The 70488-nt window shown below is 35.9% G+C and overlaps 8 protein-coding genes and 1 long non-coding RNA gene across 13 annotated transcripts in view; 2 read left to right on the plus strand and 7 right to left on the minus strand.

Moving 5' to 3' along the window:
- LOC148693180 (uncharacterized) overlaps window positions 1-375 on the minus strand; it is a 3996-nt gene extending 3621 nt beyond the window's left edge. For all 4 annotated transcript variants that reach the window (XR_015953421.1, XR_015953422.1, XR_015953420.1 and 1 more), the window contains exon 1: window positions 1-375. This exon is cut by the window's left edge and continues 915 nt beyond it. This is a non-coding gene — a long non-coding RNA (uncharacterized LOC148693180).
- On the plus strand, window positions 265-5908 carry LOC137742735 (organic cation/carnitine transporter 4-like). Its single transcript, XM_068482678.2, has 2 exons — window positions 265-811; window positions 4597-5908. The coding sequence occupies exons 1-2, from the start codon at window positions 358-360 to the stop codon at window positions 5784-5786; spliced, it is 1644 nt and encodes a 547-aa protein (XP_068338779.2). The 5' UTR covers window positions 265-357; the 3' UTR covers window positions 5787-5908.
- Window positions 5909-6766: 858 nt separating this feature from the next.
- On the minus strand, window positions 6767-7893 carry LOC137741454 (uncharacterized). Its single transcript, XM_068481161.2, has 2 exons — window positions 7332-7893; window positions 6767-7017 (listed from the first exon to the last, which is right to left on the minus strand). The coding sequence occupies exons 1-2, from the start codon at window positions 7640-7642 to the stop codon at window positions 6966-6968; spliced, it is 363 nt and encodes a 120-aa protein (XP_068337262.2). The 5' UTR covers window positions 7643-7893; the 3' UTR covers window positions 6767-6965.
- A 7505-nt stretch (window positions 7894-15398) lies between these two features.
- On the minus strand, window positions 15399-18447 carry LOC137742382 (organelle RRM domain-containing protein 2, mitochondrial). The gene is made up of 4 exons (XM_068482236.2): window positions 18184-18447; window positions 16815-16883; window positions 16624-16730; window positions 15399-15768 (listed from the first exon to the last, which is right to left on the minus strand). The coding sequence occupies exons 1-4, from the start codon at window positions 18335-18337 to the stop codon at window positions 15670-15672; spliced, it is 429 nt and encodes a 142-aa protein (XP_068338337.1). The 5' UTR covers window positions 18338-18447; the 3' UTR covers window positions 15399-15669.
- Window positions 18448-23254: 4807 nt separating this feature from the next.
- LOC137742258 (mRNA cap guanine-N(7) methyltransferase 1) lies at window positions 23255-27703 on the plus strand. 2 transcript variants are annotated; one of them, XM_068482076.2, is made up of 12 exons: window positions 23255-23653; window positions 24127-24266; window positions 24357-24425; window positions 24506-24577; window positions 25433-25534; window positions 25705-25761; window positions 25881-26019; window positions 26279-26343; window positions 26464-26577; window positions 26753-26876; window positions 26963-27024; window positions 27144-27703. In XM_068482076.2, the coding sequence occupies exons 1-12, from the start codon at window positions 23578-23580 to the stop codon at window positions 27237-27239; spliced, it is 1116 nt and encodes a 371-aa protein (XP_068338177.2). In that variant the 5' UTR covers window positions 23255-23577; the 3' UTR covers window positions 27240-27703. The 2 variants fall into 2 exon arrangements, with proteins under 2 accessions (XP_068338177.2, XP_088535616.1); XM_088679490.1 differs by having other exon boundaries at window positions 23426-23653; window positions 24378-24425.
- Window positions 27704-28468: 765 nt separating this feature from the next.
- LOC137742259 (uncharacterized) lies at window positions 28469-30579 on the minus strand. Its single transcript, XM_068482077.2, has 3 exons — window positions 29954-30579; window positions 29104-29290; window positions 28469-28953 (listed from the first exon to the last, which is right to left on the minus strand). Exons 1-3 carry the CDS (start codon window positions 30316-30318, stop codon window positions 28567-28569), a joined length of 939 nt encoding a protein of 312 aa, XP_068338178.2. The 5' UTR covers window positions 30319-30579; the 3' UTR covers window positions 28469-28566.
- Window positions 30580-38020: 7441 nt separating this feature from the next.
- LOC137743501 (uncharacterized) lies at window positions 38021-39757 on the minus strand. Its single transcript, XM_068483404.2, has 2 exons — window positions 39223-39757; window positions 38021-38261 (listed from the first exon to the last, which is right to left on the minus strand). The coding sequence occupies exons 1-2, from the start codon at window positions 39671-39673 to the stop codon at window positions 38209-38211; spliced, it is 504 nt and encodes a 167-aa protein (XP_068339505.2). The 5' UTR covers window positions 39674-39757; the 3' UTR covers window positions 38021-38208.
- Window positions 39758-46052: 6295 nt separating this feature from the next.
- Window positions 46053-48116, minus strand: LOC137742492 (multiple organellar RNA editing factor 9, chloroplastic). The gene is made up of 5 exons (XM_068482374.2): window positions 47721-48116; window positions 46867-46964; window positions 46715-46780; window positions 46459-46635; window positions 46053-46370 (listed from the first exon to the last, which is right to left on the minus strand). Exons 1-4 carry the CDS (start codon window positions 48065-48067, stop codon window positions 46460-46462), a joined length of 687 nt encoding a protein of 228 aa, XP_068338475.2. The 5' UTR covers window positions 48068-48116; the 3' UTR covers window positions 46053-46370; window position 46459.
- Window positions 48117-67197: 19081 nt separating this feature from the next.
- LOC137743915 (indole-3-acetic acid-amido synthetase GH3.6-like) lies at window positions 67198-69754 on the minus strand. Its single transcript, XM_068483844.2, has 3 exons — window positions 69343-69754; window positions 68196-69127; window positions 67198-68083 (listed from the first exon to the last, which is right to left on the minus strand). The coding sequence occupies exons 1-3, from the start codon at window positions 69666-69668 to the stop codon at window positions 67497-67499; spliced, it is 1845 nt and encodes a 614-aa protein (XP_068339945.2). The 5' UTR covers window positions 69669-69754; the 3' UTR covers window positions 67198-67496.
- Window positions 69755-70488: the final 734 nt, after the last annotated feature.

Genomic DNA, 70488 nt, shown 5'->3' on the forward strand with positions numbered 1-70488 from the left:
AGAGAGACACTTGCGCCATTATAATAACATGTTGCGATAATAATATATGTCCAAGTTTATCTTCGCGTGACATTATATAATTTATACGAAACGTCTGGATCACAATCTACCTGTATAATGTACATACTTCTCTAAATAATACCTATGTGAGTCAAAGACCATGATCCAACAAATCAACGGCTGGAGCTCCATCCACGTGTCAAGCCAAAAGCATCACGCTTCTAGTTACAAGGGAAACACAAGCGCATATATATACGAATACATGGCAATTTAGTCACCACCTCCTAAAACCTTCGACATGGGAGACGCCGCCACCACCACCTCTTACACAAGAAATTAATTAGGCCAATTTATAACATGCCCACCAGCTCGTCATCATCGTCATCTGATTCGGGAGTTGATCAGAGCCCTGACGAGCTCCGGTCGCCTCTGCTCTCCAATGCGAATAAAGCCGTCAGAGAGACAGAATCAGAGAAGCTATGCATCGACGACATGTTACAAAAGTATTGCGGGGAGTTTGGTCCGTACCAAATGAAGCACTTTGTGCTGACCAGCTTGGCTTGGGCTCTGGAGGCATTCCACACCATGGTCATGATATTTGCGGACCGTGAACCGGCTTGGCGGTGCTTGGATGGAGCAGCTAGTTCGGGTTGCGATGCCAGGGCGAAGACCGTTTGTGGACTCAAACCGGGTTCGTGGGAGTGGATCGGCGGTCTAGGAAGCTCGACCGTTGCTGAATGGGGGTTGGTTTGCGAGGAGAAGTATAAGGTTGGGTTGGCGCAGGCCTTGTTCTTCGGCGGCTGTATGATTGGTCAGTTATCCTACTCTTCCTCCCCACAAGTTTATCTACTGCTTTGTTAGTTTATAATTATTAAATCAAAACACGAGAAGATATAACATATAAGATAAACTAGAAGCAACGGTGAAGGTTTAATTACGTTTTTTGGAACAACTTGTTTGATAGCGAATTTGTCGATGATAAGATGTTTGCAGTGCAAAGATAACAAGCACACAAATGCAATACACATTTTTTTTCCGTCTTAATTTTATTTTCCATCCTCAGCGTTTTCGTCTGTTGTAAAACTAAGATTCATGATTTAGGAAGATACAATCAACGTTAAGAACTACAAATATCGTCCAAATAGTTTTATTTTGAATATATCTGCATGCAGACATTTTTCAATGATTAAGCAATTGCAGCACATGGTATGATCTGTCTTGACTAGTTTTAGAAGATAGTTTAGGTTTTTCCACTTGTGGATTTGTGGGAGAAAATGAGATATTTGTTTAATTGGTTTTGTAATGGCGATAATAAAGCAGTTTATAACTATTTGTTTTGTTCAAGTAGTTTATGATAATATTTAAAAATTTAACCTAACAGATAAGTCAAATTGTTATGACTAACCTGTATGACTTGGTCCAATTACCCCACTCTTACTTTGTAAAATATTTTTTGTAAAAAAAAAAAAAAAAAAAAAAAAATTTAACGAAACAGTTATGGAACTGTTCACTTTTAATTAAAAATTACAATTTTACCTTTCTCTGATACCATTCACTACACCTTTATTTATCTTTTTTTCATTAAAACTAAAAAAAAATTTAGATTTTTTGTTAATTTTCCTTGAAAAAAAAACGCATAAACCACTTAATTATTACCTTGCTGAAAATTGGTCGTAGACTCTTCTTGATTGCAAAATAGTAGTTTAGAAAGTTACGGATGCACCATGGATTTGGATTCCCTTACGGATAGAAATAGAGAAGAGATTTTTTTAATATGATCGAAAGACAGGTGTTTTTATACAAGTGGTGAAATTCTTGTATTAAAATATAAATAACATAAAAAGAAAAAATTTTCTCTACTTATATAATAATACGTGGTGTACCACTTGTGTTTATTAGATTAATATGTCGAGAATATACTAGTTAGATAAATGCTAAGAAAAGTTTCTCCAAAGCAAGATTTTTCATAAATTTTTTGTTATCTTGGCACTATATTTTATTATATTGAAACAAAAAATGATTTTAAACTATAAGATAACAGATAGTCTTATGTTTATATTGTCATCATTATCACTAGCAGCTGGCAGAATATGACTGCCAGAAAGCAGTAAAATATATATAAATTATAAAGATACATACTAGTGGTAAATAAAACATATAATATAGGTTAAACCAGAACGTAAAACAAACAAATTAATATTTGGAATTTGGAGAGGAACAATCAAAGGTACTGACACGATAGCGTGAAATTAAGCGTGGAGTCAAAATATGCGGTTGCGGATGCGGCTCCCGTGTCTGCATGCAAATTTAAGAAATCAAGGTCGCTTCAGTTTGTTTGTTGGGTTTCATCAGCGTGATAATATGGGTGTCATTTTTGTCCATTTCGTAAATTTATATGGAACAGGTCTATGGTCTGACGTGTTCTTCTCGTTTAGCTTGCTATATATCATTTTATATAACAGAACAGGTTACGTTCAATTTTCCCTCATTCTTTATCTTTATAACAAAACATATGAAAATTGCAGTCCCATGTTGATTAGAACACGTACTTGAGTTCGAGTTTCTTTTTTCTTTTTGTACGATTAGATGAATTCATGTTCATAACTTTTAGACCCACCATAGTTCACTATAGACACCGATATTAATATTAACTTAATAACTTATTTTTAGATGTTAAGTTTTGTTACAAAAAGCTTCCATAATATTCGTTCTAACAGTCAAAAATTAAGAATAACTTAACTTGTAAGAGGTAAAAATAAACGAATAACATCACTTAAGACATAAACACATGAAAAATTTGTAGACAATTTTACATGGGGTCTACTCACATGATAAAACATGTACGGTGCCATTTAACCCTTATCTAAATCTCACAAACTAAAGAGAGATCCACTTCTTTCACCTAAAAAAAGAACGAGAAGATGCCACTTTACTAAAAGTAGCGAATATAAGAAGGAAAAACACTGAAAAAGAATGGAGATGCTGTCGATCGTTCTTTTCTAAACGTGAACTCAAATGTTCTGGACCAATTTCAGACTTTTCCACATAAAGGGGCACATCCAAATGCAGGCTTTATGGAAGGCATTGTTGAATTTTTTAGGTCTACATGCTGAGGATCCCTCCAACAATATCGATACCGTTTCCACTTTATCACATATCCAATCCTCAGGTGTGGAGTTTTATCACAAAAGGTTTCGGTGTTAGTTAAAGTGAGATAATTCTATTTAAAGTACTCTTATCTCCCCCGCACGTGAGACCCCATTTTATGGGTCACATGTGGAAATCCACATCAGTAACCACATGGAGCCAGTGGGAACTCACCCATCGCACAAGGCCAAATGGGGACCCACCCAATCAAGTGGCATCTTTGGCCTACGTGAACATTGCGCATGGCCAAAAGGAACCCGCCCAAACATGTGGCAGTACGAGCCCGTTCCTTGGTTACGATAACATGTTAAATTTTTTAGGTCGACGGGCCGAGGGCCCACTCCAACAACAAGCATATCCGTTCATGCTTACTCAAGAGTACTTCTTTGGCTTTTAACTACTAAACCCTAGTTTTGAATGATTATGTCCCACATTAGTTTACCTTTTAACCTAGCCAAAACAGAATACAAATACTAATAATTTGACCTTAATTTATCTTGTCCTCTCTAACAAAACAATATATTTTAATTTACAGAGAAAATATTAGAACTTAAGGGTAAAGACGAGAGCACACTGTCCTTTATCCTGATTAACTGGCTAATTCATATGCAACAAAAGTAAGAGGTGATAAATGGGTTTACATGGTTGAGTTAAAGATGATTTCATACCAATGAAGCCCGCAAATGCACAATTTAATTATAATCAGTTTCAGAAATTTAAAATAAAAAGTAAAATGTTACTCAACCACCATGGTATTGAATAACATTCATATATGTTCATTTTTGCTTTTCTTTTTCTTATTTTTTTGGATTAGACAGTAGATTGAACTATCATTCAATCGAAACAAAACGCATGCATGCAATAACCTAGCAGCTGGCCGTTAGCCCTCGACGGGTAAAAGATCATAGGTTTGATTCGGTAGATGATGAATCTGACACTAAATTATTATGAAAAGCTCGTTTTGTGATGTAGCACAATTTTTCATCTTTTAGTATAAATATATCGTTGTATTAAAAAAGTTCAAATAAAATGAAGAAGAAGAGCAACCAAATTGATAGAGGAAAATTTGGTTAGTGCCTTTTTGACAAAAATCACTAGGAAGATTGGGCCAAACTACAACATGCCTTTTACCATTTTCCCAATCCATGTTCTGTAATAGGGCCAAATTTCATTATATACCTAAATACTTGCTGCATATTCTTTTTCTCTTTTTGTTCTTTCTTCAGATTTGATACTGTTCTACTACTTGTGTATGTAAATGGTGATTTGGCTGTTTATATATAGCATTTGGTACATTGTTGATATTAATTATGCCGATATTACCAAATTTAGTAAAATTTAGACAATGTACTAGATATTATAAATTAACGCCATACAATAAACTCTCTTTTTCCAATTATATTTTAACTGACTACTAAGATTAATATTTATATCATACATTCATTTCAGGTGCGGGAGTTTTTGGGCATTTGTCAGACTCGTTTTTAGGAAGAAAAGGCTCCCTAACCGTTGTTTGCATCTTGAACACCATCTTCGGTTGTCTAACAGCACTCTCCCCAAACTACTGGACCTACGTCCTCTTCCGCCTTCTCACCGGCTTCAGCACAGGGGGGGTCGGCCTCTGCGCCTTCGTCCTTGCTACTGAACCTGTCGGTCCTACAAAGCGTGGTGCAGCAGGAATGTCCACATTCTACTTCTTTTCAACCGGGATTGCAATCCTCTCTTGCGTTGCGTATATTTTCCCACAATGGCGCGAACTCTACATTGCCTCCTCAATCCCATCATTGCTCTTCTTGCTCGTTGTCCTACCATTTGTCTCTGAGTCCCCAAGGTGGTACCTCGTACGAGGAAGAATATTGGAAGCCATGAAACTAATGCGCACGATTGCAAAGTCTAACAAGAACCACCTTCCTGAGGGAGTTGTCCTAACCCTAGATGAAGAAGCAAGCAATGATACTACTACTACAAATGAGGATGACCAAACGTACAAGGAACTATTGGAGAGCAAAGAAGCAATAAGTGGTTCTCTAATTGATGTGATAAAGTCACCAGTTACCCGAATCCGGTTATTCCTAGCTGTGGCCATAAATTTCTTGTGCTCGGTCGTGTACTATGGTTTGAGCTTGAACGTTGTCAACCTCGAAACCAACCTCTATATCAACGTGTTACTCAACGCCGTGGCGGAAATGCCAGCTTTCACAATCACGGCAATCTTACTAGACAAGTATGGAAGGAAGCCATTAGCAATTGGGACGTTATGGTTTAGTGGGGTGTTTTGTTTTGTTGGGAGCTTGGTGGGGAATGTTGGGATGTGGAAAGTTGTTAGGATGGTGTGCGGGATTTTGGGGATTTTTGGGATGGCGGGGACTTACAATTTGCTTTTTATTTACACCATGGAGTTGTTTCCAACTGTGGTGAGGAATGCAGCGCTTGGATGTGCCACACAAGCCGCACAAATGGGGGCGATTTTGGCCCCGTTTGTGGTGGTTTTGGGCGGGGGTTTGCCATTTTCAGTGTTTGCCGTGTGTGGGGTTGTGGGTGGAATGTTTGCATTTTTTTTGCCGGAGACGTTGAATAAGCCTTTGTATGATACAATGGCTGGGATGGAGGATAAGGAGGGTGCTTGCATAAGTGTGTGAATTTGTAACTTCTTGATTAGAGTAAGTCTGTAAGATTCATGTGCCTTTTTTTTTGTTTTTGGGGTGAAGTTAGCTAGTAGTTAACAATTATAAATGTTTACTATGATTGGGCTTGACCATCATCGATCCGTCTATTAGACTCTCCCAATCCTTGTAGCAAAAATATGAATCCCTCCAAATTTTAGTCAACAGAAAACCTAATGAACTAGATTACGCACTAGACTATGAGTCACTCTGTTAAGTTGGTGATTCATTTGACGATCTACGGCTGCTCAGCTTATTTATCTCTAGTATTGCAGGCTCAATGAAAATTGAAACGATATTTCTAATCCTGCTTTACACTTTCTACGTTAAATGTAAACCAGTATTGCCGGTCCATGATGGAATGATATCCAACAGTTTACCATGTATGGACATCTGGGGTTCTGCATCAACTCCTAATACCATACACCTTGGACAGACTAAGTAGTGATGTGATTTAGGAAACCTTGTTTCAAGAATGTTCGAAGGTTCTGTATTAATTTTGGATTCTCTTCTTTTTTCGTGAAATTTGAAATTTTGATTTTTCTTTTGTTATCGTTGGATTTGAATTTGAGATTTTTTTTACTTTTGAAGAGACAAGTTTAGATTAAAATTGTTTTCTTATGAGCAATATTATCTACCCTAAATTGATTTGTGAGAAGAAGAATTCAAATTTAAGTACAAAAGGAGATCAAGCTCTACTCTAGTTTATGTCGATACATACACATCTACAATTCCACTAAAATTATTAGGTGAGAAAAAATGTCACGTCATGGTCCACGTTGTTTTGGATTTTAAAAATGTCATGTATTATTATAATTGTGAAATATTTTTAATTAAGCTAAATAAATAAATAAACTCAAAAGTGTTTATTAAAATTAAAAATAGAACAATTTCCAATTAAACTTAATTTCCAGTCTATCATTAAATTATGAAACATAAACCAAATGCAAGTTGGATGAACAATAGGGAAATCTGAATAAATAAATGGAAAATATACAAATGCACTATTCGAGTACAATGGTACAATACAAGAAGGCTCTTTAATTGTTATATATTTTCCTAATTTCATACACACACACACACACTCGCTTCATGATCCCAACCCAGTTTCGAACGTGAATAACCGTCTGTTAATGCAAGTTTCATCCCATGATTTCAAAACGTAAAAGGCGTCGGAGAGAACGCCGGAATCGCAAATGAAGCTTGCCTGAAAAAAAATCCCATACAAAATGTAACCAATCAATTTTACAACCAATAATAACGGAAGTGATAATTAATTTAATTTATTAAATTTCAATCTTTTTCAATGATTAAAGGTAAAAATCAAAAAAAAAAAAAAAACTTTATTAAATCTCATTATCTGAAACAAAGAGTGCACGTATATGGGGAAAATGGGGGTGTGGTTAATATTTTCCTAATGGCAAAACCAAACACAACTAAAACGACGTCGTCGTCCCAGGAAGCAAAACATCCGAAGATTTTACTATTTTGCTATTTACTATATTTTTAGTATTTACGTACCCGTAATCTTCGCCGTGGCTGCGGACCTGAACTCTTGTTCGATCCTGACCGCTCTTCCTTTTCACGGCTCTCTCAATCGCAGCTGTTCGATCCACCACCTTCGCAGCAACGTTATCCTCGGAAATTGAGCTCAGCGACGGCGTCCAATCGGACGAATTTACAGAGCTCCTGCGCTTTCTTCTGCGGCGTAGTATTCGGCTGGGCGCCCTCACCAGCGATCTCGTCTCCTCTGAGAGCGGAGCGGGCTCGCTGTTGGATGTTGTGGGGCGAGTGGCCCCGCAGCACGGGACAAACTCCAACAAGAACTTCATGGCGCAATTTTTCTGTTACGATGTCGATGTGCGTTACCTGAGAATTGTGTGAAAGAGGGGCTCGGAATTGTTGAGGTTTACGGTTTGTGACATCGGCGGGATCTCACTTCCGTCATGGTTATTTGGGTTTCAGGCTGAAGAGACAGAAGGCTTTGGAGAGTGTACTTTGTTCCTGGCTCTCCTCTGGTTTTGGTGGGAGAGCGAGGATTTTATAATGCGTTTGGTTTGGAAGGATATGTAGGGTTTTATCCGAATTCTGGTCGCAATAGATGATTGTGGAAAGAGGAAGCCTCCAGTCAGTTTTCAAACACTCTAATCCTCTTTTATTTTGTGAGGTCACGGTTAAGTTATGTTAATATTTTATATTATTATTTTTTATAAAGATAATAAGATAAAATGTAATAATGATATAAAATGTTGACGTAATTTAACCGTGACCGTAGAAATAAAAAAAGATGAGAGTGTGGAAGACAGAGAAGCAAGGTACAATACATAGAGCCCCATGATTTTGATCCATATCAATTCAAATCTACTTCTTAATTACAAAATAATTTTTTAATGGGTAGGAAATGTACGTAAAATCGTATTTCATAGCGCAGGTGGCATAAAAGGAAGAAACTTTTCATTGTGATTGGAGCACACATGATACATCAAATGTTTTTATATAAATGGTTTGAAATTTTATTTTTTAAGTTATTAATTTTTAGCACACATATCCTACCATTTATATAGTAACACATAATATTCTAATCACATTGAAAAATCTCTCATAAAAAGGAGTTTCCATGTTGGGAGGGTTGGGTTTGCTAGGACTAAGGGCATGTTTTACGATGACCCATTTTGTAAGAAATGAGTATTATTGTTATTTTTATTTTTATTTTATTTTTTAATACATCGATATTTTTAAAAAAGAAGATCAGGTAAGCCATAAATTAGCAGCCTAATTAACAATTTTTTTTTTTTTGATCGAAGCCTAATTAACAATTAAAGCAAGAAAAAAATGAGTGGTTTTGGACATCTCATACTTCTTCTTATTTTTTCAAAAAAAAAAAATGGACAACTAGTGACAAGCCACTATAATCCACCTCTTTCTGGAACCGGAGCTTTTGGGAAATTTCACCTTGCAGTTGCATATAAGCACAGTCAAGCAAACTCACCAGCTTGAAATATCGAATAGGGGAGCTCTTGTACCTGAAAAATCAATGAAATTACTATGAGCAGTTGTTTATTTCATATTCAAATTCTCCATATTAAAAGGCACGGCAAATCAATTAACATAATAACATGTGAAAGATTTTTCCAAGTTAAAAGACATGTTTATTTTTAAATGACACAACACATATATTTATATACATGTAATGAACCTTTTAAATACTTCGTACAATTACTTACAAACAACATGAACATATATATTTATTAAATTTCGTATATTTGGAATGAAAAAGTGACTTGTAAGTGCCACTTTTCTTATTCAAAATGTGTCAGTTAATATTAGGTTGATTTGTAATTTGCCTTGATCAGTCCGGGACTCGTGGTGGGTAGTAAGTCAAGTTATGAGCTAATAAATCAATATATAATTTTGGTTTTCTCAAAAATATATATAATTTTGACGACTTAATTTATTTCCTTCCTTGACATAATCAACTCAACCATATGACCTTATTCTTTTGGCGAAATACCCTTGTTTCAATAAAGTAATTTGCATTGAACGGATTCACTGTCATGCCTCCAAGTAGCATTCCAATTCAATAATTAAAAATCATTTAAAGAAAATCTTACGTATATTTTATTATTGAATGGTGACGTATTATTAAAAATGAAGCTGTTTCATATACGTCTTTCTCTTAATTCCGATGATACTTAATTAATAGGGAATGACAGGGTGTGTAGAGTGTAGTGCATCTCTATGACGACGCTGCCTATACAGAAAATATGACATTTTCAATTTGATCATGTTTTATAAAACTCTGGTGGGAAAATAAATTTCAAGATGTTCGGGGGCTACATGATTTGTTTCTAATAAAATATTGTGGAAAGAGGAAGTATTGAAAACACATAGAGCCCCATGATTGTGATCCATATCAATTCAAATCTACTTCTTAATTATAAAATAATTTTTTGTTAATGGGTAGGAAATGTAAGTAAAAAGTATTTTACAGTGCAGGTGGTAGCTGGTAGGGGTGTGCAAGGGACAGAAAAATTTGGCATAAAGGGGAGTTTCCATGTTGGGAGGGTTGGGTTTGTTAGGATCAAGGGCAAGTCTTGCGATGGAAAGAAATACGTATCATTTTTAATTTTGTATTTATTAATAATAAAAAATGAAAGACGAATGATTCTGGACTTTCCATACCTTCCCACATCTAAAAAATAAAGATATAAAATTACTATGTGCAGTTATTCATTTCTTCATATTAAAAAATACGTCATATCAATAATATAATAGCATGTAAAAGATTTTTCATATTAAAAAGCACATGCATTCTTAAATAAGACGAAGTATAATACTTCGCGTAATTATTTACAAACAACATCGCAAAACATGAATTTTTTTTTTTTTTTTTTTAATAAGCACACATAATCGTTAACTGTGATTTTTTAAAGGTTCCATCACGTCAGCTTTTCAATTTATTAAATTTTGCATATTTGGAATGTGAATGCGACTTGTAAGTGCCACTTTTCTTATACAAAATATGTGTCACTTCGTGTTTGGTTGATATGTAATTTGCTTTGATGTGGTTCGCAGTCCTGGACTCGTGGTGGGTAGTAAGTCAAGTTATGAGCTAATAAATCAATAATATGACTTTGGCGACTTAATTTCTTTCCTTCATTGACATTAATCAACTCACCCATATGACCTTTCTCTTTTGGTGCAAAACCTCTCTATGTTCCAACATGACAAAATATACGATGCTTCTCATGGCACCAATTTTTTATACAATAGATATTACTATAGCATAGGAATGGCAGTAGTTCGGTTTGAAAACAAAAATACTATATTTATTCTCATAACCATGAAAATTAACAATATTCATAATCGTAAATTAACCATCGGTTACCCACTGGGTAATGGATTCCCATCAGTTAACGGTTATATCCATCTTCATTAGTACACAAAATATATTTGTTCAGTTGACGCATTATAATTTAGGAGATATTAACATTGATTTTGAATCAAAACTTTTGAACTTTCCCACAAATGCAACTTTTGTATTCTCAAGGTAATGAATTCAGTGAATAATGAGTGTGCAAATATATGTGTATTATATATAAATTATATTATTTATTATTCGGATTGGATCCAGATATAGATACGAATCGAGGACCTCTATAACCATTTCCAAAATCATAACAGAATAATATTCACAGTTTTTCCTCATATCCAACATATACCTAAATTTTATACTCAAATCCATTATATTCGGACGGTTATCCACGGTCATTGAGTTTAACGGTTAAAATTGTCATTCCTACTATAGCATGCTACACTATGAGAAAGAATTTTGAATTTAAAATGCAATAAGTTGAAGAAGGAAACCATATCGACTAGATTAATCATCACTTACTGTTCTAATGGCCTTGTTCAAAAATTAGAGAAAGGGGTGTGATATCCACACACCCCATTTTACTTCTCACACACCTTTTTAATTTTTGACCGTCGGATCGAATGAATTGAAGAAGATCAACGAACATAAATTATCAAAGGTGTGTAAGAAGTAAAATGAGGTGTGTGGATAGCACACCCCTAAAGAAATATTTAGAGTGCTTCCACAAGCAATATTACTAAATGCATAACTACCAAAACCTAAATAAATAAAAAAGCATTAAACATGCCCTAAAGAAAGGGAGAGAGGGGGCCATATTTTTTCTGCCTGCATCAAACCTATAGTTCCATTTCAACTAGAAATAAAGATGTAAAGGTGAAGTGTCCAGCAAATTAATTAATTGATGTCAATCGCGGGGCATGCTTATCCAAAAATAGTGAAACGCCCTATTATCCCAGAAGCACCATTTGATTATTGTCATTTTTTCAACAAATTCTTAAACCCTTGTAAATTATAACACATAATTCAGTCTTATTTTCAATAGATGGGTCATAATCTTTGACGTCGGATTGCCACATGACAAAAGGTTACTCGCAGCGCTTTGCCTGCGGCGATAAAGAACTTGGTGGACAACTTTTGGTCCATCCACTACAAACTAACAAATATACTACACATTTTGGGTATATTATTAACAACTTGGCTCAATCAACAAAACGTGCCACATTAAACTTGTTATTTATCGAAATACCTAATCAGTTATTTTCACACTTTTTAATAGGTCTTGTATTTCATAGACCTAATCACTGTATGACTTAAGTTCAGCGATACTTTTCTTCTCAATGTTAAAAGGAGTTTAGTTCTGTAGCTGAAAACCCTCATCTCCTATAATTATATGAAATAAAACAGAATGTATAATATTTTGATTTATCAAGCTTTGTTATACACAATCGTGCAATAGTATTATAAGTTTCATCTATGAGACTCATATCAGTCAACAATAGTCTGTCACAATGCAAGTGACTAATGAAAGGTTTCTCGAGCCACATAAAAGGTTGTACAATATGCACCTTGCTCAGCAATCCTAATACATTTCCACCACAATTCTGATTCTAGCAAACGAAAAGAGTATCTTCTAGTTGGCTCTTAAGACTTCATATATTTATTTCCAACTTTCTACCAGAAAATTCTTTTTTCTGCCCAAATATTCACTAAATCTGACAGGGGCAGTTGTCCCGAAAAATGCTTGCTACATAGCAGCTGAGAAACGAAGACGCACTTAATACTGTCGCCTTCATATTCCACCAATAAGTTCCATCCAACCAAAAAAAAACGATTGTTTGTCCTAATTCGATGACGAGGCATTAACTTAGAAATATCCGATGTCTGGTCACCTTCACTGTCACAATTTTTCTCGAGTTGCTTCGATGACAAGGCGGTGCTCGATGGCCATTTGGCCATTTCACGAAATTGTGTGAATGCTATTGGCTGACTCAGGCCACACCTGCCCCGGTGTAGTTAATGGCAGGAGCAGCTATCAGAATCAGGGTTTGTATTATTCTGGTTAAATTCATCTGCATTTATAGCCACCATGTGTATGCATCTACCAAAACACACAAAACTTATAAAAATGCCAGATCATACATAATATGACACTGAAAGAAGACTAAGCAAGCAAAGATTTTGTTTAACTCTACAACAATTACCCAACAACTTGCAACTGGAAAAGGATTGGTTTCGGATAATGCAGGTCGACCAATCGCAACACACCAGATGATCTCAACGAGGCAAGGCAAAGCCGCCTTGACGGGAGCTAAGATGGTTTGGATGGCCTAATTAAGCAACTTGGCATCGAGGAGAAACACGAGAAGAGGGACCATTCTTGCTTAATTTACCGACTTCGGACTAGCGGCAACAATTATAATGAGGCTGAGGACTTGGCGTCGATGGGGAAGACAATGGGGACCCTCCGCTGAACTGAGTACTACTGTACTAGTTTAGGCTTAATGCCAATCAGTAGCACTAATCGGATATTGCACAATGCTGACGATGGAAGCCACATAACTTATAGTTGGACCCATGGAAAGCCCAATAACAATGAACAGCTCGCATCATAGCGAGACCCCAACCTTAGGATTGAACTCGAACTCATAATTTCAACTAGTGAACTAAAACCGATTCAACTAGTTCTACTTCTATGTACTAGACGAGACATTAATTCTACACAGATGCCTCAAAACCCTGTCGAGGCATCAACCTCAAGTTCAGAGAACCTGAAAACCTGTCGCATAAATTGAAGATACATAACAATTGGTGAACCTTTTTTTTTCGTCAAATGTAGAGAAACATTCATAAACAAAGTCCCAGCAAACAAATTACAAAGAACGTAGCCCTAGAAAGGACCAGCATATAGAAAGAAAACGACACTTATGCAAACAAAGCATGAGTAATGGTTCTTGATAAGGATTTTACCACCTGCAAAATTAGAGGTAAACGGCTCAAGCAAGGTCGTTTTCCGCAGGCATTATTTAAAACAATTTATGAAAAACCCCAATCCTAGTTAATTAACTGAAAGTAAAGATTGAAAAAGGTTGATTTTGAATTTAAAAATAATAAAAATGAATTTTAATAAAAATAGTTTAGGGAAAGCAACTAATAACCAATTAAAAAGGAAACAAATCAAAGAGAAAAGATTTTTAGAAACAAATTTGGAAAAGCACTAGTGTTCCACCGTCACCCTAACAATCGTACATAGTTCTTCTAATTCCTTATGAATTACACATGTATACTTTAAAGATTAAGTTTTCCTAAAGTATGCCCTACTTGGAACCCCAACATATCAGCTCCAAAATTGGGCCAAACTAGCTGGATTTAAAGTTTGGACTACTCTGAACACTTCTCTAAAAGGCCATGAACCCATCTAAGGTCATCTTGGGCTCCAAAAACGCAATTTAAGCCCAGAAACGACACTTTTCAACAACGCACACGGCTCCTTTATTTAATCGTTAGAAAATAACCGCTTTATATAAATTGCTGAAATTTTGACACGAACAAAATAAGGAACACACAAACATCCTCCAATTTGAATAACTCCAAAATTCATTTGTTTGGTCATGTTTTGCTCTAAAGAAAGTCGAATGTCCTATATTGAAAATATAAAGCAAAGTATCAAAATTCTACCAAAATAATAACCAAATTATACTAAGAATAAGGTAAAATATATAATATAATATTGACTCATCAGTTCTTTCTTACGGCAATTGCAAAAGTTGCAATCCAGAAATAAAAAAACCCCTCCATAAGGGCTTAAACAGTAGAGACCCAAAAGTGGCTAGTAGAGAAAGCCCTAGAAGCCTAGGTAAGGGATGACCCATCGCAACTGCCTGGGACCCAGAAGTAGTTGACCAACCACACCGCCAATTCCACACCACAAAATAACAGTTGTTCACCCTACATCATACCATATACAGACCTTTAAAATCCCCAAATAATAACAATTCTATACCACATATATCAACAATATCAAAATAGACAAAACAAACATGAAAATTATCACCAATTAGCCTGCAAACCGAAAAGAACAACCAAACCTCACAACTACATCCATTGCCAAAAGACCAGCAACAACACAGTTCCCACACCAAAGAAGTAGGATAAGAATTCAGAACGAAAGAAGGGGGTGGGGCAAAGCTCCGCACATAACCCAATGCCTTGATTTCACACACCTTCAACTGAATGAACGACGATTTGTTCTCTAGGTGAGCAGTGGACACAATAGCTCAATTGGACTTCTCATTCGAAGGCGGACAAATTGACAGCAAAAGACAATCTTGAAGGCTAGATCTGTAATATGGGTCAGAGATTTGAGGTTCATTTGGGGCCAATGGAAATCTAGAACACAATGGCGAGAAATAGGGAGAATTTGGATGATCATCAAAAGAGGAGAAATCAATTTCCCAAAATAAAAAGTTGCTCAGGCCCACAACCTCCAACAACCGCGGATTGAGGCAAACTATATTCTCTTTGTGAGGATCTAGAAGATCAATTAATTATACCCATTCATCATTTATTATACGATCAAAAATCATTTTAAAATTTTTATTTAAAATTAAATATAAACAATACCTAAACGTCTACCTCTCTCTGATGGTGAACCTTAATTATTAGTTTTTCGAAAGAACACAATCCCAGACAACCACCAAGCAAAGTCATTAAAATTAAAGTTCAAAAAGAGGTTTAGAATAGATGATATATCAGAAGAAATTTCGCAACAGGTTTACAAAAGCAAACAGTCTTGCAGACCAAATAAAAACATACGAATTATACTACATTTGACTTGTCTTTATTGGTCAGATTAGGACAATCTCCACTTCATTTCAGAAATCGCAGGCAATGAAGACCACCCAACCTCGAACCAAAAAATGAAGTATGATCAATAAATTCCAGGATTTATTAACCTGACAAGCTTTCTCGCCCTGGATACAGGATTTAATAACGGCTATATGGAGAAGCCATATTGATCTGAGGTGGTGGAGGCGGCTGTCTTGGTCTTGCGTATTCAGCAAATATGACCCAACCATCGAGAAACTATGCACAAACAAAACAAAAACTTCAGTTCCAAGATAGATAAGTGTGTACAACAAGTGCCAGAGAAAGGGTCATATCAAAACTTGGAAACTTTCGTATTTAAAGGGCCTTAAAAGTTTAAGTAAATTCCCAAACAGGCCTCGATAACATTTGTTTGTTCAATGCATGATAACTGAATAACCATAACCTCTGTATTATGAAATACTTATTTTCACACTCGTAAAAGCTTCCTGCACTTATGAGTTTGGACAACGTGACATTATGGTGGCTAATGATCTTTGGACACCAGACCATGTGGTTTGCAGGTTAGGGGATGAACGTGCAACCAAATTATCCTAGAGGAAGTGACCATTTTCGTAGTCAGAAAAAAGTATTGGGTTTTTAGGATAGATGTCTTTGAAAGAAAACTAAATATGCTAAAACTGCTTCAGTGCTTGGAATGTTAAGTTCATGCAATCATCAGGGTTCCGACTGGAAATTCCTTATATTGTGCTCATATCAGTCATAGAGCTTCCTTCTGAATGGAAGCAAAGTAAGTGCATTCTGTTTGCCTTGAGCCGGCAGGAAGTAACTGAAAACATTTTCAAAAGGAATTTTCTTTAATTAATGTTTTCATGAAGAGTTGGCAAACTATTTTTTAGAAGCAAGAGTTTCAACTTGTTAAGCATCTTTCATTTTTACAGTTCTGAAGTTCGAGATGTCAATATAGGAAATAGACCACCCAACAAATAAGGAGAACCCTTTTGTTGGGTTAGGAGACGCCATGCTGAAAATTGCCGAAATATTGTGTTTTCGTACTAATTTACCATGTAGTATCTAATATATCCAACAATGCAAGGAATACTATCAACTGACCTTTCCATCCATGCCCTCTATGCCTTTGGCAGCATCTTCTAAGGTAGCATACTTTACAAAACCAAATCCCTTAGAATATCCTGATACCCGATCAGTTACCACTCTAGCTGTAAACGGAACAGAATCAGTAATCAGTATGTACAAAAGAAAATATTAAATAAAAGTAACAATTGTACAGAATAACTACACACCATGAACTACTTCACCAAACTGAGAAAAGGCTTCGTGTAGTTTTTCTGTAGTAGTACGTTTGCTGAGCCCTGAAAACAAACAGATAACTGACCTAATAAAATTCATAGTACATCAAAAGGGAACTCTCAAGTGTGATTAAGTCTACCCTACTGAAGTCTGCGAGGCACTTATCTACTAAAGAAAAAATGGAAGAAGTTAATCTAAAAATAAATGGAAGACAGAGCAATAGCTCTCAAGATAATCAAGGCACACGGTTCATTTCTGAAACTCTTCAGGTGATTAACAAAAATAAATTGTTGCCTTAAAAGATAAATTCTCACTCCCAGCCATTAATAATGATGATCAGAACAGATCATAGAAGATACATCTGACTGACGGGCCATGTGAAACAAAACAGTAGCTCATTGATGAAGAGTCGCCTATTCGTTGTTCGCATCAAGTGATTCATGTGGTTCATGGATTTTCAAAATTCAATTTCATACCCATTAAATACATCAGTCATTTGCACACTCACAAATTACATTGACCGAGGAGTAAACAATCATTTAAAAGATACTATTTATTCCTTCTATTATACCTGACATTAACGACTAATGTCAAGGAAAGAGATAACAAAAACTCGAAATTTCTGGCCCCTTTAATAACAATTCCACTTTTAGTTTTTATCTTTCGTTTTCATTTTGTGTTAGAGATGGAGGGGAAATGCAAGGAAGAAACGAGAGATATGGAGGGATATACATAAGTGGAGGAAGGATGGTCAGACAGGCGTAGAAGAAATATACAGGTACAAAAACGAAATAGTTATCAAACGGTGAAAACTAAAACCAAACCCTCCACCAGCCTTCTTCAAGCATCAACAGTGAAAACTAATTACAAAGTAGTTATCAAAAGGGACCGAACATATCCAACATCTAATATGAGTCTATAATTAAGAAGTTGCAAAATTTAACCCTGCAACACTCTGTTTGGTTTGTCAAAAAATAAAGAAAAAAAAAAGAAAAAAAAAAAAAAGGAAATTGAAAAACAACAGTCTAACTAATTAGGGTTTCTGTAACTAAAAACAAAATGGTAAACTGTAGAAGTAAGCAAACCAATCAAATAAGCGGGGGCGTTCAGTTTCTAGGTTGCAAGTAATAAGAAAATACTAAACAAAACAAAAAGGTTATGATTTCCTGTAATTATTTCTGCATTTTCTCAGCAACCACAAACTCATAAACTCCAAAATCATTGAATAAGCGGCACAAAGATGCGAGCTTTTTACATATTAAAGAAAAATAGACCAAAAAACCGACGACCCATAAGAGATATATCGGCAAATATGAAGGAAATGTGGGGGAAAACGGGAAAAGGGGGAAGGGAGGGAGATACCGGAGACGAAGAGGTTGGTGCTCGGCTCAGCCTGCTCTCGAGCCGAGGGCGTTGCAGAGTTCATTGGGGGAATGAAACTTGTTGAGAAGAGCCGACTCAAGCCGCGAGTGGACCCCGCCGCGGCGGCCGCCGCTGCTCTCAATGTCAAAGCCATTGTCTTTGCGTTCGAGGGTTTATGCTGCAAAATAGCCTAAAACCCTTTTAGCTAAACCCGCGATGTTGGCTTTCTAGAGAGAGGTTGAGGAAGATTGGAGAGCTGGTTCGCGAAATTACGATATTCGCATCCGTTTCTAATGAGTAACGGTCTAAAAATGGTTAAATTGGATATGGATATTTTCGTCCAACAATTATACAAATTTCAGGCCGAAGAGGGAGCCCAATAAGCAACAACCACTTCAAAGTTGGACTTGGGTTCAAGAATCCAGTACGATCTGATCGACCCGTTTGTCTTGAAAAAGAATACCATTAAATCATAGTACTAAATAGTAAATAGTAGGTCTTTTTATGTTCTGAGCTTACCAACTTCACCAACCGGCTCTCCAATCTCTGCCATTTGTCTAGTTACGAACCTCAAACAATATCATAAGACTAGAGGGGACAATCGAGAATCTTTTTTTAGCATTGTTTATAATTCTAAAAGAAAACTAATGAAAAAAATTTGAAAACTTTGAGTTTTAATGATAAGAACAAAATAAAGACTAAAGTGAATAATACCATAACTGACAATTTAGTGTAAAAATATGATTTTTCGTTAAAGTGAACAGTATCGTGGGTTTTTCGTTAAAACTCTCTAATTCTAATGGTTAAGAAATATTTCCTCTTTATTCTACATTCGAGTTTTGGGATTTTGCATTTAGGTTCAACATGTTGCCACACTATTCTATCTAATTGATCACTCTCACGTTTCGACAACGTTTAATGAGTTTCAATCATAGGACACCCCTAGCTGTTTCTTCCCAAAACAACAAATTTATTTTATTACAAGAATATAATTTGGCTTTTATAACGCCATTTAAATGCATAACAGACTTTTAGAAAATAAATATTTCTTGAGTACAACATTATTGAAGGCAAACTATTTTTTTCAAGTAAATGGTAACAATAGTCACTTAACTTAAAATTCATTAACATTGATCTCTTAACTCATCAAGATGTGTAGCTATGGTCATTTTCGTCAACTTCGTCAGAATTTTGTCAAAATAAGTTAGGTTGGAATGACCATTGCTATAATTGGGGTCTCTCAACTTATCAAAATGTGCGGTTATGATCATTTTCATTAACTTCGTCATAATTTTGTCAAAAAATGAGTAACGTTGAAAGGACCATTGCTGCAATTGGGTTCAGGTTGAAGGACCATTGCTCCAATTGGGTTAAAGTTAAGGGACCATTTCTCCAGTTGGATTAAAGTTGAGGGACCATGGCTGCACGTTTTGATGAGTTAAGGGACCAATGGTAATGTATTTTTAGTTGAGAGACTGGTGCTCCAATTAAATTAGAGTTAAGAGACCATTAGTACAATTTACTCTTTTTTTCCATCAGGATCAAACCTTTTTTTGTAACTTTAAAAACACCGGGATCTTCCGCTAACGCTTGCATGCAGATATGAAGGGTGGTTGGGCGTAAAGATAGTGTAATTATCAAACAGCTGCAAAAAAGTAAAATACTGAAAAAACTTGACATTACCTCACTCACATACAGAAAAGACTTCGAACATTATGCCTTCACCTGCTTCAAAACTTTTGGCGACAACTTTAAGAACTGGATCACCTTCGACGAGCCTCATGGTAACGCGCTCCAACGAGCCTCTATGTCATGTATTTTGTAAGAAGGGAAATTCATCTGCTGAATTGTACATTGTTGTGCACAAATCCTCCTGTCTCATGCTGCCACTTATCATAATTACCAGCAATTTTTCAAGGTACCCTCATTTCTCTGTATGATTATACTTCCTAACTCAAACAGTAATCGTTATGATGTATGTTAAAGAAAAAGAAGAAAATGTAACTTAGGTTTTTCTTATTTTTAATGGATTCATTGGATGTCAAATGGTATGAGCATGTACCTGATAAAGAGGAGGACATAGATGTAGCGCATAGAGCAATTGATTTCTCATTGGGATGGTAACTTCTTTGTAAATGTTTTATGCAGCATGTTTAGGAGATTCCGAAAATTGTGTTTAAACTTGCGTAACACGGAAAAGTTAATCAGGTTCCTTGATCCACTATTTTTTTGGCGAATATCCTCTTTCAATGGAGATACTTGTAGGTAAGAGATTACCAGAGATTTCTCAAGAAATTCCTGATTGGAACCATGGACTTTGTTGGCATAAACCAATACACCACATTATATGCTCAAAACGACAGGACTCAGATTCGAAAGTTCGTAACAGGACTCAGATTCAAGCATCACAAAATTGATGGCAATCCGACAAAGTACATTGCAATTTTTTGCAACCCCAATTGCTTCGATTAAACTTTCAATTAATTGTGTTTTTGAACAAATGAAAAATGTATAATTTCTGGAGAAAAGAACCAAAGAGCATGGCAAGAATGGAAACGATGGGGTTGGAACTGTCGCAGCATAAGATTGTTGTCAGGAAAGAGCACAGATTGTAGTTTGTGCTGTGCGAAAAGCCTCAGCAAGGTACCGAATGGTGTTAGTTTTGGGTTACTTGCATAAGTTGCTGGCTTAATCCAAATAGGAGGTGTCAAGGTGCAAGAGATAAAAATCTAATTTTCCCTCACTAGTTTTGCAAGTACTAATTCATCATGCAATTGGAGCCTTAATCTACCAAACAAGATCTACATCATAATCGCTCAAATTTGACTAGAGTTTTGCTACTATAGACATTTGGGGTGCGTTTGTTGCATCGGATTATCTTCAACTGGACTAGTTTCAGGGATTAAGCTAGACTGGCTTAGATTAGACTAAATTAAACTAACTTAGTAAAACGTTTGGTGTAGTGTCGGACTAAAAAGTTGGACTAACTTCTAATTCTAGTTCAATTCCTAGGCTTCCAATTAAATTACCTATTTTCCTTATATCTTCAACATTAATACGTAGAAAGCAATTAGCCAAAACATCAACCTGGAATCCAATTAATCAAGTTTATGATCTCTTATTTTCTTAGAAACCAAACATAATACATACATATAATTAAGAAACATAATTCGCGGGACAAAATGCATTTGGATAAACAAAGCTTGGAGCTTTTTAAGCAAATATTTTTATCCTAACTAACCTACAGAAGATTTCGATAGCTTGACAAAAACTGTAGTTGGTGACTGAACAAAGTTGAAGTTTTGCAAGGAAAGAAGAAGATAATAAATGGGTGAAATTTTTCATCTTTTTAGATTAATTAAAGTTTTAATTCTTATTTTGTGGACTTTCTTTTTCTTGTTTTGGGAGAAAATGGGGGCACTGTCAGTGCATCAACCTCTATGGGATTCATGCCCCCTCGATGGGCTCTGGTATATTATAAACGGATCTAAAAAATCTCAAGCATAATAACGAAACCCTGTATTTGAAAATGAAAACTTATGAAATGGACAACTTGTAGATGAATAGGAATGGAGGAGAGATTAGATGGTGACGACGAGCTTCAACATTGAGAGCAAAGTCGCTGCCGCTTCTGCTGCTACTGCTGATCTTCAACGTTGGGGACTATTGGGTTATGGTACTTGGGTTTACTCCGAATGGCAAAAAACTCGAGACGCGCTCAGTGGGATGGGTGAAGCGAGGAAGATGAAGCAGATGGGAGGGGCAAAGTGAGGAAAATGAAGCAGATGGGATGGTCGAAGTGAGGAGAGACGAAGCGGTCTTAGTAGTTCGCTCTGCTTCAACAAGTCTCGCTAAGAACGGCTAACGAAGCGTTTAGTCCATTCGAGTCCCACTTTGTCTCAGTAAACTTAGTCTATGCAGCTAACAAACAAGAGATTGGACTAGCACTTAATCCAGTTCAGTCCAATGAAAGCTAGTGAGGGCAAACAAACACACCCTTGGGGATTCAAAAGTGCCAAAAAAAAATGTGTACATCAAAAACGCATTTTGATTGTGTTTGACTTAAATATTTGTGTTTTGGTTGTCATAGAAATGACTTTTATCTCCAAAGAAGATGTCAAAACTGTCAAATAGACAAAAAACAGACATTTTTAGTAGTAAAAGTGGCTCTAACCGACGAGCCAAATGTTGACTTGGTTTGAAGGAGTTGCTTCTAGCCTAAAAAATGATAGCAAGAGAGGTTGATGCCAAATTATTTTTAATTTGATTAATAGTAGGACTACAATAAACACAACCTATTTGGTTGAGTAGTGCTAGGTAGACCAAAATTTTAGACCAAATATGCAAGCTATGTGATGTGTAATCAATAGGAGTTTAAATCTTATGCAACCAAATTTTTGTGTGGTCTCTTTGTGCCCTATCTATTTGAGTGACACATCTCCTTTGGCTTAATTTATCACTAGTTTTTTTTTTTTAATTGAGGAAATAAGTTGAAAGGTTAATACTGTTAAGTGAGGTTTAAATGAAGAGTCAAGTGTCAACAAATAAGATAGGTCACAAAGAGGCATAGGGTTTTGGTTACAAAATATTTGAACCCTGTCAATTAGAAATAAGCACGTTAATTAACAATTAAGTAATAATTCAATCATCAATAATCATGTCATGTTGGTTTACAAACTTTGGTCTATGTAGTTGGTTTCCCTAGTATTACCCTATTTGGTTTCTTTGTAATTGTTAATTTCCACCTTCTTTAATAAATAACTCATAAATATAAGTATATGACAAAAGAAAATAATATAAAATCAAACATTATGACATTTGGGTGGACTTAGAAAATTTTGATAAGGCGTCAAATTTAAATTTAATGTTTTGTATTTGACATCTTCTTCAAGGGAAAATTTTTAGTATATTAAAAACACAATTGGTATCCTATATGTAATAATACAATTGATTAAAAATTTAAATAATTAAATTATGCATTTAGTATAACAAACTATTCTCGACACACTAAAAATTTCACCTGGTTTAGAGATGCTCTAAAGAAGCACCCGGAACTTTTGTTGACATGTTTATAACAAAACGGTAAAAGCGAAAGGATATATTCTGAAAGCGGTCCCAAATGCGAGGTCCATACAACCTGCGGACATAAAAATCTGATACATAAAAACACCACTCAAAGCTACCTATCAATCCTTTCTCCTTCATTCCTTGTCTCTCTCAAATCTCACCTCACTAATAAATAATTATTAAACACAACAAATAGAAACAAAAATAACGTTGCCGTCTGTCCCTGTTTCGCTTCCCTTTGCTTCTTGTTATCAAAGCTCTAATTTTGTGCCTGCATTCGGTTCTTCCTCGCAGACTAGTGTGCCGGTGCTATTTCGATTCTTGCCCATGAAACGAGGGTACTCCGAATCGTCCTCCACCTCTCTCGGGCCTCCCCAATCGAGATTCAAACACAACCCAGAAGGTAAATGACATAAACCCTTTTGTTTTCTGGTTCGGATTTGTGATTCCTTGTGCTGAATTCGCATTCTTTTTGGTTATTTTGGGAGTTTTTGGATCTGGGTTTTGTGGGTTTTTGCTGATGAAGTGAAGGAATTTGAAGAGAATTGTACAAGTTTGAACCTTTTTTTTCTTATTTGTTCGTGTTTTGGATTGCCAATTTACCCTTTATTCAATTATTTTGTGTGCCTGATTACTAGGGTGATTAATTGGAACCTGGGAGTTTTAGTTCCCCAACTTATTTTGTAACAGAGGAAACTGAGAAGAAGGGAATGTGACTAAAATTTTGAATTTTCTATTTCTTACTATATTTTATAGCAGAAACAAAGGAAAGCAAATATGTATGTTTTCTTTTTTGTCTATGTGTGTGTAATAGCCAACAAAGGACAATATATCTTCATGTTTTTCTAATCATGGTTTATTACGTTGTGGTCTTAGGTGATTCAGAGTTCTTGGAGGATGAAACCACAAAAAAATTCGCACGTAAAGTGGCCGATCATTACAGTGCAAGGACGAATCAAACTCTAGAAGAACGAGAAGCGAGTCCAATCATCCATTTAAAGAAGCTTAACAATTGGGTTTGTCTTTTAGTCTTCTAAATACTGCAAAATGGTTTGATCACACTCCTTACTTTTTAGTTGATTATAGTTCCTTATCCTGTTGACCAGATTAAGAGTGTTTTAATCCAGCTATATGCTCATAGAGGAGATGCTGTCCTGGATCTTGCATGTGGCAAGGTATTGCTGGTTCATTTGTATATTTTCTCTTACCCTTCCTTCCGCTAAACGTTCTCTTTTGAATGTATTCTATTGGCTAGGGAGGTGATCTCATCAAATGGGACAAGGCTAAAATTGCGTATTATGTTGGAATTGATATCGCTGAAGGCTCGGTAAGTACTTAAATTTGGTTATACTTACCTTATTTGTTATCATTTTTCTTTTTGATAAAAGCTTTGTTGGGTCTGTTTTAAGCTCTTCATCGTAGTCAACTATTTATCTTTTAATGGAGTAGAAAAATTGATTCGAGGACCATTTTTTGCTGTATTTCTACACAACCACTAACCTACATTTCAGGATGTGTAATTTTGCACCAGTAGTAATAGACTTCTAGTTGCCTGACATTATAGCTTTTGTGAATTGTCATCTATTCTTTTCATCAACGTTGGAAAATTTGCATTAGTACTTATTGACTTATATTTGTCTTACATTATTGCTATTGTGAAGTGTCCTCTATTCAATTCATTAATGTTTGGGAAAAATTTTATTTTCGATAGTTGTTTAGTTTTTATTTGGTATGGAAGGAAAGTATTTTCCTTGTCAAACGAGGTATGAGTTTGGCGAACTGTGTCATGTGGACAAATCTAGGTTAGGATGATATGGTATTGTTCCGTAGGTGAGTTGAGACTTGAGAGGGTTTAAGGCTATTTTTCCGACCTAAGCAACTTCTGTTTTTTCTTTGCTTGTGATTTACTTTTAGTTTTTCTTTTATTTGCACCATCTCATCATGTAGTGATAGATTTCCCAGTTTTTATGACAGTAAAGATCTTTTTGAATGTCATCCTTCTCTTTCATGTATGAAATATTCTTTTTGTGTATGTATTTGTCCGATGAAAAATGAGTGACATTTTTTCTCATGACCTTAGTTGGAAGTCATTTTTGTTGTCAGCCTCTTGCCCACAGTGTTATTATTTTTAAAAGTGTGCCGTCATCAACCATCTTGTTGTTGTGTTCAAATATTTGTACAGATAGAAGATTGTCGTACCCGTTACAATGGCGATGCCGACCATCATCAGCGTCGTAAAAAGTTTACATTTCCTGCGCATCTTATGTGTGGAGATTGCTATGAGGTAATTGCAAATTTAATAGCTGCTAACTAAGCCATTGTTTTGTTCCTAGGGAGCTTGCTTTTGCTTCACTCTATCAACAAAGAAGCCATTAGGAAGCAGCATATGTGGAAACGCTGTGTGGTGCTTGTATACCATATGATTATTAATGCTATGTATTTGCATGGTTTCAGGTTCGCCTGGATAAAGTCCTGGCTGACGATGCCCCCTTTGATGTTGTCAGTTGCCAGGTGAGCCTCTCGGGCACTAATGGCTTTCTAGTTTCTACCTTATACTGTATAGTAATTAAAAGATTTGAGGGGAGGAAAGCCTTTGAAACTGACCCATTAAAACACATTTTATTTTGCAGTTTGCCTTGCATTATTCCTGGTCTACTGAGGCACGTGCGCGGCGAGCCTTGGCTAATGTATCGGCTTTACTGCGACCTGGCGGTACTTTTATTGGAACAATGCCCGATGCGAATGTGATTATCAAAAAGCTTAGAGAAGGTTTATTTTATTCCTTGTTGATTCATTTCCTTTGAGAGTCATGTTAAACTGTGACCTACGAAAAGGAAACAAATTTCACTCTGATAACTGTCATTTGTCTCATAAGCAATATTTTCTCTCCGGGTGAGTAGATGGTGAAATTCATTAGAAATATGTATTTCCCATTTCATTCTCTTATGTTTAGCATTAAGATTCTTGGGCATAGCAGACTACTTTAACCATTATTTATGGGAGATCCTATTTTCATTGTGATGTCCAGCTGAAGGATTGGTCTTTGGTAATAGCGTCTACTGGATACGTTTTGATGATGACTTTTCTGAAAAGGTATGACTTTACTCAGATGCGTTGTTTTTCAATTTGGCTATTCTCCAACCCGAGACATTAGAATCTATAAACTATTTGTAATTATTCCTAATTTGACAAATACTTGTTGTATGATTGCAGAAATTCAAGTCTTCGAGCCCCTTTGGTATCAAGTACAAGTTTCACCTGGAGGATGCTGTTGATTGCCCGGAATGGATTGTCCCCTTTCATGTTTTCAAATCGCTGGTTGAAGAGGTATACTTTCTTCTTTCATCCTCTTGAAATTGCTATTAAGGTTATCAGCACAAACGGTGACAGAAGTGCATTCAGAAGCACACACTGCTATGTGATGGGAGCTATCTGGAACGTTTTCCTATTTGTTAGGCTAAGAATCTTCTCGTATTCATATGAATGAATTCACCTTTTGCAGTATGATATGGAGCTAGTTTTCATGAAGAACAACCACGAATTTGTGCATGAGTATATGAAAAAACCAGAATTTGTGGAGTTAATGCGGAGGCTTGGTGCATTAGGTGATGGTAACCAAGATCAAAGTAAGTTTGTTGCCTATCAACTGTGAAAATATGGTTTCGGTTGCTTGTGTCTGATAATGCATCTCATTCCGCTTGTCAATATCCAGGCACACTATCGAAAGACGAATGGGAAGTAGCTTATCTCTATTTGGCATTTGTCTTGAGGAAGGTGAGCGAGCGTGAGCGCACGCTTGTAGTACCCCGATGCGATTTTTCATTACTGTGTTGCTGTTACCATTATTGTAGTCTGTTTGCATTTGCTGTGTGTTAAATCTGTGTTGTTTTCAGCGAGGGGAACCTGATCGGACACAAGTAAACGGTAGAAGAGACAAAGGGAAGATGAACATATTAAAGGAGGACGTCATGTACGTAAGTAATGACTAGTGCAACGCCAATTATGTCTCGAAGATCCATTTTTACAGCAGAAGACAAGAATGATCGGCAGCACAGGAGAAACGTGCTTGGCCAAATGGGAAAGCCGAAGAGCCGACTCCCCACAATGTTCGACTAGCTACTATCTTTTTTTTTTTTTTTTCTTTTCCTGAGTACAAGGATATATTTTTACACTAATGGGAGGGGGAAAATAGTTTAAGCCACACAATGGGTAACCTAATTTGATGTCGAATTCACTTATAAGTGAAGAAGAATATCATCAGAATGTACTGTTAAGTGACTCGACTAGCTACTATCAGCTTTGTAGATTTACAAAGATCCAAGATTTGTAACTTTCATCGTAATCAACGCTCCGTAGGAAATAACTGTTTGTAGTTATGAGAAATAGTTTTAACCACTCAGAAGTGAACCCCAGCCAAATGTAACAAATGAATTACATTGTTTACATTTTTTTACCTTGCATTTTATTTGTGGCGTTTAATGACGTTTATCTCTTCGCATGCGATCTTGTGTTCGATTCTCTCTCTTCGTCAATATTCGTTTTATGAGTTATGGTTAGGGAGCCCAAAAACATAAGTGTCATCAGTCTAACCCCTCTTCGATTATTTTTGCATGAGCACTTTCAGAATTATACGTAGAATCAGTTACATTATTGTAGTCTGTTTGGCTATGAATATGTGTTGGAAGAACAAATCTGTCTAATTTTCGAGAGGAACCTGATCGGACGCATGTGAATCGTAGACGACACAAAGGAAAGATGGATTTATCGGAGGACGACATTGTTTACTTTAGCAATGATTAAAAACAAGATATAAACACACAGGAAAACCAAAAGGAACCTTCTTCCATTGGCATGGAGCTAAAGCCACACAACAATTACTTTCTTCAATTCATCTCACCATCCTCAGTTTCTCAACCTTGTCATTTTTTTTTATACAATTATGGATTAATCAAGGCTGTGGCTAGCCGCCAATAGCGTCAGCCAACCTAAGACGCCAAACTAGTCAAGATCAAGCATTCTAAATGCATAAATCACAACGAAAACCTGACAACAAAACATTCCCAGAAAGTTAACCATAGAAGCTGCATAAGCTGTACATGCTATCTAACTAGCTTCTCTATTTGATTAAACGATCTGTTAAGCATTTACCAACAGAAAAAGAAAAAGATTACCTACGCCAAAGAAATACGCACGCAGCTTGCTCATCTGATGGCAATACTTTCGGCATCAAATTTGCTTTTATTTATTCCACAACACTCATTAGGCAGAGATAAACACATTTGGGATTGGTTTTTCGGCAGATTCACCTAGAATTAACTAGGCACGCTTCAGCAAGACCACCATAACAACCATAATTGCTAGTCCCATGAATGCAGATGCTACAACTGACTTTGTATTCCCTCCATCTGCTTCAGTCTCAGCTGCAGGGGGTTCGAAAATGTTCTGGATGAATGACGACAAATCACTGACCCACTTCTCCACCGTCAGCTTGATTTTCTGCACAAAACCACCGGGCATATCTTCCAAGCAGTCAGATTTCTCTGATTCGTCTTCAAGCTTCTTGTGTGAAACTGGATAGGTATCTGCCGCATATTCTTCCATGTAACGATTATAGTTCTTGTTGGCCATAAATTGCTTGACCGCAGAATTTTCCATCATAGCATTCCAGATATTCGGGTCACTTGCAATTGAAGCAACAACATTCTGGGGGCATGAAACCAAGAAAATCAATTAAGTCCGCTAACAAATTATACAAAGCCATCCATCTTTACATTTTAAGAAGAAAAGTCACATGCCAGATTTCATGTTCAAAGAAACTGGATCCCGGAACGGGCAATGGTTGAAATCAATTACCTGAGCTTCAGAACTTCGACTCAGCATTTCAAATGCATGAAGAGCATGTTTCGGCACCGAAGTCCTAGTAAGAAGTAGGGATTCCATCTCCTCAGGTTCAGGGTTTGTGATCAGAGACAGTCCAGCCACATTATCAGCAGCAGACACTTCCCCAAAATCAGTAGATTTGGGTGAAGAAAGATATACCCTAAAAGTTCATGTACAGTACGCGTGATAGAACAAACGTTAGTCTATAGATTATACATATAGATCAATAGGTGCCTCGTAACAGTCCAACCGATCACGCTTATACAAGGGGAAAACTTTGGACCTCCCAAAATATGGAATCACAAATACAAGCAAATGTTCAACAAAGACATCTACGGATCAATCCACGTCATGTGGATAATCAGAAATTGTTAATTCCATTCAAAAACCAATAAACTCAACAAATCTATTTTCTTCGCACCGAAACCATTCCCGTAATTAATTTCTTCCACATTTGACCAAAATAAAGTACATAATTTCTTCACCCATTCATATATAACAACAAAATCGGCTTCAACATTTCAATAATTTCATTTATCCCAAATGAAAAATTCCCAAAAACTAGAAAAGAACAATCTCAAACATTCTCTTTCTATTTTGCAATTTGTAATTCAAATAAAGCAATTCCACAAGAAATGTAAATTTCCAATAATTGCGGAAAAGTAAATTTTCATAATTTTGCAATTTTCTCTCTTATTTTCTCGTTAACCAAACAGAGCATAACACAAGCTACACAAAATAGAATGGAAATTCATTGGAAAATATAAACAATAAATAACACAATTAAATTAATTTATCATTTTCATTTGTGGAGAAATTATACTTATCGAGGGCGTCTTTCAATTCAGCGGTGGCCTCTTTGGCCTCCTTGAAGCTCGGCGCAGCGTCGAAGACAACCCTCGGCATCGGCTCGCCACCCGACATCACCAGATCATCTTCTCCGGCGCCGACCACCTGCCAGTCGACAAATTCGTCGCCAGCGTCCCACGCAAGCTTCTCGATCGCCGCCACTTCAGCTCCGCCGTTATTCTGAGCCGTGAGGGTCGCCGCCACGGGAATTGAGGCCTTGCGGACCGAATGGCCAGTCGGCGAAGAAACGCCCGGCGCGCCGCGGAGCATGCCACCGTGGACAACGCCGCCGATCCCGGCGACCTTTGCTACCGACCTCACGACTCCGCCACCTCCCATAATTTTTTACGGCTGTGAGAGTGGTAAAACCCTAGAAAGTACAAACCTTGAAACCTCTCGCGCTTTCTTACTCTCTCGCCGATTGATGTTTGTCGGAGGATAATCGGATTTATACGAATTTGTGGAGGGGAGAGAGTGTGTGGAGAGAGAGAGAGAGAGAGAGAGAGAGAGAGAGAGAGAGAAAGAAAAGGATTATTTATTTATTTTCCTTTTTTGTGAGAAATTGAGTGGAAACGTAATCTGCGAGGGAATTTCCGTATTACCTCGACACAGGCACTGTCATCTTTAATAATCGCTGTTGGGTTGCCACATGGATTATTAATATTTCAGAATAATGCTATTTATATTATGTTTTTATACCACCTTATGTGGCATCTAATGTGGACATCCACATCATTTGAAAAATTTATAAAACCCAATGAAATGAAGAAGAAAGAACTTCTCGTATACTACAAACATCATTTAATTAACTAGTTTTTCTTAATTATTAGTTTATTAAATAATGAACTAAATTTAAAAAATATGATTAATTCAAATGATGTAACTGTTCACATCAAATGTCATCTAAGGAGGTATGAAAATGTGGTACAAAAACATGGTATGAATAGCACTACTCTTATTTTCGTTCACTTGTTTTTGGTTGCTGTTCTTTTAAAATATCTTCGATTTTTTTATAGGAATTGTTATTGGTACTTCAAAATTCTCATTCTACACTTCAAGCTTTCTATATTTAGAAAGAAAAATACACTTGTGAAGAGTGTAGAATGAGATTTTTGAAATGCCAATAACACTTATTTATTTATTTATTTAAAACCCGATATTTTCAATTTATCCAACTTTTTAAGGTTTTATGTTTAATTTTAAAAATAATTTAGAACAAGAACTAGAAATTAAAAAACAGAGGTCGTAATTACGCGAATAGTCAAATGAGAAAAGAAAGAAAGTAAAATTCTATCATGTTTTGATGTACGGTATGCATTCAATATTAAAGGTAATGTTTTTATTTGGTCAAAAAGTTCAAGAAATTCAACTGTCTAAAACTCTGGTGTACACTAGTGACACAACGATTTGGTGCATGGCAGAAAATTTTGTAGATAAATTATTTTTTCTTAGTTAGAATTTTTATTTAACTTCTTTTAATTAGATATAAAATAGGTAAGATTTATTGTGTGACATGCAAGAAAGAGGTTTAAATAGAATTATCTTGATTTCTCTAATTTAGCATTATCATTATTCATTTAAGTGTGCAAGATTCAAAATTTAGATCATTTTACATTCAAGTTTATTGGAGAGATTTATCTATAAGTTTAAGCTCTCTTTAGGGTTTTCTGTATAAAAGGTTTTTACATAGAAGTATGAACATTAAGTTTTTTTCATTCCGATTTTCATTCATTTTCTATATATATATATTGGTATTCAAAATGCAGCGTCCTACTCACATGGTTCAAAGAAATTATGGTTAGTCGATTTTAATTCAACGGTGGAGGAGAAAGTACAATAAAAAAGAAGAAGTTAAATTACCACTCATTTGTAGATTAAGATCGAACGTTGAGTGACCTCTTAGATCATAAAATTTATACGTATTTTAAACTTCTCCATTTCGAATTCAACGGTTCGAGGCCATCACCATTGAGGCCTATCCCGATTGCCCATTGTGCTTTTCTTTGAATTGCTACTCATTTACCCGCACTGGGATTTGCCTGTGTTGAAAAGGATTTGATTTTATCTCCCAAAAAATCAAAACACCAACGTTTTAAATCAAAATAAACTTACATGAGCTAAAACAACTAGGAAAATGAGGCCCATCCCAAAGAATCCATTGCCAATGAAACACTCCAAACTAAAACTATTTCGGTAGTTGCTAGCCAGAGACATGTGGCTTGTATTTTATGGGGATTAAGGTTCTATCGGATGTTTGTTCTTTTGGGCCTACTGCTTTTGATGTCTTCTTGTATTCGTTTGATGCTGGTGCCCCTATCTCACCTTACCATATTTGTGGATTTCACGTCTGCGGTGGTGAGTTGTGTAGTTCATGGGTCACATTTGACCCATCCTTTGATCGCTTGATGATGACGTTGGTTGCTGGTCCTGGGAAGATGCTACAACGCCATTCTCTCCAGATCTCCTGTCCAGGCTTCAATCCCCCCTTTGGTGTTCAAGCTTTTGGCGACGACAGTACTAGAGAGATAGCAGAAGTTGATGGGGCTTCTTTGTGTTTCGGCTTTTTCTGCTGCGGGCTCCAATTTCTGTATTGGGCTCTAACTTTTGTTTGTATAGAGGGTCCATTCTTATGTTTTGTGCTTACTTTTGCATTTGGGTCATTCCTCTATTTTGTGCTTTTTTTTTAGCATTTGGACCTCCTTTTCTATAATATTGCTTCGTTGGTAATGAATTTAGCTTTTCTAAAAAAAAAAAAAAAAAAAAAACAAATTCAAAACTCTTGTCGCAGACCTTGTCAAGTTGGCTAAAATAGTATACTTTACCTTCCATATTCAATTTTAAATTTTGAGGTTTGGTCTACCTAGCAAACATGCACGCCTTCAAGTTTAAATTTCAAAACCATTATCATTTTTTTAATAACAATACTTGAGTACTGACCGGTCAGTACCCAATAAATTAACCTTGTTATGTGGCACAACAAGAAAACAACACATGTCTTTCTTTAACTCACAAAATATATAACTTGTCGGGAATATTTTTGCTCACCACATGTATCATCATTAGATAAGTTTTAATTTTGAGATTTATGTAATGGACAGACACAAATCCCCAACATTCTGCTTTCACTCTATCGAAAGTGAAACTGGTGTTTTCTGCCATACGTAGTAAGAAGCTAGAGGCATCACCACAACTTTTGTTGCTATGGTATTTCACTTGAAACAAAGCTAAACCAGCACCAAGAACCCAACCCCAAACCAAAATCGAAAACTAAAATCATAGAAAACGAGTTTATGAATTGGATTTTTTGTTTTAGATCAAAATTGAACAGGAATGTATGTTGCTGAATATGTTGATGAATGAGTTATTAGTGACAAGTAAGACCATCTCCAAAAAAGATGTCAAATTGTTGACCCTAAAAACTACAAAGCCTACGTGCCGTGCAGGCCAAGTAACTAATGAGCTAACTACATCCTTCGGTTGATGCGGGGCGTGCCAACTCGTCGGCCGAGCTTGGCCGAGCTCGGCCAAAGAGTATAATTTGTTGATGTTACGTTGAACGCACTACTGACTTCTTGATCTTGCAACTGCGATCGAGGAAGGAACACGTCTCGAACTTCGGGTTCTCGAGCCTGAAGACAAGGCTGCTAGTTCTGCGAAGTTCACGAATCTTTGCCGCCGGGTTCGGTCACGGTGATTATATTCGTAAGAGTATAAGCACGTTAAATCAGCTCCAAACTATACAGACACAGGTACTCAAAAGAGATGTACGTCTTGATGTTAAATGTGGTTTGACCGTCAGAATGCCGAACTCTGAAACTCACTTGTGAGTATCCAATCATAAAATTACTCGACGTTCAATGTGTCGAATGTAGTAACTTGTAACACCTTACTTCACCGAGAAGGCTAATAAGATGACCTCTGCCAATAAGGATTTGGAAACCCTTCTCGACCGAGACTTGGATAGGTAACCAGTCGCCCTCGACGCAGTGCTGTTTATCCAAACTGCTGATTCTACGGCAACAATGTTGTTTATCCAAACTGAAGATGTTCGCCGGTTGCCTTCATAGTGCTATTTATCCAAACTGAAGGTGTGTTGGCGGAAAAAGAAAATAAAAAATCTTAAGATGTTTGAGAGGTTTGCGCATGGCAATTTGTGTATTGAATTGAAGTGAGCTTTTAATCATCTTATAGAGACCTGCATGCCTAAGTCGTGAAAACCAATCCCAATTGCACTGTGACTCAGAGTCTTTATTGGTGATGCTGACCACGCACTTATCCCATGCATAATCACAATAATAAATGAAGCTCTGAAAACTTTATCTTATATGCACATAAGTCCATGCCTTATCACATCAATCAAAGCTTGATCCCATCTTTGCCATCCTAACCTTCCAATACAATCCTTTTCAAAGATTCAATCCTAATCACGTCACCATCGTTCAAAATCCACGTGTCCCTTTGTAGCCACCTGATACAATCCTACTTTATCTCCTCATCTTGTATGCAATCCTACCTTTTCCTGGATATGATATTGCATGCAACTTCATTAATCCCTTTTAATTAAAATACTTGGCATCCTGCCACATACTCGGTGGCTATGATTCTTCCATGCTGGTTGAACTCCTCCGTGCTTGAATTATTGGAAGATAATCTCCCAATATAATTAAAAATTCCAATACGAGAATCCCGAACAGACCCGTGGAAGAAGAAAAGTCATTGATTTCGATCTGCACTTTGGGTACAAAGTTGATAACATTCCAACGTCTAGAATTCTTCATAATCATCTGACGGTCTTGATTGCTTGGGTTAAAAATATAAATTTGGGTTCAAACAATCATATTAAATGATAATTATTTTGATAAAAACCATAATATTATCCTTCAATAATAACAAAATTATCTTCATTTTTCTTCCGACTATTAAGAGCTATGCTCACTTAACGGCCTTGATTGCACGGGCCGATTGTGACATCCCACATCGCCCAAGGTAGTGATCCTTATATGTATATTTTCATCCCTACCTAGCATGAGGCCTTTTGGGAGCTCACTGGCTTCAGGTTCCATGGGAACTCCGAAGTTAAGTGAGTAGCGCGCGAGAGCATTCCCAGGATGGGTGACCCATCGGGAAGTTCTCGTGTGAGTTCCTAGAAACAAAACCGTGAGGGTGTGCTGGGTCCCAAAACGGACAATATCGTGCTACGGTGGAATCGGGCCTGGGAAGTGGTCCCGCCAGGGCAGGGATGTGACAATTTGGTATTAGAGCCTAACCCTGACCGTGGTGTGCCGACGTGGACGTCGGGCCCCTAAAGGGGGTGGATTGTGACATCCCACATCGCCCAGGGGAGTGATCCTTATATGTATATTCTCATCTCTACCTAGCATGAGGCCTTTTGGGAGCTCATTGGCTTTGGGTTCCATGGGAACTCCGAAGTTAAGCGAGTAGCGCGCAAGAGCATTCCCAGGATGGGTGACCCATCGGGAAGTTCTCGTGTGAGTTCCCAAAAATAAAACCGTGAGGGCGTGGTCGGGGCCCAAAGCGGACAATATCGTGCTACGGAGGAGTCGAGCCCGGGAAGTGGTCCTACCCAGGTGGGGATGTGACATCGATGGTGTAAATTTGGATCCAAACACAAATCTTAAGTGAAATATCATGCAATCAAATTTAAAAGTAGAAATAAGCTCCAACTGATATGTCAATCTTATGTAGATTGACATATGAATTTTTTGTTGTGATCAATTTTGAAATATGAGAAAAGGTGTTGTCAATTAATTTTTTTTAATTATTTAATTGTATGGTCCTATTAATGCACCAATCATAAATCTTGAAAATTTAATTTAATTGATTTCTTTTTAAAAATAGATCCTATAAATATCATTTATAATATATATATATATATATATATATATATATATATATGAGTTGGAGAAAGAAAAAATTTGATATTACCACGTCAGCCATTAAATATATATGTATATGTATCTTTGAAATCTCCATTAAAAATGCTCTAAAGCGTCAGATTAAAAGAGGAGATGGGCATGGGTTGGTGGGGTAGACGAAGAACCACGGTAGGATATGTCATGGCAGTTTGGAAGGGAAGGAAGAAGAAACATGGTGTTTGGTTATAGGTTCAAAAATAGTGGTGGATGTTTGGTTAGCAAGATATAGTTTGATATTATAGGTGTTAAAGTTTTAGCGGCCTCATGAGATTGTCAACAAATTGGATAGTTCGTTGAGTACCCAAATATTAATTTCCTTAAAGCTATTACTAGATTAGATGTTAGATTAAGAAGTTAACGGAGTTTGAATTCACGCCGTAGTGTAAGGGCAATACTTATCTTCATCATTGTAGTAGAGGGCCATTTGCAAGCTACTACTAGATGAAATTGTGTGTGTAAATATAAAAATTTTAAAAAGAAAAAAAAAATTGTTATTATCATTCCAAAATTTTCATTCCACTCTCTTAGCAAATGTGTTTTTCCTTCTAATTATAGAAAACTTGAAATGCAAAATGAGATTTTTGAATGTCAATAACAATTCCGGAAAAAAAAAATAGTTTGAGAGAAATGAGAGAGAGAGTGTGTGTGGGGGTTTTTTTTTTATTACTATTTTTAATTAGTGATACTATGATGACATATAAGTGAGGATTAAAAATAGTAAAATTTGATTTATATACATTACTGCCTAATATTTTATTTTGTGATAAAAGATCAAATTGTCATTTCACCACGTGATGTGGAGAAATAGGTGTTAATAAATAGTTAAGATTTAACATTAGGAAGAGAGTAATGCTAGGTAGAACAACTTTGTAGACACATTTGTAAATTATGTGATATATTACCAATAGTAAATAAACACGTTATTCAATACTTAAGAATTCAATAATTAACAACTACGTCATATGATTTAAATTGATGGTCTTCCTAGTATTACACAAAAAAGATGATATTAACAATACTATCAACTTAAACTATATTTTATTGACCCATGATAAGACGGTTGATGATTAAATTATTTTTTTTATAATTTAAAGAAGAAATTCAATTATCAACCATCATATTATACGGTTTGCAAAATAAAATTCAGATAAATAATCTGTCTACCATCAACTCTGTCTTTAATAAAAACAAAAAAGCAAAACAATCAGAAGAGTATAATTAGCCTCTATAATTTTGAACCAGGAGTAGGATGTAGATTGACAGTTTCTAAGTGGCTCACTTACTACCAAGCAGATGAAGAGTCGGCAGATTCGGCGCAGAGAATAGTTTAATAGAAATAGTATTTATAAAGAGAAGTGTTATTGGCACTTTAAAAATTTTATTCTACACACTTTATAAGTATATTTTTCTTTCTAAATATAGAAAGTGTAGAGTGTAAAATAAAATTTTTAAAGTGCTAATAATAATTCCCTTTAAAAAACAAAAATTCTTTCCTTGCCAAGTCAAACATGAAAATATAATATAATTTAGCCGAAGGGAATAAATGAATTTGATCTTTTGCTTCGCTTAATCAAACAGATTATACGAATTAGAATGAGGATCCTCTCCGGATCCTTTTTATTAGGATTCCGGGAATCCTTAATTGTATTCGTTTATAATACATCGTACGGTTATAAATTATTTTAAATACTTTTATTTAAAATTAAATATGAATTGTATCTGATGAAAACTAACCGCACGATTTACAATTAACGGACATGATTTGAGAATTTCTAGAATCCTTATAAAGAGGATCCTCATTCGACGAATTAGATAACAAGCCTATTTAAATTATATTTTATAAACCATATGACATAATTATTGTTGATTCGGTGACGTAGTTATTTTCTATTGGTAATACATCACATAATTTAAAAACTTGGGCTACCCTCACTTAATACTACGGTGTAATAATATCCTTCTTCACTTGTAAGTGAGATATATTAGAATCAATTCTCGCAAAAAACTATTTGAACTACATCATTACTAGACTATTGTGATGTTTATCCCACTTTTTAAAAAAAAAACTTGGTCACCGTATTTCTCCAAACAAAAAAGTTAGAAGATTAATGAGAACCGTTAATCTGATTCAAGGAGTTCACATCTTTACAATCTCCTTCCTCAAAACCCCCTAATAATATCAAGCCAATTAACCTGGACCTAGTTACACTTAGTGCTAATTAAAATATTAAATTGCATTAACATAGAAGTAGAAGACGACATAGTTGGAAACAAGTTGGCATCTCCACTCTCCCTATCTGAGACCCCAAAAGCCTTTCTCCTTCCTCACATGATTCTTCAGCACACCTGCAAACAGTCACATGAAAATTGTTAGGCGCTCAAGAATCAAGACCACCATTTTACACGCAAACTTTAAAAGTATGTAATATTTATCGCAGACGTGAGTTTGGTTAGTAGATCGTGATAGTATTTATGTTGTATATACTTGCTTAAAAATGTCTTCCTTTTTTTTTCTTTTGAATTAAAAATATTATTTACATTAAAGGGGAAATGGTGAGTGTAACCTCACAATAGAACTAGTAATAATGTAATTCAAGTTTACCTTTAACAAAAATTAAATCTGAAATAAAAAAATACTATTGAACCTTAATACTAAGCGGTCACTTAAAAATATCTATAAATCTTAGTATTTTAGACTATCGGTTGTGTGTGTTTATATTAATTAGCACACTTATAATATGAAATGCTAGCTAGCTAGCTAGAAGCCTAATCAATTCCCTCAAAAGATCAACCAACAACAAAAGTTTGTTTCTTTTGTTTTTATACAGGAAATTTCTACCAATATTATCATTTTTTAATTGTTTATAGGGAAATTTTGATACATCATGTGTAGGAACAGAAAATAAGGGCAAAGAAAAAAATATCTCTTTTAAGGAATAAAACAAACAAAGAACAACAAATAAAAAAACAAGTCTTTCCAACATATGAAACACTAACATGCACAATATTTATCATCAGAAATGAGACATGACAGATTAAAATCCTAAAAAAAAAAAAAAGAACCCAGAAACCAACATCAATAGAAACTGCAACACATGTTACAGATTAACTGCACAAACAGAACTTAAAAAACATAATTAAATGAAAAAAAAAATTAGAAATGAATTAAGATCAGTAATTTCTACACACCCTACTCTTCACCCCAGAAACTTTTGTATATATCCGTTGTTTGATTGAATAAATAAAAGGAGAATCAATACAAAAATAAGTAGGGTTGTGTGAAAATCATTTTCCGTGAATTGATTACCTGATGGTTTACAGTCAGGGGGATCTTCAAAGAGTGATAGAGAAAGCTGTTTGTGAGCAACCCCAATGTCAAAGAGAATGAGACCTGATCTTGGATCATCAACAATGATGTCTTTGACCGGCAGCCAAAGAAAGAGCTCCTCCTGAGACAAACCCTTGACCCCAATGAGGCTTCCATAGCTGAGATTTGCCCTCAGAACACTCTCAAAGAAAACCCTGTTCTCATATTTTGTGAGGCATGGGGCATCAAGGAAGACCTGGAGCTCCCCGTTGTCTGAGAGAGTGTAGGACTTGACCTCCTTTGGGAGGAGGCCAGGTGGAAGCCCCTGGGAGATAAGGAGTTCATGGATGTTGGTGGAGGAGAGAGAGAAGGGTAGAGAGAGAAAGAGGAGAAAGGTCCATGGAAAGACTGTGAGGAAGAAGAAGGAGAACCGGGTGTTAAACAGGGGCATGGTGATGGTTTGGATGGAAAATGCCTAAAGAGAGAGAGAGAGTGTGTGTGTGTGTGTGGATTTTAAGGGACGATGATATGTATTTGGGAGAGTTGGAAAGTCGAAAGACTGTTTATTAAAGGAGGACTGGTGTCTGAATTTACTATTTTGCCCTAGATTGGTGATTGTTTTGAGGTGGAGGTGGGGGCGGGGGCAATGAGATTAATTATCTTGTACTGTAGCACCTAATTATGGAGTTAGCTTAACCATTCGCTGTCTTGCTTGCTCTTTGTACTAAATTGTTTCTTAAAGTTGTATCTAGTATGTCTACATTCTACACCATAATATATTATATTACATTTTCTTGTCACCTACTAATCATGTATTCTATCTCAGTCTTAGTTGTAGTTTTTTACTTCAACCTTAATTAATGTTTAATTATCTGTAAGCTTTTGTAGGAGCAACTTAACTTAGGTACATCTTTGAAACTTGTTATGAAGTTCTTGCCTTCATTTTTCTTTGTTGACAAGCGAGTCTTAAGCAATGGTGTCGTCTGAATGATTGAGGAAGAAAGTTAAGATGGAGAAATTCGAGTGAATTCGAATAATATTGGTGAACTGAGTTTGAAATATAAAGGATAAAAAGACAAAAATGATTGTTGATTTCAAGTCAAAGATGAGATTTATAGCCGCGTAGCAACCTGCCTTGCCCAGCAGTTGGGTGACAAAAATCCAACACCAATAACGGGATTTTTTTTCAAGGCCGAGTGGGGAGTTGTCCGCCCTTGCCATTGAATGGGTCTGCTCTTGTTAATTTACTTTGGTTGATATATCGCCATCTAGTTATGTTGTTCGAAATATGATCTTTTTGTTTTGTTGGCGAAAAAAATTAAAGAACAAAGTATTTTCAAGTTACAAACAGAATCTAATATAGTGGAACAAAGTTATAAAAGAAATTACAACGGAAAGAGGGGGGTAGCAGTGCTCTCAAGATTAAAGAGACTATATAACGAGTGATACCTAGATTTGTAACTACACCCATAACAAAGTTAACTTCACGAAATACCTAATTTCACATCGTATAGTAAAACTTTAGGAATGCTATCATTTTGAACCAAATGATTCGTACTTAACTATTTTTTCTTTATAAAATCCAACTAAAAACTAAAAAGTGCCAAAATAAAAGACAAATGTGGCGGTCTGTACAGTCTTCATGACCTAATAATCATGTATGAGCATTATTGTTCTTATTAAATTTGCTAAGTATCGTTTAAATACAAGAAAATGTACCATAAAAGGTGTGTAGGTGGTCCAAACAGCTCAGCCAACGGACCTCCTGCTGGCCATTTCGTCATAAAAATTGACAACACAGTATGACTATATATTATTTCATTAACTATTAATTAAAAAAATTAGAGCCTTAGTCTTTAGATTATGACTTAATTGGAGTTTCGATCTTTATATTTGTCACACTTTTATAATTTTTGTCCCTTAAATTTTTTTATTTTGGACAAAAGTTCTAATAATATTATACAAAAGGATTGTTAATACATATCGTGACAAGTACTTAATTCAATAAATAAAACTCTAATTAGATCAAAATTTAGAAATTAATACTCCAATTTTCTCAATTAATTAACAAGTAACTCAAGGTAACAAGAGATTTTTTAATATGTCTGAAACACGGTCCAGTAGACGAAGTGTCATAACACAATTGGTTGAAGAAAAAAAAAATTCAAGTCACTTGTATTATGACACTTAATGTACCAGACTGTGCTCCTCGCACATTGAAAAATTTCTCCAAAGTGACAGTATTTTGACATTAGAGTCCATTTGCGTTTGCAGAGAGTCCATATAAAGCCAATTTTCATGCCAACATCATAAAATATTATGCAAAAAATCAGGTGATAGAGAGCCCACTTCCACTTTTGAGAGAGTCCTTGTAGTATTTCTCTTTCTACATTTGGCTGTTTTACCGAAATGTTGTTGGGGCTCTTTCAAATGTGGGACTCTCTGCTACCTCATATTTTTGCACAACGTTTTATAATGTTGGCATGGTAATTCCCGAAAAAAACTGTAAGGTGGCAGAGAGAGTACACGAAGAAACTCATTGAACAGAGACTTCCGAATTTAAGCGCAGGTATATTAATCAAACTTAGACCGTGTACATAATCAAAGTTATAATACCGTGTACATATTTCCATCCAAAAATAATTGAAGGAGTTCTACTATTAGCGTGTAAGGGTATTTCAGACATCCTACAATCCCATAAGAACAAATTGAGTGTACATTAATTAACCAGATAGTAACGGCTCCATCCGTGCAGTGGAAAAGTCAGAATCCAGGAAGTCCCTCACATGAATTCTGCAACTGGAGAAGGGATGGTAACTAATAAGTGCAGAACTTGCTGCATACCCTTTACTTTTCCTTTACTGTTAAATTCGTGTTGATCTACGGAAGAAGAATAACACTTGTATAGGGAATTTCATTTGATGTCATGTGGCTAGTGTTCCAAATATCGCTAGGTGGTATGTGATAAACATCATTCATTTGAAACATAACACGTGTCTTCTGAACTTTTAATTCATTTGTAAATTGAATTATATAATACTTACTATGTTTTAACTCAAGATTTTTACATGCTGGACGACAGTACATTACCACTCAAGTTTTTTTTTTTTTTTTTTTTTTTTTTTTTTTTTTTTTTTTTTTTTTCTGCAAGAAGAAAATTCAAATTCTATCAAAAAACAATTACAATATAAGAACTAGCGGAACTCCTTATATTTCTAATGCAGAATTTATAATCTCAACAATTTATCGTAATTTTTACATGTGGATTAGATCAAAAAAGAGATATGAAGTTTGGAGGAAGATTTTCAACCCCTCCAAATTTCTCTCCCATTTCCTCTCCTTCTAATCTCTTTTCTCTTTTTTTTCTTTCCTATTTAAACGATTACGATTAAATCACGTCAATATTTTATATAATATTTTTATAGATACAATAAGATAAAAAATATAGTATGAAAGGAATGAAAGAAAGTAAATAAGAATAAGACGATAGAGAATTCTACTTTATAAAGATTTCATATTGTCTATTTTGCCACTGAAGACTCGCACAGTGAAAGAAGAAGCCTGCGTTGAACAATGAACAAAAAATTTCTACGAGGCAATGATTAAAAGTTACCTGGTAAATGCTCCCCCAGGCCCCACACTAGGAAAATATCCTGTCAGTGATCGTCTGTTGTGTTGCCAATGAATAAAATTTAGTGTGAGTATTGCGCCCAAGTGTTTGCTTGCAGGTCCCATGCACGACATGCGCGTCACTTCTTCTTCTATATTATTGATCCTTGATGTATGAATCGGATTGGGTTAAAAGCCTATGTCACATGTAGTAAGAGTTTTATGCAAAATATACTGTTAAAATTATCTATTAAATCTTTGTATGTAAGATTTAATCGACAAATTTTCATATTATTTTTATTCTTGGTCATTCAATTTTTATGTTACTTAGTGCTGTACATTTAAGTCACTCCAAAATATGAGTAACTGTGTTTTACAAGGGGCATATAAGAGTATATCTTGATTTAATCAAGTTGATTATAGTAGTGTGTTTTTTATGCATTTAAGTTCGAGTCTTCCTATCATAATTTAATAAATTTAGTACAAAATATTATTTGTATACTAACATAGGCTATGTCAATACTTTGATAATCATATGTAGTTTTATTTTTATTTTATTAAAGGATCAACAGAGGGTGGCTTCGTTATGACAATCCTTTCTTTCAAGGCTAAAGAGACTTACAAAGACATTTTATCCTTCTTTTGACCACTATCTTTTGATTCACCAACGTCGATCAGGAGTCGAATTCAAAACATGCTATGTAAAATACAAACTTAAAATTCATTCTCAATCATTAAACCACCCTGTGTGGTGGTTGATAATCGTATATAGTTGACGAGTCCTTTTATGGAATTCTATTAAATCAACCCCATGTGAACAAATTGATTCAGGAAAGTTGAAAGTTTATCATCTTCTCTTTTTTTAAGGAAATCTAAAGCTAGCCTTTTGAACTCATGGGTTAAATTAGTATTCATCCGGAACGCCCTTTGTGTAGTCAAGAGGTCAAAGCTATTAAAATTGTGTTGCAATGCAAAGAAATTTAATAGTCACAAAGACATTAGAAGTTGGAGTTTCACCACAGAATCAATTAACCGAATTAAAGAGATAAATATAATTTTTTTAATAATAAGCTCATGAAAGATTTCTTAATTCTCCGATATAGAACGTTTATTAACTTCACTAAATATGTACCTCGACAAAATTATGCAAGCCCCCAACTCTACAAGGACTAGGACCAATTCTTCCTCCTCCCTTGAATATTGGATGGAAGTAAGTCCGCAAGGAACATATATCAACTCTTCCAACTCAACAAGCATTTGGACGCCCCTTGGATACTTGTCTTCGTTTGACAAAAATACAACCATGTAACCCTACCTGGGTCAATTCATCCACCACAACCATCATAAAGTTTCACCTTTCAACAACTTTTATATCTTTTTTCATGGAATGGAGATTTCATGTTGAGTGATTTTCAACTGTAGATTGCTTGTTAATTAGCCCTTAGGTCCCGGTGCCTCGATGGTGCCCTAGTGGAAAAATTCTATTGTGCGGCTCACGTATACGCAACACACTCACAAGGATGTGGAAGCAGTATAGCAGCCGCATTAAAGAATTTCTCCCTTTAGTTGATTTATTTGGCAAAATTTTTTAGTGTGCATCATTAGAAGTCGTTAAATTCTTCGATGTACATCCAGGGGTACCACTCCTTACCTACACCGAAATTACATTAAATTTAAACTTATGAATAAGAACATTTCCAAGAGAGTACGCGAATTTGACTTCTTTAAATACAAGTTTGTTGCAGTTGAAGACTAAAGTTTTTTACTTGACAATACAACTCTTAGTGTTTTATTATTTTCCACCATTCAACTTTCTTTTTTAGTATTTCATTATTTAATAATTGGAAAAATTTGAGAAAGACAACTTCTAATAATTGGCAAAAAATATGTTTGCTTACTGGGATAGCAAGTCTTCAAGAGATAAGGAAGTGGTATAAACCTCATAATAGCCTAATAATAATGAAGTCAAATTTAATTTTAAAGATAATTGAACCTAAAACTTCTCACTTATCAGTAAAGATGAATATTACTAGATTATAATATTAAGTAGTAATCCCACGTGACACTTCAAATTTAGCAAAAATCGACCGCGGACTCATGGACTCAAAAGAGGTTTGTTGGTAGGACCTACAGGCCTTGCCTTTAAGTTTTCATCATTTGCATGCCTGGAGGACCGGACCCTCTCAGCTTTGTCCACCCAAGGAATCCACCATCACGTACTCCTTCACAGATATCACAGGTTTGAACGTTTGTGTTGCGAATTTCTGATGGCATCTTAGCCTATCAGAAATACGTTCCTTTTGCTTTCACTGCGTTGTCTTTTCACGGTGAAGATCTTTCTTCTTTTCACAAACCAATCAACATTTTAAACAAAAATTGTTTTGTAGTTGCCCTTTTAACTTATTTTCCTCCTTTTTATTCACTTGCAATAAGTTGGTTTTTGGCGAATTTCGATGCTTGAGCTTTCTCCGTTTGTATATTACTGCACCCAATTTCCAATATCAGAGTCGGTAGAAGTGAATATATGGTCACACGTCCTTTGATTTGATATTAGAAGTAAAATACAATTAGATGTACTTTTAATGTTTTAATCTCAACCTTTGATATCAAATCAAAAAATGAATGATCATATATCTTTGTTCACCAGGTGACCAAGAGAACGAATTGCTTCAATGCATCCGTAGACCCTAGCTATTCTAAGATAAGGCAAAAGCCACGAGCATGCACGTCAAAGTTAACACCTTTTTCCACTGCAAGCAGATATTAACTTGTGACATTCTTTTTGGTCAAATATTAGCTTTTAGTTGCATACACAAATATTGCGCGCAATGAGAATCGAGTTTTGAATATAATGTACATGTAGCAACGCGATCGAATAATGGTTTTCTTCGCAGTTGCTCGATGCTAGCTAGCTATCTTGAAGAAGCACGAGCTCGATGAACGTGAACTACACAGAAGGTAGAAAAGACAGTCTCAGTTGAAGAAATCATGCTCATGTGAAGTACCAAGTGAAGATAGGGGTGGAGTTCCCGCCACGGAAGAATCAATACACATGACTACCATGGACACAAGTTTAAGCACCTCATACGATAGCGGTATGAGCATTTGGTGCTAAGCGCCCAGATGCACAAGAACACCCGCAAGGATAAGGAAAGATAAAGGGAGATGAGCTTCGTAACCAGAAGAGTTAAATCGACGAAATCAGAAAAGACAATGCAAGATCAGAAAATAGAATCATAACATTAAATCAAACATCCGTACAACTAAACCCAACCATATAGATGAACTCAAATTCTTAGTGTTGATGCAAAAACAATATCACAAAGGTCATCCTGGACCTACCGAATAATTCACAAATACTGATGTCTTTGATAACAAGCTCATATGACACCATTCCTTATCCAAGCAGACGACAAGAAGACTTCACCAGAAAAATCTAAGCACAGATACGTGCACCCCTGGATGAGTTCCTCCATTGGACAACCTTCACTAATAGTTTCATAAAGTACTATTTGCTTTTGCAGTCCCACGTTCATTAACTGTGGAGTAATGGAAATTGTAGTTAAAAACAACTTGAAAAGAACAAAACAAATGATTGGATAAATGGCATTCTGGTATACTGATTACCTCATCCAGATCCTGATTCTGATGGAGTTGCTTCTTGTTTTGGTTTTCTTCGTTCAGGAGGAGGTCCATCTCTTCGTCTTTCATATCTTCTGCTCTCAAATTTTGATTCTCTTCGTTTCTTTGGTTGATAAACAGGGTAGTTTCCAGGAATTATCTCTCCATTAACATATTTATCACCTATAAATAACCCCCAAGATGAAATCATTATACTGATTCGTAAGCGGTAAAACAAACCCTTTGTTGCAACAAAACATACCTCCATAATCCTTGTTTTTAACATCTATATATGAATCTGGCAACACCCAGAGAACACCAGGCAATCCTGCATCAGGATGAACCAAGTTAGCTCTACAAATTCACTGTTACACGAGAAAATCGCACAAAGATGCACCCAACTATGATGCCTACCTTTGAATTTTTCAGATGTTTCTTCAGATACAGTGCATTGGAATCCAGTGTAGGTGGTGGTGCTAAAAGCATACATGTTCTTCTTCGCTTCTTCCATGCTGTAACATAAAGAACCACGGGAGGTTGTGAGATTAATAACCAAGCGACTCTCACTAAGTACGTAACCTAGCAGCATACTGAAACCCAGAGGTTCAGGTTAAGTTAAACAATCTTAAATTAACTAATCCAGCGGAGCCTTAACCATCATCAACCAAACCGCCAATCTTTTAGCCTACGATGATGAGATTTACAATACGAGAACGAACTTGATTTCGTAAATAAAAATGTATCAGCAGTTAAATCAAAATTAAAAGATAGATAACTATCTAGAGTATACAACAAATTACAAAGACTACATCCAAAATAAAGAGAATCTCTTGCTCAATGCTAAGTAATGAACCAATACTACAATTTCCAAGCCTCACTACATTACTTAGTAATTATTTAACAATTATTTTCGAGTTCTATATTAATACCAACAGATTAAGAACCTAATCACCTACATAAACATTTCATTTCCTTGCAACTATTGAACAAATTTACAAAGCATACTTCATTCAACTTGTTATTTGGGACTTAAATTCTATTTACGCACAATCTGAACTTATCTCCGCACACGAAAATCCAACAACTACTCCCAGTCGAAATAAAACAATCCAGAAGGCCTTATACTTGTCCCTATTTCACTAAATTTTTTACCACAGATATAAATTTACCCCCAAAGCAAACAGAACCCAGAACCCATTTTCCATTAAAACAATCAAAAACTGTTTAAATCATAGAAATTGAAGGATAATTAGAGGGTGAAGAAGTACCTTCCAAGAACAGAAGCGAGAGTGTTGAGGTAGGTCTCAATCATTTGCTCCCTAGTTGGGGCAGGGTCCTTAGGGAACTCCATGACTATAAGCCAGTGGTTATAGTCACAGCCCGGTAACATAATCGTCTCTCGCTGCTCATTGCTGCTGCTTCTCCTCGACGAGTAATCACTGTCGTTCACAGCTCGAACGCGCAGCTTAGAGGGAACGGAGCGAGTCAAAGGCCGAGTCTCCGAGTTGAATCGGAGCGTAGCGAAATAGGGTTGGGGAGGAGGAGGGAAAATGGCAGGTCTTGGGGTTAGTATTAGGGCTTTGGATGAGAGAAAGAGGCTCGGCGCCATTGCCATTTTCGTAGTTCGCAGCAAAGGGACGGAGAGTTAGCGTAGATAAGGAGAGAGAAAGGGGGATATGTTCAGGTTTTATTTGAATAGTATTTCATTTTTTGGGCTGGGCCATGGGAATGGGCTTTTTAGATGTATAAGGCCCATCATAACTTTTGAAGAGCAAGGAAAATAGATTTTGCTTTAAGAAAAATTCTTTATTCTTTAATAAAGGAAAGTTTTGTTTACCGTCAAATTTTGTCTTTGGATGCAAGCGGTTGATTGCACTGGTAGATAAAAGATTTATCTTTAATCCGATGTGTTTCAGGTTCAAACCTATGGGAAGAAGGCATTGTCGAAAGATTAGGAAAAATTGTTTTTGGCGTCTACAAAATGGTAATAGAACAAGTGAGTTTTCAGTGTACATATCATATGGTTTGTCAAATAAAATTTTGTTTCTGCACACCATGTTCCTCTGACGATTCACTTATTCTATTACCATTCCCTGGACACCCAAAATAATTTTTCTGATATTTCCACAATGCTCTCGTTTTACTTGATAAAATTTAACTTTCTTTGTACATCACCTTCTTGAAAATTCTTTCATGCTATGGAGCATTAAATTTCAGGCTACGAGCATTAGATGACTCAGATTGGTTTGAATTATTATTTTTATTGTGATCTTGTGAATCCAGACCATCCAATACTCGTCTACGTAGCATGAAAGTTGAACCTCATCTTCTTTATCCAACTATAGGTATTGTCTCATTTGAAACAAACCCTAGTTATCTCGCCTACCTCAAAACCACGCAAGCACAGGCTCGTCTCTACACAAGTAACGCATATGTCGGAATAAGAAACAAATGATAAGACGAAGATTATATATGTTGAGAAGTGTTTAAAGCTATAAGATTAAAATTGAAGGTGAGTTTGAGAAACTTAGTACAAATTTTTCGTCTCTTAATTTAAATAAATTTGTAGCATAAACAAATATCATTGTAATAAAAAAAAATGTTTGAGTTCTAATTTGACCAAAAATAAGCACAAATCTAGTTAAAAATTGGAAGGGAAGTGATTTAAACACGCCATTTTTAGCTTCTCACGCTCTTAATTTATGAACATAGGATCGAATAAATTAAACAAAATTAACGGCCAATATTAAACAAAGGCGCATTAGAGGTTAAAGATGGTGTTGGAAAATGACTACCCAAATGACCCAAAATATATGCTATTGTGTTTGACATTATATACCAATGTTCCAATCTAGTTGTGTTATATTGCCACAATAATGAGCATGCTAACTGAGGATGTGAAGAAATGTCGCACATAGGAAGTTTACCAAACTTTGCATGTACTTATAAAGTGTGGACTATTCTTTATTTTGCCAATTAGTTATATAGTAGAATCTCAACTTTCTTCATTGACTATCTTAATCCATAAACACAAATAAATGCATTAGATAAATTCATTGTTTTTTTCTATCAAAAAAAAAAAAAAAATTGCTATATTTGAAAATTTTGAAGGATTGATTCTTGATCAATCATAATTCTAAATATTATCCCACTTTACCGCACTACGAGAAATTAATAATGACTTCTTAATACGCAAGGAAATTGTTATTGGCACTCCAAAAATCTCATTTTGCACTCCAAACTTTCTATAATTAGTAAGAAAATTACACTTGTGAGGAGTGTAGAATGAGATTTTTGGAGTGTTAATAATAGTTCTCGTACACAAAACCTCTTTGCAAACATGGGCTAAGGAAATTAGGTAAGGGAATGTGACCACTTCCTAGTCCAACTCTTTATACGTCAATGCAAGATCCCTTTAGTAAGACATTAAATAAAAGCATCAACATGTATATAGAATTACAGTAGATGATGCAAACAAACATGCATCAATATAATGACTAGAAGTAGTAGACTGCAAGTATAGTTACCTGCAGATGAAGACATGGCTGGCAAATGGGAGGAGATCTTCTAATCTCATCACTCGGTATGTTCTATGCTTTATGCATACGGTTTAGCACAATGGGAAGAAAGATGTGTGTGAGAACAGGGACACCTCTGTTTATATGTTTAAGGTTTTTTTCGATCTAGCCTATTACAAGAAGGAGATACTAACCAAATCATTTAAGATCACTTGAGTATCAAGTAAGTTGATATGCAAGTTACTTGAGAGCTAAGTGACTTTAACGGTAATCCATTAACATTCAGAACAAGATTTTACACCTTCTGCCATCAATATGAGATTCATTTTCAATATCATTACTACAGTCGGATGATAGTGCAAGCATTCTAAGCTAACCACAACACCCAAGAGGTCAAAACTGAAGATAAGAATTGAGAAGAATAATTAACCGCATCATTATTCAGGTCTAACTCGTTCAATCGTGTCTTGCATGATTAGTTATATATCCACTAATTTATGTAATACATAATTAATTCTTAATAATTTATCTTTGAAGACGCAACTGTTTGCGTGACCAACTGCAACTAGTAGTTTTTAGAGGTGTTTCATGGTAGGAAGCAACCTCCAAGTTCGTGTCGCCATTCCTACTAGTCAAATTATATATCTGCAATAGTTTTTAGTGTACTTGATCTTCGTCAGCATTATCTGTTAACTTGTTTATACATTTTATGTATTACAGTTTTAAAGACGTAACCATTGACACATGAACTGTAGTTTATTTTAGCATATTCTTTTGATGGCGGTTGGAAGACATTGACATTAATGATCTTAACAGCTTAACACAACGCTAAACAACAATAATTAGCTCAATAATTGAACGCTGAAATAGTTTATTCATATCTTATGTCGAAGATGAATAAATTACATTTCGCCATTGAAGAGTTTTTTCGTCAATGAAAAAAAATATAAAATGTCCATTTCAAGAGATTTTAAGCCATCTCCAACCAAGGGTTGGTTAAAGGGCTCGTTTTAGCCATCTGACCCTTTAAGATATTAATATTTTAATAAACAATATAGGGCCATATTTACCTCCGTCTCCAACCAAGGGCCAAAGGGCCATAGGGCTCGTTTGAGCCCTGTCACAACAAACCGTCTCCAACCGAGGGCCAAAGGGCCATAGGGCCAAACTTAATTTATTATTTAAATTAAAAAATTACAACAACTTAAATTTAAAAACTACAACTTATATTTAAAAACTACAACGGTAATTAGCCCAAAAAACCAAAAAAATTAGAACTTAAATTTAATGAACGGTTTAGGTATTTATAGGAAAAAAAAAATAGAATTTTTAAGAATTAAAAAAAAAAGGCCCAAAAAACCAAAAAAAAAAACAAAAAAAAAATTTGAATACAACGGCTAGTCAGCTAGCCGTTGGATTCAAATTTTTTTATAAGCATCCCTGTCGGTTATAACTAACAAGATTTTTTGAATTTATGGCCAGCCCTTAGGCCCTTTTAGATTCCTTGGGGCCCACAAGCGCTCTGACCTAGTTCTCAGTTGGAGACGGTTTTTGAGCTATTTTCGACCATCTGGATCTCTGGACCTTTCGGTTGGAGATGACCCACATCTTTTATTGGAGGTTCTCTTATGGATTTCTTTGCTTATTCGGATATATTTTCATTTTATCAATGGTATGTGATAGCTTACACATTTATATGTGTAGCAATTATTCGTTTTTTTTTTTTTTAAAATCCAAAATAGCAATTATTCTTAAAGGTCTTTACAAAATGTAGACTTTCCTGGCTAAAGAAGGTTGAAAAACTGCAGTATGACTGGAGAAAGCTAATTATTTGCAACAACTATATAGACTTTCCTGGGTTTAGGGTTTACTAATTTACTAGTTTAATTGGGGTTTTCCTCATTAAAGTCTGAGGAAGTCATCTTTTGAACATACGACATGTTTTCTTTCCGTTTTCGCTCTACATTTTGAACATAAAAAAGTTTATCATCGGATTCCTCTTGCTTATTTTGTATAGAATGTCCCTAATTATTATTAGTGATATGAGCTTTCAACCAAAGTTGTTTTGTTTAATGAAATTTTCTCTTCAATATGACTTCGGTCTTCAGTGGCAGGTGAAGAGAAACATAAGACTCATATTAATATATTCAGGTGGTTTGATTGTATACTTATCCATCTTATAAAAACCGAACAGTTTATTCAGGTGGTTTGATTGGACATGTGAACCGAAAATTTACATATCTTTTGATTAAAAGAGGCAACTATGAGATGTTGAGGCTCATGGGACCATGTCAAAAGACGTAGAAGAAGACCTAGAAAGACTTGGAAATTGACTATAAAAAAATATATGGAATACTTTGAGCTAACGACAGACTTGGTGCAAAATCGAGCGCAGTAGCACTCTAAGAATCATACACCCAATCCCACTTAATAGGATAAAACTTGGTTGTTGTAGTTATCGTATAAATTAAATCATATTATAATTTTTTTTTATAGAAAAATTAATGAAAAAAGTTTGAAAATTTTGAGTTTTAATGATAAGGATAAAATAAAAGGTAAAATGAATATTACCAGGATTGAATTTTTAATATAAAAATATAATTTTTCGTTAAAGTAATCAGTACCAAAAATTTTCCATTAAAATTCCAATTTTTTTTCTGGTCTATTCTAACATGGAACACCCATTTACTTAATTAATAGTATCCTATTTTTTTATATTAGCTGTGATGAAAATGATAGCATCATGTCAGGGGTTGTCGAATTCAACAGTGCTAGGTGTTAAAAACACTATGGACTAGAAAAATTATTAGGTTTCCCAACAAACCCAAACAGAATAACAATAATAATCATTCTTCCTACTTAATATGATATATATATATATATATATATATATATATATATTTAAATCCATTGTTAAACACAAATGTTGAAAAATAACTAGTAGTATGTATCATGCAACCGCAGTACTGACCTCAGGAATAATTTTAGTGGTTGGCCAATCCAGAAGAATGCTTCCATACTTCTCTACAATGTAATTTTAGAAAGAGAAAACCATTGTCCAAAAAGTTAAAATTAATCAAACATAATTAATCGGGTATTAAGTTATTAACCAATCAAAACCAATGTATGTTTGAATGGAGTTAGGTAGCAGTGTGGTTGCATTTTTTGTTGTTTCATTTGTCAACGATTTAATGGTTTTAGTTCCGTTCAATTCACGTTTCTTAATTGAGAGAAATGCTAACGTCAATCGTTCACACGCACGTGAAAGATTACTAGATACATTTAAACGAACAAGCTGAATCCCACAAATTGACAATTACCAACTACTATTTCCCAAATATTTATGATGAAAACAAAAGATTAGGATTCAAGAAACAACTATAACCAAACAACTCACATCAAAACCTGAGTAGAAAAGAAAAGAAGAACAATGTTCTCTCTTTCTTCTCTTGCAACTTTAAAAGTAATAGCAACAAGTAACAATAAGACCGTGGATGACCGAATTTTTGGGCCCGACCCGACCCAAGAGGGCCCATGGTGTGAGGCCGGCAGACAAATCAGATATGTCTCACGTGCGAGTGGTGGAGGGTGGGGAAAGTCAGAGGCCTTTGAAAGGGCCCACAGCCCACGTATGAGGTGACATGCCACAACTACGACGGCCAAAGTTGGGCCGTCGCCATCCTCAGTCCGACGCGACGTTGACATTTCACGTGAAATTTGGGCCATTTTTCGGATCCTTTAAATTAATTTAAGTTAAATTAATTGGCCCTTCGCCTTTTTGCCCAATCATTTTAAATATTATAATGATTTTGGTGTAGTGTTTTGTTGTTACGCACACTCGTTTTGCTGCTTTGGGGGGTCATTGTGATTTAAAAATCATTATTTTCATGTACTATAGTTCGATTTCTGACTTTTTATTTTGTCTGGCGAATGTCCAGGGATAACTTGAGTGAATGTCCGAACTCAGTGAATGTCCAGGGATAACTTGAGTGTTGACCCTCCGAACTTTGATGAATGTCTATGGATGACTTGGGTGCTGACCCTTTAAAGGTTGGAGTTGCCCTTCATATATGCCCTCAATTGCTTGATAAAATGCATTAGAGAGGTGTTGCCCCTTTACAGTCTAGTCCTAATATTATTTACCTCTGGCTTGTTTGTTGGTTGTGATTACAATTGTAGGCAGAAAAAAAGAACCAAGTAAAAAATTATCCAAAAATGCAAAGTAAATGAAATGGTGATCTCAGGGAATAACAAAGCATCATCATTTTTGGACAAACATATTAATGAGATGCAATGATATCAAACAATGTGAGTGTGTTCAAGATAAGTGTGTTTATTTGTTAAGCATTCATATGGAAGTAGCTTTGGAACATGTTCGTTACTCACGCAAATGAGGCATTAACAGGTGTGCAGTATGCCTTTCCAAATGACTTCAGGCCTATCAAGACTCGATGAAATGACGATATGTATGCTATTTCTGTTAAAAAAAAATTACGCGCTGCGTGCACTATTCTTACTAACCCCCTTAATATTATTTCCTGAATCCGCCACTAATCTTATCTTAAATGGATCAATCGCTTTCTCAAATAGGAACCAAAAACTTGACATAGCTATATGTATAAAGTAAATTGTCCAATGTTTCCAAACCCGTCCAACTTCGTACCTTTCCCCCATAACCTGTAAATCTCAGAGAGCTCGTGTTTCTTATATGATTATTTATTTTTTGATCAAAATTCTATATCTGATGTATTAGTCAGATATGCTGCAATTTAATAGGAGCAAGCTAGAAGGAGATAAAGAGAGCACCCTAGATTAGGGTTTCGCTCTAGCTTAGTTCAAGTTTTTGAAATAACAAACATTTAGTGCTAACTTTTAAGAAGTTTACCCTACTTAATAGAAATTAACCCTCAACAAAATTTAGCTAACTCCATTGACATTATCTTTTGGACAATACTAGTTTGTCACTCACACATTATAATCGTCGAAAAAATAAGTTATATCTTAATTCTGTAAAAATTTCTAGTTTTGTTCTTGAGAGAGTGTGTAATGTGATTATGCCGCTGTGAGTGAGCTAATTCTTATAAAAATGGCAAAGTTTAGTATGTGGCAAATAAGGATGAATGAGGCCAACGAAGGCTGATTGAATTGGTAAGAATCGTTCTCTTCATTATACCAAGACTTAGGTTCGAGTTCCGATGTTGGCAGTCTCTCTTGTTGAGTGATTTAAAAACCAAAAAAAAGGTTATGACCCCTCTGTAAATTCTCAAAGAGATTTATGATATATATAACATCATCCTGAAATGAGGTAGCCTCCCATCCGGCTAAACTTTTTGTTAACGAAAAAAGAAAACTATGGATGAATGAGTGTTTTGTAGGCATACGTGGTACCCTAAAAACAAATTTTGCCACTTGAAATTGTTTGATTATTGAATATTGTTACGTAAACAAAAAATCTTTCATTTAATTTTTTTTAAATGGGTCGTTTCAATCAATATTGAGGTTTATACTTCATGTCATGTCGTAATTAATCGTTCTATTTTGCATGTCCATATAGGACACGTACTTACAAAAATTGACTACTCATATAAGCATATAATTAGAGTTGATTTGAGATTATGGTGCTTAAATTTTTTTTTTTTTTTTAAATTTAAAACATTAAATGTGTTTGGTAAAAAAAAAAAAAAAAAGTTTTTAAAAAACACTACTGTCATTTAAGAGTAGAAAAACATAGAAAAGCATAAATGTTTTTTTTTTTTTTCAAGCACAGTAATCAATGCTCATTTAATGAAATTTTCAAATAATAAGTATACCCCCACATGTTTTACAAAATTACAATTTTTGCCTCTACATTATTGTCTTTAAAAATTATTATATCACAGTAAATACTATATCTTTTTTAGTCATTTAATATATTCAAAGCAATTTATATAAAAGTTTACCAAATGCTTAGGCATTGTTTTTTTTACTAAAAGCACTTTTATATAAAAAAAATTATCAAACACTTAGACATTTTTTTTATTTTTTATTTTTTTACTAAAAGCACTTTTACATAAAAAAAGTTTATCAAACACTCAAAAACTTTATTTTACAGCAGTTTAATCTCACAGCACAACAAAAATAATTTTTTTTTTTAGAGCACAGTAATAACAAACTAGCGCTTAATGTGACACATTTTATCTTGCATTTTTTGATAAATACTCTTATTGTTGTAGGCATAATTTACTGAACAATTATGGAGGTCATAGAGAGAGAGAAAGGTGCGGCAATAGTAGAGAGAAGAGAGAGATGTGTAATTGTGGGTGTGTGTTATTCCACCCCATTGTGCCTTTATTTATAGTAGTAGGGAAGGTTAATTCCTTACCCTTTAGGATTACAACATTTAATAGGTAATCTACTCATAATAGGAATATAAGATACATTCCTATAGCCACTAGGATTTACACAATTACATTCATATTCCAATATAACTGCAACATTCCCCCTTAAGTGTGTAAATACTCAAGTAAATGGCGCATCAGGTCTTCAGTGATGAAGCAAGTACAGTTGATGAAGTCGTCGGCACAATGAGCGAATGCGAGTCTCAAATCAACAGAAGAATGCATAAAAAGTAAAACTCACAAAACCTTGCTATGGTAAAACCCAAGGTGGGAGAAAAACCCATAAACTAAGGAGAAAAGTGAGAAGTTGCATTAAGTCAAAACTATACGTCTTTTAGATGCAAGTAGAAAAGCTCACAAGGGTATGATCAGCCCAGGATGGGTGCCTTGTTAAAACCTAGTTAGGTAGCAAAAACCCAGTGGAAAAAATGCTCCTAGTCGTAGGGAAAAATAGTACATTAAGATCAAGTGAGTATACTTTTGGATACTCCCCCTGAGTTTGACATAACTTCCAAATGAGAACTACAAGCATTGCATATGAGTAGTTAGGCATACCAATTCCTTGGACAAGCTTCTAGAAGGTTGACTTCGGCAGTGACGTCATGTAGAGCTCGGCAAGGTTGTCTGGGATCGGCTTGCATGACTTCAATCTCCTGATGCTTTGCTGATGTAGATGTATACGCAATATGTCTTGGTGTTGACTTCGTTGATGTATCATGGCTTGGTCGGGTTGATACATGAGGCATATTCTTCATGGACCGTCGTTGGGACTCAACGATGGATGAAAACACAGCAAGTACTTTGAATATGCTCAACAAGAACTTCTAACCATGTCTCACTTGTGGCATAATGAAGTAAGGTGAGTCTTGGAATGATTTAAACATTTTGCAACTAAGGTCATATCGTGGACCTTCAAGATATTGCGATATCCCTAACGGTAAAGACATAACCATTCGAGGATTTTGCCTTGTGCGGGTTTGATAAGTAACCAACGTCAGTATAACAAACAAGGCAAGCATCTTTTTGAGGATCAGGGGGGTTGGATCCGCTCGAGATGCATTGGGACTTTCCCTTGTGGTATCTTCAGGATACGTCTTTAATACCAATTTAGTGGTTGCGTGTATGCGCAGTGCTGCATCTTTAGCAAGATCAACAGGGAAGGAGATGTCCTGTCTAAATACAATGAGCTAAGTACAACGAAGCACAAAGTTGAACTCATATATGAAATTTTGGAGTCCATAACCTCTTCAAGGGTCTCATTTGCATATAACGTATGGACGATCAAAAGTATACTCAAAGGTAACACATTCGGGGTGTAGTTCGACTGGTAGACCAAAATACCGTCAGAACAATGCTTCAACTTCAAGTTAAGGCATAAATGAGTTTCCCAAGATCCTTCATCTCAAATTCCATCTTCAGGTGCAAGACAGTTTTCTCAAGCTTTTCTGGAGTCTTAGTGAGATTCGTGTTAACGACACAAGCTGTAACTCTAGCAATTTGGAATAAGACTTCATAGTTTAACATGCAAGGGCATAATTCATATCTTTGACTGATCAAATAATCACTTATATGGGTATACCACATCCGTCAGATTGTAAGTGAACGCCTCAAAACGAGTTAAGAGGGTGTTCCGTGGTTTTGAAACTATTTGAAACAGTCCATGTAATTCTTCAAGAAATTACATGCAAATCTCTGTATCTATATCCTCATGGAGAAAACACTAACCACATTTCATAATACTGCTATCAATCACAGAATGTTTGAGAGAAACCTTGCGCCGTAAGGGGTGCATCATATCGCACTATTTCATTCATCTCATAATGCTTCATTTCCCACTTGTAAGACAACAGGGTTACCTTGGGCAGTGTAGGAACGACAGGTCCAATACACACTTTGGTAAGGAATTTGACCTGGATTGTAACTTTAGTTGTCCAATTAGTTCTACGTTGTCACTTAGTCAACGGAACACGGTTCAATATCGTCATTTTTCATTTATGTCGGTAGCTACCATATAAGTGAAAACATCATATGATAATCTCATTTCAATTCCATTTAGCACATCCAAATTAGTACACTGGACCAAAAACTTTAAGTCTCGGAAGAAATCCGGATTAATCTCATGAGATGGAAATGATTTGAAACAACGATCGAGTTTAGATTCATTTTGTGCTGTGCCTTCCTCTTCTAGGGAAGTGAATCCTACGAACTGAGTGATCTGTCGTGATCCAGGCTAATACAGATTGATTGGTTATCCGTCGGTGTACCAGACTATCCAACATGGGCGTCCAAACCGTCCAATAGGGGCGGCACACCCTCCAGGGATGTTGACTCAACGTCCATTAAGTACATCTATCCTTGCAGGCATGTTTGCAGCTGGTATATGATCTCATCACTTTAACTAGAGCAGAGGAATGCGTCTGGAGCAACGTTCTGAAAACTAGAATTCATCGCATTTGCTTATCACACTTGTGCGGTATGAGGATCGAGATGAGACATAGTGGGTAACGTCCACGCAACTTCGCGCCGTTGTATAGGAATGTTGACACTATTATCTCCCCCTAACGGGGGGAAGACTGTTTCATTAAAGTAACACCCCTCAAATGAGCGGTAAAGAGATCACATGCAAGAGCTCTAAAAGAGCTAGTGTGAAGGAGAAACATGATCAACAAAAGATACACATCCTTCTTTGAGGACCCATGGTGGTACGTTGTGGCTGCGCAACTTGGCATATGGAATACATACCCAAATGCATAAATACGAAAATCGTAAGGTTCGTACCCAGTAACTAACCGTAACGTCATATAGGTTAGGTGGCAATGGGCCTTAAGGCGGACCAATATAGCTGCGTACAAGATTGCATAGCCCTAGGAAAAAACCGAAAACTTGATACGTTTACCAAAATTCGGGCGATCATTTAAATTGCGCTTTATGATCGCTAGGCGAGGCTATTTGGGGGTGAACATGGGAATTTGATGTTCAAATTATAAACGTAAAACACATGTAATACTTTATCAAAAATCGTCGATATAAACTCTCCGGCATTATCCAGTCCCCCGGACCTTAAAGGATAAGTAGGGTGGTGAACCCATAATCGGCCATGAGGTTTAACAGCAATGTGTGTGGACAAACATGTGACTAGTTTGTCGATTCATCAACCAAAACCATAAGCATTTATATGGTCCGTGTTTTGGTTGGATTAGTCCACATATATTCCCTTGAATCCATTGTGAAAAGAGAGTCATTTCGTATCTTTGTGAGGGATGATTTAGAAATCAAGTTTCCTAAAACAAGTGGGTTTTGGCAAAGTATGCTTATAGGCACAAAATCCTTACTTCGGGTAAGGAGATGCGTCATAACATCATTGATCGACTTAAGTGTCCCAAATGGTCATGCCAAAACAAGTAAACTGCTCAATCACCAGGTTCCAGGCCGGCCACATGTGGTGTATTCCCAGTTGGGAGACAACCCATTGGCCCCAAATCAAAGCTTCAGGCTCATTTTTGGAGGTGGTGAAAAGATATTTCACTTTATTTTCTTCAGTGGTTTCATTTATGATCATTGTCATCTCGAATATCCTTAAAAACTTAACGGCAGGAAGAATTTAAGGTTCCTTAAATGGTGATGCAGTACCATTTGTACAACGAGGAGCGTGCCAATGCTATTAATCAGGTTGGATAAACCTGAAGTCGTTGTTAGAGATGTGATTTAGGTGTAAAGTTAGTGTGCGTAGTACACATTCATCCAGACAACTAAGTTTCCCACATTCCTACCTAATCACGTGTTTAATTGAATTGGTCACATGTGTTAAGAAAGATGATTCAATTAACTCATATTCGAGGACAATATCAATAAGATTATCCATAAGTAAAACATACACCAAACTTGAATCTAAGAACATGGGAAAATGTTCATAAAGTAAATGATTTACTAAGGGGATTCAGCCAACAAAGTTATCCATGTCAAAATTCTTCTTTTCCAACGATGTTTGGTGGAGCAAAATTATTCTCACATATTGACTACTAGAATGGTACTCCTCAACAACATTGGTAGGGGCACGAACAGGTGCATAACCAATGATCTATTCCATCAAGACGAAAGTAGATTTTGCAGGGTTGAGGTTTGGGAATACTATCCCTTATTCTTGAAGTTTTAGGTTTTAGGTACCAAGGATCATGCTTCGGGCATGATGCCACACCTTGGCAGGTCCTGATTCTACCATATGTTGTAAAAACAAACTCGAAATTGGATTGTGAGAGAATATGCCATTCGGTGTATCCCTGCTGAAGCAGTGCATCACCATTCGGTAGGCTTTGACCGAACTGGGTTAAGCTATTTGGTAGACTCCAGCTGAACTGGGTCCATACCTTTCTCTCACGTTTGTGGTAGTAATCAGATCCAAGAATCTGGTAAACTTCCACTATCTACACTTGTTGCTTCAGGAGCGAGTTAGAAACATGGAATGACGAGAAAAGTATTCTCTAGTCAAAATTTTATCGGATTTATAAACTTCAGAATTGTACTCATTCATGGACGTAATCATGGTGTGCTTCAGGCAATGTCTTTCATGATTAAGCGGTCTGTAAGAGTGAGCCAAAGAGCCATGAAATCCTCGTTTGGGAAGTATTTCCATTGATAATGCTTCGGGCATAAGTCTTCGAATGAAGATCATGACGGAGGCTTATTCAGCTATTCCTTGCCAAATTTGGCTTCAATGGTTTCTCAACTTCTTGATAGTCAAGTGGAGATTCACGTCTTGTACCCCACATGAAATGATTTCTATTAGAAACGTCCAAATTAGGAAAATTGAACTTGTTACGGTACGACAATCCACTGAATGGAGGGAACAAGATTATGATTGGTGCTATGTGAATGAATCATCCATAAGCATCAAAGTTAGAACATTCGAGTTCTAATACATGATTTTCATGAAAAACGTCGGGTTTTCATAGGTGTATTGTTTTAAGAAAACTTCGGGTTTCAAAGGCACTAAATTTGAAACTACAGGTTCAATTTAGTTTATGAAATTTTAGTTCATAAAAGAGAGGTTCCTGCAAGAACACAGAATGCAATATGCTGATTTAAGTGTAGTGGATTTGAGATTACTTCAGGAACTCAAGTGTGAGAGCTTCGAGACTACGAAAGGATGTCAACGGTTCAAAGAAAAGAAATAAAATATTTAATCTTTAATGCCCAAAAGTGATCTTCAGGTCAATAATTTTGGATTCATTATCAGATTAATATGCAGGTCACTTTTAATTAATTCAATAGATCGGGACCATTTGGGGTCGACTGTAGAAGCAAAATAATTATAACATTCGGGTTAAAATAATTTAAAGGGATGTGATATCTACACACCTCATTTTACTTCCCAAACACCTTTTTAATTTTCGGCCATCGGATCAGATGAATTGAAGAAACTCAACATACTGAAATTATCAAAAGGTGTGTGAGAAGTAAAATGGAGTGTGTGGATAGCACACCCTTATTTAAAATGCCAAAAATTAGCATTGGATTCAAAAAGCCATAGCCCAATAATATTGGGCTTGGGTGCAAATTAAAAAACAAGCCCAAAAATGGCTTTGGGCCGAGAACAAAAGGGGGGCATCCCAGCATTGGATTGGTGGCTGCTGTCAAATCTGCAAAACCCATAGTCTGCAGGCTGCGGGTTGGGCTCGTAAGTGGTTGCTGCAAGCAGCTTAACAACCTGCAAAAAAGACTTATAGGCTTGCTGGAGTCACGGGTCGAGAGAAACAGCCCATGCAGCAGAGGAGAAAAGAACCTAGGCCGGATTAGTGTGGGCTGTTGGAGTTGCAAGCCCAATAGCGGAGAAAGCAAATTGTGTCGAGTCACATGAGGATGCAGCCGCAGGCTTCCAAGTGACATGTAGGCTGAAGGCAAAAGCCCAACAAATCAAAGGCCTAAGGCCTGGTTCACACACGCAACAAAGCTGCTGCTATCTCAAGGTGGCATCAAGTTGGCGCAGCTAGTTCCCTTTTTTTTTCTCTTCAGATTTTAGTATTAGGGTTTTCAGAACCCAAAAATAATTATGCTTCTATTTTATTTTGTTTATTTGACTCACAAATTCCACATAGCAAGAATTGCGTAATGCATGAAACAAATATATATATATATATATATATATATATATATATATATATATATTGACAAAATATATGAACATATACAATATATATATCGGAAGGTAAACATAAATGCAGGGGGTTCATGCATTATGGGGAATGTTTTCATGCTTCATGGTCGTTTCAAATATCTTACTTTATTTTAAGCGTACCTGATTGGTAGAAAACGATAAAAGCATTTGAATTTGTAGAAGTTCCTTCTCGGAAAGCCAGAATTGCATCTCCAATGCATTGTATCATGTTCAACACAGAAAAATTAAATTGAATCAATAGCATGTAGATCAATTCAATAAAATAACAAATTAATCATAATAAGAATGATTAAAACGTAATACTTCCCTGATTGAAAAATAAACTCTCTTTAGCGCATCGTCAAGAGTGTGCTGATAACGTGTTGTAGGCACAATTTACTGAACAATTATGGAGGCCATAGAGAGAGAAAAATGAGCAGCAATAGTAGAGAGAAGAGAGAGATGTGTAATTGTGGGTGTGTGTTATTCCACCCCATTGTGCCTTTATTTATAGTAGTAGAGAAGGTTAATTCCTTACCCTTTAGGATTACAACATTTAATAGGTAATCTACCCCTAATAGGAATATAAGATACATTCCCATATCTACTAGGATTTACACAATCACATTCCTATTCCAATAGGACTGCAACACTTACAAGTTAATAAATCGATGATTTAAATTTCTCTCTGGTTACTAAAATTTTTACCTTATTTTGGTATATTTATTGACTGCTTACGATCATTTTGTTTTGAAACAAATAAAGAGTTTGATGTGAGGCTTAAGTGGAAAATATGGGGTATATCTATATAATGTGGGGTGTGATGGTAGTGTTGGAAAGTATGTGGGTTGTATTAAGTTGAACTGTAACTTAATGTAGATGTGAGATTTATTAAGCATATGGGATGTATTCAACAATATGTGAGGTGCTAATAAAACAACCCATATAATAAAGATAGTTATAATTGGGCTGTGCATTTACCAAAAAAAATAAAATAAAATTATATTCATATACAAAGATGAGGAAACATTATTTCATGTGCACCTAATGGTAGAAACTCAACATGGCATCTTCAAAGATTTCGGGGTCCTGTGTTAAATTTACAGAAGGGCCCATCCTTAAGATAGTTTTCCAAAAAAAATTAGAACATGTATTGATGCTAGGAAGCAATAACTTAAATCAAAACAAACCTCAAGACTCACTGATTCTAAGTTCACAAATGTCATTAAATAATAAGTAAAAAGAGTTACAAATATAACTTTCACTAAATAATCAAAAGTAGTTCAGTTAACGCTCAAAATATGCAAGTTAACAAACTAGAACAATTAGCCCTTGGTGAGTTTGGGATTATAACTACGAATAAAATGAACTCAAGATTTAAGTTTCACCCCTCAAAATCGGGATACATCACTATGTTACTCTTGATATAGTGATTCAAGGATTACAAGAAACGCTCTAGTATAAGCTACAATTCTCTATTTTCTCAGTCGTCCGACCCTTTCTCAAGAGGAGCTTACCCCTTAAAAAAGGCCCTCAATGAACTCAGAAGATCTTGGATCACATACTTTACTATTCTGGCATTAAATGAGCCACATACGTAGACTGGAGTGTTGACAATCTTTTCACTCATCAATCGACATTCTGCGGTTAAGTGACAGTAGTTCCGTCAGGATTGCATATTTTTTTTTCTAAATCAATGCATACCGAGCGACTTGCTCGGTCTTGACTAGTCAATGGTGTTCTTTTCGAGTCGCAATCTGTCTACCTTTACATGATGTCCTAGACTCTTGCTTTTGATTGGTGACCGACACGTGGCCTGGGTTGATGTCAAAGTAGACATGTCCTAAAGTTTTGTGCCATAAATTTGTTAGTCTAACCACGTGTCCTTGTTGGTAGGAAAGTGCTTCATGTTGATTTATCAAACCAGATAGATGAGCAGTCGGCTATAGTGCTCAAAAATACCTCTTTCTAATTCCACTAGGTGGACCTCCTTTTTCTCTTGGGGCTTTGATCTTCTTGACCTCTCTTAATTAGTCTTTTTCCCGGCCTATAGTATTGAGGGTAGAAAGGAACTGGCGTTAACAAATTCAATCTTAAACAACCAAACAAGAAAGAAAAAAAGCTTTAAAAACTCTAAACTTCAAAGTTTCACTTGAATATGTAGTCTTATTATATAATAAAATTAAAAAAAAAGGAATTATTATTAGCACTCCAAAAATCTCATTCTACACTCCTCACAAGTGTATTTGTCTTTCTAATTATAGAAAATTTGGAGTGCCATATGTGATTTTTGGAGTGCTAATAATAATTCCCCAAAAAAATTGTTTTTTAGGGTGTTGTTATTCACATTCCAAATATTTAATTGTGCACTCCAAATTTTTATATTTGAAAAGAAAAAAGTTTACACTTATGAGGATTACACAATGAGATTTTTAAGTGCTAGCAAAAGCAATATTTTTAACATATAACATCATTACATATAAATTTTAGAGACAAAAACTTTTAGGAAACCCTTCAAATTTGGAACCCTATGCGATTCTACCTTTCAGTCCCCCAAGCCGCCTCTGAAACTCAATTTGTACCTTATTGTTGTATTCAGAAAAATAAAGTATGAGTTGAGTTTCTACCATCAGGTGCATGCACATGAAATTTCATATCATTCCGACCAAAAACAAATGTCTCGTCACTCGAAGTAGGAGTTCTCATTCGGGTGATAGATTGATTTGTTGTTATCCTATTTTTTATAATTATCTCAGATTCTCATGCGTAAGATTGTTTTCTCCGTTTGTATAAGTTGAAGTTGGTATTTGGGATAAAGTTGATTTTTTTTCAATTTAAAGTAAAAGACAATATGTTGTCGTAAGAAAAAGAACTTGGTTATGGTATTATTCTCTAACAAGGTGCTTAAGTAAGCATCTATGAGTCTTCGACCATCCTGGTTTTTTTAGAACATAGGATGGATATATTTGTCCAATCTTTGACGAATGACAATAAGTTGTGTTCTTGTTGTTTATCGAAAAAAAAAAAATGGAATCAATTTTCTTGAATGTACTCCAATATTTATTTTGTAAAATATCAATAAGGTCTCACTCGGTATGATTAATTAATTCATAACCCACGATTCTGCCATCTTGCTATTATTCTACTGGAACATTTCTTCTCAACAATATATAAAAGTTCGAATTATTCTGACTCGTTGATAAAAAATGTTTACATTATTTGTTAAACAATTTCTCTTTGAGGAATGCATGTCAATCCTTGTGTTTGAGGGGGAGAAATAGGTTGAACTTAATTCGTTAGGTTAAGAGTTCCATTTTCTTTTGTTCCAACCAAAGAAAGTCATATTAAAATACCCAACATTTGTACATCATTAGATTTAACTATCATTTTGTACTAAATATATATCAGCTATAAGAGTTATATACATGACACAAATATATTACCATCATAGAGTCTCGCGTCAATCATATATGTAAGATTGTATTACTAGAATGAAACGATTTAGTGTCGGTATACAAGTGTCATCCCTGTCCTCGGCTATAGTAGTATTTAGTTGGGTGGCAAACACTGGAGTGGACAGTGTTGTTGCTTTTGGTGATTACTGCTTTGATTCAATATGTAAGGAAATGGAAAATTCATGGAGAGGAGAAAGGCCATATGAATACAGTAGAGCTTTATGATTTATCTTATCTACTTCACCAGCAAACAGTACTACTACTACTACAACTACTGCTGCTGAAAATGGCCTTTCTCCTTATCTGAGACCTGGATTTCTGTCTCTGAATTTGTCTCCATCTTTTTCTGAGTTTGTCTGCTGTGGCTATTATGATTTTCTATAGCTAATGGACTCTCTGCAAATTTGTTTTGGCTTTTTCTGTAATTAAAAAAAAAAAGAAAAAGAAAAACTGCTTTTGTTTGCTCCTATCAAAGACAATGGCGAAACAGGGAACAACTTCTGCTTCAACCTCATCTGTCCTTTCCCTTCCAAAGCATAGCACCAAGAACTTCTTCGTCTCTTGGGTTTTTTACTGTTTGCGGCCGGATAAATATCAATGCCCCAACCCAAATAAACACTCGAATACAAATTATAACTAATGCCAAATTATTGGTGCTATTGCATGCAACTTTGTCACATACATAATTGCATACTTCATAAATTGTGGTTAGTGGATTGTCTAGCAAAGAAATGGAAAATTTATCCTTATCCAATTCTATTTAGCTTCCATATGCCTAATTTCTTGGATAAACTTTAAAACTTTTTTATTTTTTTTTACAAACGATTGAATAGTTACACTAAATTCATCTAGACCTATCTTAATATTTTTTTCGTGCGATTACTATACTCCATATGGGACTTAACCTTTTTCCTTTAGTCACATTATTTGGTCACTTTGATTAGCTCGTAGAACAAGTCATTGGGAGGAATATAATAATGCACCTTTAGGAAAGTGTTTATTTTTCATTGATTTTATATTAGTAACTCAATTACAACATATAATATGGGAAAAGTTTGTGACCCTTCTTCTTGAGTGAAAAAGAAAGGAGTTGGATTTCTTAGACACATGAGACTTCAGTGGGCAGGAAGGCTGGATTTAGGAATCAAATTCCCATGAAACTTATGAATTCAAGTAACTAAAAATGGCTAATTAAACAAAATAGAAAGAAAAAAAAATTAAAGAAAATAGAAAGAAAAAATAAATAAAGAAAAAGAGCTTCCTTGAAACAGAAACATTTTTTTTGTACATGGTGGAAAGGAGCTAGCTAATATAAAGTAGTACTCTAAAAACTTCCCCACCCCCCCAAAAAAAAAAAAAAGAAAAAAAAAAAAGAGAGATGAAAACAAAAACAAGGTTAACCTAATTAAAATGGGCAGTAGTTACTCTTTCCGTAAGATGATCACAAAGGCACTTCTTGTGAACCTCCATGAAAGCAGCTTCTTCTAAAACAATTGGCCAAAAGCTAGTCCATCCCCCTTCCATTTTTATTTTCAATCCCTTCCTAATCAATGCTGCACCATTGCTTGTGGCCTGGGACCCACTTTGGGCACTTGGGACTAAAGTAGCTTGAGACCACCCTTGTGCTCAAGAGCTCCACAATGGGTGCAAATTTCACACACCTAGGTGTCTTGTATTGGTTAATGGAAGCTCCCAAGCTAATGGCATAGTCCATGAGCTTGTCAAACGTCCCTGCCTCCACAATCTTGATCTCGAGTGGTCCGATGGACTTGTCGGAGGCCCGGCCTTGCCGGTAGACGCTATTCAGGGACTCTTCGGCGGTGAAGCAACAGTCCTCGAAGACTGAGGGTGGGATTGGCGTTGTCCCATTGAGGCTAAGTTCCCAAAAGAGCACATAGTGTCCCGGGATTGTTGTTGTGTCCGCAAAACTAGTGTATTCCGTCACAGTGGCATCGAACGGTACTAAATGGGTCACGGCATTTTTCACTGCGTTTTGGAGCTCCACCTCATCCGTCTTGTCCGAGTCAATGCTCAGGACAACATTTTTCCTACATATGAAGTTGAACTGTGGTGCCTTGTTCTTGAAGGAGGCCACTCTCAGCACATCCCCCACTCTATAGCGGTACAGTCCTGCGGATTAAATAGTCCCAGGTCAATTTTCAGTTAAAAAAATAAAAACCCAATTTGTAATATCATGAATTAAACTACTTGAAACGCAAAAAATAAAAAAGTTACCACTAACCAGCATATGTTGTGACAACAAGCTCATATTCTTGTCCAAGCTTCGCGTCTGCAAGATCAACCAGTTGTTGCTGCTCCTTCTCATTGAGGGATTTGGGGACAGATAGGGGATTAGAATTAATCCCATTGTTCCTCTGGACTGGGAGGAGCTCAAAGTATCCCATGGTGGGAATAAGAGTGTAGGACACTTCACTGGGTTTGCACAGAGGGTTAAGATTTACACCAAAGTAGCACTCCGAAGAGGCATACATAGTGCAAACCTGAGGCAGTCCGTTGCTGTAATATTCCAACGTGGGAATGTACTGCGACATAGTCCCGGTCACAATCACATCCACATACTTTGTGTTTGGCCAAAGCCTGGTAATAATCCCATTCCAGGAGGCCTTCCCACACTCAGCCTCAATGAAGCTTGCAAGCTTCGGGTCAGGCTTGAGGATCTTCATCACCGCCTCGCGGACCGATGGGTCTGTAATCTGGGGGTTTAGAGTCCCAGAGGCTATGTCCTTGCACAAAAGAGTCCAGTGCTTCTCGAGAAACCTGATGGCCCGGATGAAGCCAGAGGCGAAAACTGCACCGACTCGGAGAACTTCCTTGTTTTGGCAGAGGCCGCAGAGGAGTTGGGAGTACATGCTTTGGTACGAGTCCGGGCAGAGGATGGTCTCATTGGGGCTGGTGTAGTTAGTGTAAGGGTCATAGGGTCTTTGTTTGAAATGTGAGCTTTTGTAGTAGCTGGTAAGGACTGGCCTAGCAACTAGTCCGCCGGGAGTTTTGGCCTCGGATTTTATGAACAAAAAGTACATTCCTTTGCCTTTGTCGAGTCCGGGGACATACTGGCTCATCACAGGCATCAGCAGGCTGTAAAGCAGTGACCTCCTATCAAGCTCCTCTTCAATTGTTGGCATCAGTTTTCTTTCCCCTCCAGATGTCCCAGAACTGCAACAAAAACTAAACCATTTAGCAAACCATCTAAATAACCGCAGACATGGACGTAACGCTACAACGGTCTTCTCCACCCAAGTTCGAATCTCCGTTCCCGTAGTATAAATTAGATTATTTAGAATATCGCTCGAATCAACAAAACCATACAAATAACCATTTGTAAAATTAATTTAAAGGCGTGAAAGAAAAGTAAAATGCGAAAAATCTACCTGGTCAAAAACTCAGAAATGGGCTTGGAACAGAGGATTTGGGAGGTGTCACCATTGGCGATACGGTTGATATCGGACTGGATATCTTCGTATTTGATAACGGGCATCATTTTTTTGAAAGTATCACGGTCAGTGTGACCGTTGAGGCCGTGACGCTGCAAGTACTCGACGTGAGCATTGCGGGTGAGGATTTCAGCGAGGACTCGTTTTTGAACCTCGTCGGGGTTTTTTGTGACTTCTTCAATGAAGTGAAGGATCTTGTTGTTCTTGTCTTGGAGGTTATAGTCCTCCGTGGGATTCAGAAATTTCTTTGGTGCTTCAGGCATGGCGTTTGTGTGTAGTTTGGAGAGAGAGAGAGAGAGAGAGAGAGAGAGAGAGAGAGATGGTGTGATGAAAAAGAGATGATGGTTTAGGTGTGGGGGAAAAAGAAAGGGAGAACGGTGTTTATATAGAGCGGGCAAATGAAGGTGGCTTTGCTTTCACCTATAGGGCTTTGGGGATGAAAAGGTAAACACAACAGTGTAAGGAAGGGCATAGTTGTAAATATCCACAATTAGAATCATTTTGTTTTCCTTCTCTCAACATTTGCTTGTCTCACACATGAAAACATGGAGTTTCTATGCATTCATTGTCGTCATTGGTTATACCTAATTCCTTTAAGTACCTCACACATTGCTATATTGGACTAGACTGTGAACTTGAATTATTTATTTAATCAAGAGTTTGACAATATGCAACCGATGCGAGATTGTAGTTCGATAGAAAAACATGTTCGATTATAGCGCATTACTAAACTAGATTGTTAATTTAAATTATTTATTTAACGAAGAGTACGATAATATGATATGTCAGACCAATGATACGCTACATTACTACTAGATTGTTAATTTCAAGACTAGATTGTTAATTTCAATCATCCATTCAACAAAAAATTTGACAACCTCACATATCAGACTGCCAACATGTTATATTGTTAACTGTACTAGACTTTTAATTTGAATCGCTCTTTCATTGAAAAATTTGGCAATATGACAATGTCAAATTGTCGACATGCTAAATTACTAGCTACAAACTATACTATTATTCTAAATTATTCTATCAGACGAAATTATGATAACATAACATAGCAAGCCACTACCAAACTAA

This window comes from Pyrus communis, chromosome 11 (genome assembly GCF_041283825.1).
Source record: "Pyrus communis isolate YQ-2024b chromosome 11, ASM4128382v1, whole genome shotgun sequence".
NCBI lineage: Eukaryota > Viridiplantae > Streptophyta > Magnoliopsida > Rosales > Rosaceae > Pyrus > Pyrus communis.

Bases quoted from the DNA above. Each gene is read 5' to 3' on its own strand.
- LOC137742735 (XM_068482678.2), top strand. From the start codon at position 358: ATGCCCACCAGCTCGTCATCATCGTCATCTGATTCGGGAGTTGATCAG. The intron at 812-4,596 runs GTCAGTTATCCT...CATTCATTTCAG, and splicing joins CTTCGGCGGCTGTATGATTG to GTGCGGGAGTTTTTGGGCAT.
- LOC137742492 (XM_068482374.2), bottom strand. From the start codon at position 48,067: ATGGCAATGGCGCCGAGCCTCTTTCTCTCATCCAAAGCCCTAATACTA. The intron at 46,781-46,866 runs GTAGGCATCATA...ATCCTGATGCAG, and splicing joins AACATCTGAAAAATTCAAAG to GATTGCCTGGTGTTCTCTGG. The intron at 46,636-46,714 runs GTATGTTTTGTT...GGTTATTTATAG, and splicing joins TAAAAACAAGGATTATGGAG to GTGATAAATATGTTAATGGA.
- LOC137743915 (XM_068483844.2), bottom strand. From the start codon at position 69,668: ATGCCTGAAGCACCAAAGAAATTTCTGAATCCCACGGAGGACTATAAC. The intron at 69,128-69,342 runs GTAGATTTTTCG...TTTTTGTTGCAG, and splicing joins ATTTCTGAGTTTTTGACCAG to TTCTGGGACATCTGGAGGGG. The intron at 68,084-68,195 runs GTTAGTGGTAAC...TTTAATCCGCAG, and splicing joins TGTTGTCACAACATATGCTG to GACTGTACCGCTATAGAGTG.
- LOC137742258 (XM_068482076.2), top strand. From the start codon at position 23,578: ATGAAACGAGGGTACTCCGAATCGTCCTCCACCTCTCTCGGGCCTCCC. The intron at 24,578-25,432 runs GTAAGTACTTAA...ATATTTGTACAG, and splicing joins TTGATATCGCTGAAGGCTCG to ATAGAAGATTGTCGTACCCG. The intron at 26,877-26,962 runs GTAAGTTTGTTG...GTCAATATCCAG, and splicing joins TGATGGTAACCAAGATCAAA to GCACACTATCGAAAGACGAA.
- LOC137741454 (XM_068481161.2), bottom strand. From the start codon at position 7,642: ATGAAGTTCTTGTTGGAGTTTGTCCCGTGCTGCGGGGCCACTCGCCCC. The intron at 7,018-7,331 runs GTACGTAAATAC...ATTTTTTTTCAG, and splicing joins AGCCACGGCGAAGATTACGG to GCAAGCTTCATTTGCGATTC.
- LOC137742259 (XM_068482077.2), bottom strand. From the start codon at position 30,318: ATGGGAGGTGGCGGAGTCGTGAGGTCGGTAGCAAAGGTCGCCGGGATC. The intron at 29,291-29,953 runs GTATAATTTCTC...ATGAACTTTTAG, and splicing joins TTGAAAGACGCCCTCGATAA to GGTATATCTTTCTTCACCCA. The intron at 28,954-29,103 runs GTAATTGATTTC...TCATGCCCCCAG, and splicing joins GTCGAAGTTCTGAAGCTCAG to AATGTTGTTGCTTCAATTGC.
- LOC137743501 (XM_068483404.2), bottom strand. From the start codon at position 39,673: ATGCCCCTGTTTAACACCCGGTTCTCCTTCTTCTTCCTCACAGTCTTT. The intron at 38,262-39,222 runs GTAATCAATTCA...GACTGTTTGCAG, and splicing joins CCCTGACTGTAAACCATCAG to GTGTGCTGAAGAATCATGTG.
- LOC137742382 (XM_068482236.2), bottom strand. From the start codon at position 18,337: ATGGCTTTGACATTGAGAGCAGCGGCGGCCGCCGCGGCGGGGTCCACT. The intron at 16,884-18,183 runs GTATCTCCCTCC...GTTTGTTTTCAG, and splicing joins CACCAACCTCTTCGTCTCCG to GGCTCAGCAAACGTACTACT. The intron at 15,769-16,623 runs GTCAGTTGATAG...GTTTGTGCATAG, and splicing joins TAGAGGGCATGGATGGAAAG to TTTCTCGATGGTTGGGTCAT.